Source organism: Rousettus aegyptiacus, unplaced genomic scaffold (assembly GCF_014176215.1).
Source record: "Rousettus aegyptiacus isolate mRouAeg1 unplaced genomic scaffold, mRouAeg1.p scaffold_m13_p_2, whole genome shotgun sequence".
In the NCBI taxonomy this organism is placed as follows: Eukaryota; Metazoa; Chordata; class Mammalia; order Chiroptera; family Pteropodidae; genus Rousettus; species Rousettus aegyptiacus.
This window is the reverse complement of record NW_023416295.1, coordinates 39389547-39456615: the sequence shown is the minus strand read 5'-3', so window position 1 is coordinate 39456615 and position 67069 is coordinate 39389547. Positions and strand designations below refer to the sequence as shown.

The window sequence follows — 67069 nt, the reverse complement described above, 5'->3', positions numbered from 1 at the left end:
TGATTAATTTTTACAAAAATAAACTTACACAGTAACCATAATATGTATTATCATCTAAGTAGACTTTTATCTGGCACTTGCATCTTTCGGAAACTACTAAAAGTCTGATCATGTCCTGACTTGTTCCTAATTACCATTTGTCTTGATGAGTTTTTGTGAGAAAAGACTCCCTTTATATTGATCACATAACTGCTTAAAGATTGCCACTGGGAGCTACCTGAAACTCTTAATCAATAGATAAAACAGAGAAATCCTTCCCTACAAGCTTATCTTTAATTACATGAAGGTCTAGACCTCTAAAGAAGACCTCTCCTTGCTTCCCTAGAGAACACAAGGCCTCCCTCATTTCCTTGTGCGTGTGGAAGACATTTATTTAGTTAAAATAAAAGTCAGATACTTGACATAAAGAAAGATATGGGACACAATAGAATGTTGTTTAAAAGCACTAAACGGTTTTACTACTGATGTTAAATATATAGCCTGTGGTCTATTTCTCCACAATTTAAACACCTCTAGTGACATATATTTCGCAAAGTCAATTTCTCACCCACCTTTCTTCTCTCACTCTCTATCTCTGATGATAGCTTTTGGCAGGTCTGGCCTCGGATGTAGGTCAGAGATCATCAAAAGGATTCTTTGCTGTACAAAAACACTTTCTTCACATTATTAGTTGCTACAATTTAGAGCTTTGTTCCTTTGGCTAAATCACAGCAAGGTTTCTCCTATTATAATGAAAACCCTTAGAACATGTCTTATGTTCAGTTTTTTCAACCACCTTGAGATGACTTTATTGCATTTTAACTAAAAGCAGGTTTTAATAAAGGGAGTTAGTCAACAAATATTTACTCAACATCCATTTTGGGCTCAGTAGACATAGGAGATTCATTAATAACAGTATTCCCTCATGGAGCATCTTAATGAAGGAAAACCAGGCATACATAATGTGTCAGGTGATAAGGACAAAAAGAATCATAAAGCTGAAGAAGGGGAGAGAGTGGTGGGGGTGGATGGATGGAGGCGTACTGCTTAGTTAGGGTGGCCTCACTGATGAAAGAAGAGAAAGCTAAAGAGGCCTGTGGTGAGGGATGGATTACAACTAAGATGAGGAAGGAAAACCACCTAGAAAAGGGAGAGGAGGGGTCCTGGAGTTAACTTTGCTAGTTGCTGAACAGCAGTCAAGTTCTGAGTCCGAATCTTGGCTCTGTCCACTTACTGCCCCGCTTAACCTCACCTTTCAGATGAAGGTAATGGTGTTTGCCCTGTCTGTACCTTGGAGCTACTGATGTTTGAGTTAATGTTTAAAGAATATTTTGAGCCCTACAAGCAAGGAATATTAGGAAAGCATAAGGTACAATTATGTTGTTTTCCCTCTTTTTTTCTCCTATTTCTTTCTATTCTGGGTCTTTTATTTTTATTTTTTTCTTTAATTAAGACAAACAAACAAGCAGAGCTGGTGACCTATTCCTCCCTCTGAGTCAAACTCACAGGTCAGTTTAAACGTTTTTGATCTACCAAGGGCAGTTCTGAGACTGTCCTCTATGCTCTAGGGTCAAGGTGAACATGAAATTAAAAAAAAAAAAAATGTTTTGCCATTTAAGGCAAACAAACTCAGCCAAACATCGCTGGACTCAGAGTGTAAGTATTAACCCTTGCCAGAAAAGTCCACTTAGAGGATTTCTTCTCAGAAAAGCAAAAGAGCACAGGATGTCACTGAGTCCTTGAGGTAGGAAGGAGAGCTATGTAAATAAAAGCCCTGACAGCAACTTATTTGTTTAATATGTTGATTTTTCTGGAAAGGTAAACAAAATCCTATAAGACATAATTTACTTTTTTTGGGTCTGCACAATTCAGTTAAACTTTTTTCAAAATGCTTAGATCATATTCAACTTCTTTCCATTTTCTTTTACCTAAAACAGTAGAATGAGGTAAACATGGCAGAAACAGGATGCTAGAGAAAAGAAAAAAAATTAGGAAAATTTTGAGTCAAGTAGTGAATTCATTGGGAACAGCAAAAGTCCACAAAAATATTTAGAATTCAAGTCTTTAAATACTTGGAATGAGATTTTAAAGACCAACTTTTTATCATGGAAAATGCCAAACATATACAAAAATAGAGAAAATAATGAGCCCCCAGATGCTCATCAGGCAGCTTCACCAATTTTTAACTCATTGCCAATGTGTTTCATCTATGCCCTGACCCAATTCTCTGTGTCTCCTTGAATTTTTTTTAACCTAGACATCTCATCACTTCATTAGTAAATACAGCTGTTCTCATTTCTCTGGGCAGTTATGTTCTATAAAGTCATCACAAACCCTGAATTATCAAACACTGAACCACTGCTCTTAGAGGTAATACAGTGTTACATTCCTGCAAGCCTCCGGTTACATTTTGTTAACTGGTCAACATATATATACCCTTGTTATATGTGTTTTTGTTTAAAGACACCTGATATTATATATAGTTGGTTTATGAACATTGAATCACAGTCAACATCACTATAATTCATGTGTGAATGAACTTTAATGCATATATTTTGTCCATTTGACAGCCTTCTTACGCTTAGAAATATCAGACAGCACGTTAGCACTATAATTGAAGGCCATTTTAAACAGCAAAATAACCAACAAAAAAGCACAAAAATTTGGAAAAACATGGCACTAAACAGACCATGAGTATACTTGTTTAATCTTATTCACTTTAGCGGGGAATGTTAGCATTAGGCAACTCAAATTTGGGCTGTTCTGCACATGTCTTCAGATGACTGTGAAAACATCAGGAGTATTGATTTGGGGATTGCAAATACATTTTAGTGAGTAGGCAAATTCATAAAGACAAATCCACAAATAATGGGATCAACTATATTTTGACATGTATCTCATGTAAGGATTCCTTTTTATTAATATAATCACAATATCATTGTTCCACTTCATATTAACAATAAAAATGGGTATTTTTAAATGACAGTCATTATGACACTCATTCAAAATGACATTCAAAAATGTCTATAATGAGAATTCAATATCACTCATGAATTCAAACATTTAAATGTCTACATGTAGTACATTAATATTGAATAAGACTCGTTTGTTTAAGAAAGTTAGAGCAATAATTATATAAATTCCCATCTCAAATATACTATAGCAAGAGGGTTTTTTTTTTTTAATTTTTTAAATGTTTTTAACGGTAAGGTTCCCTATCAGTATGAGGCTTCATTCAGTATGATAGTATAATACTGTTAGGAAAGTACTTCTTAAGATTTCACATCCTTCAGTAGTTTTTAGCTAACTAGTCACTGTGCTGTTCACATTTGTATTTGTCTTTTATATTGCTATATATAAAGCACACTATTTAAACTTTTTTTTTGTTTAATGTCTGCTTAGTAAATGTTAACTTGCAGTGTGGCTGAGATCCTGACATAATAGCAATTATATTTTTCAAAGGTGACAAAATATAAAATTCCAGCAATATGATTTATTTAAAATATTTACCTAAAATATGGCAATAAAGTTTTCTATTAGAATCTTTGATGGCATTCTTCTTAAAGCACCCTGGATCCAGTTTTTAGGTAATCAGTAGGTGAATGACTAGAGCTACAGACCATGGAAAAAATGATGTCACACACACACCAAGACTTTTTCATACTGTTTCTGTTTCAGATAGATTCCCCTTAAGCCTATCATTCCTAGAAACACTTCAGTAATGTCATGAAACCTTCATTTTTTTTTTATTTTGATGCCTCAAGTATTAGAAATCAAAAACATATTTTTTCCAAACAGTTAAAATTACAGTTCTTAATCTAAACTCTCCATTTTAAATAACAATGATGAATGTAATTTTAAAATACGTAATTTAAAGTAATTGCATTTGGCCATTATTCCCATTTAGTCATAGAAAAGCTATACTGTAGGACTGCCGTATTTGAGCATGCTAGTGATTTTGTGTCCTAAAGATTTAAAAATTAAGCAAGTCAAGAAATTCATGTTTAGATGTGAATAATTCTAAGCTAAAACAATAGTAAAAAGGTTGCTGATGGAAGAAGTTTAATGATATTTCCCCAATATGAATAGCAGATTCCTTCTTGAATCCTTGGCTGCAATGTATATTTCAGAACCATTTCAATTGGCTTAAGATACGATAAAACCTCGATTAAGTCCAAAACCCACTCAAAGCTCTTAAGTTTACTAGAAAGCGCTTGCTCTTAACCTGTATTTAAAAAAAGTTAAGTGAGGTTAAAGGGTTTCCAGCCTGACATGTAAGAAGCTTAGAAGTCACCACTCTATCCAAAAATAAAAAAATAGCATAACAAAATGAAGAATCAGCAACTCAGGGTCAGAGGGAAGGAATGAATAGGTAGAACACAGAGGATTTTTAGAGCAGTGAAAATAGTCTGTTCAACATTGTAGTAATGGATACTTTTCATTATACGTTTGTCCAAACTTATAAATGTACAATACTAAGAATGAACTAATGTAAACTATGACCTTTGGAAGGTTATGATCTGTCCATGTAGGTTCACATTTGTAACAAATCGATCACTTTGATGGAGGATATTGATAACCAGAGGGCTATGACTATGTAGGGGCAGGGAGTATATGGGGATTCCTCTGTAAATTCCTCTCAATTTTGCTATGAACCTAAAACTGCTCTTTAAAATGTCTTTTTTAAAAATTACCAACTCTTCTTAGGCCTGTAAGAGAAGTGAGGTCACGGGGCCGATCACTGCCTCCAAAACTAAAGAGACTAACAGGTGAATACAGAACATCGTGAGTTACTGGAGCAGAAACCTTCATGGGAACCTGTGCAGAGCAGGAGGAGAGAAGAAAAACCTACACTGCTATTGATGAAATTTTGAAGGCTAAATGTAGAAAAGACAGAAAAACTCCAAGGAGACCCAGTCATCGGGGCCCTGTCACTTTTGTGAGTTTTACCTCCGGGAGCTTTCCCAGGTTCTCTCAGTGATTATCAGAAGGGGAAAAAAAAAAAAAACTCGGGCTTCCAGCAGGGGAAAGACAATGGAACTATTGTGAAATATACCAGAGTATTCTATTCTTCTTTAACCAGACCTGCCCTCAGGAAAAACTGTTTAACCAGAGCCTAACCTACTGGTATTAGTAGAGCTTACCTGACTTAGGGAAAGGGAAATATCCAACTCTAGCCGTACTGTCCCACCTAATGTGGGGAGGGAAATGAGGGTGGGAAATGAAAATAGAGAAGAATTTGTGAAGTGTACAGTCCTAAATCACAGGACTTAGAACTATAGAACACTTCTCTTCCCCACCCACATCTTACAACATTACTAAATGCTTATTTACATTATGTCTGGCTATCAAGCTAAACCATGTCTGGCTATCAAGAAAAAATTACAAGATATGTTACAAGGTAAAAAAAACAGTTTGAAGGGACAGCAAGCTTTAGAATCAGATTCAGATATAACAGGGATGTTGTAATTATCAGACCAAGAATTTAAAACAATTATGATTAAAATGCTAAGGGCTCTATTGGATGAAATAGATAGCACGCAATAACAGATGGGCAATGTAAGCAGAGAGGAATTCTAAGAATAAAATGCTAGAGATCAAAAACAGTGCAAAAGAAGTGAAAAATACCTTTGAGAGACTTATGAATAGACTGACTGAACATGACTGAAGAAAGACTGAGCTTAAGGGTATAGCCATAGAAACTTTCAAAACTAAAAAGCAAACAAGAAAAAAAACAAAACAGAATACCCAAGAACTGTGGGACAACTATGAAGGATGTAACATACATGTAATGGGAATACCAGAAGGATAAGAAAGAGTTAAAGAAACAGAGACACTATTTGGAACAATAATGACTGAGAATTTTTTCCAAATTAATCTCAGACACTAAACTGGATCCAAGAAGTTCGGAGAACACCAAACAGGAAAAACTACACTGAGGCATATCGTTTTCAAATGAGGGGGAAAAAAAAATCTTGAAAGAAGCCAGGGAGAACCTTATCCACAGAGGAGCAAATATAAAAATTATATCTGATTTATCTTCAGAAACCATGCAAGTAAGAGTAGAATAAAATGTTTAAAATATTGAGAAAAAAATACCATTCTAGAATACCAACCTAAAATACTATACCCCAAGAAATTATCCTTCAAAAGTGAAGGAAAAATACAGACTTTTTCAAACAAACAACATCTATAGACTATGTCATTCAATAACAGGACAATTCACATTCTTCTCAAGCTTCACATGTAACATTCACCAAGACAGAACACATCTGGGCCATAAAACACACCTTAACAAATTTAAAACAGAAATCACAAAATGTTTGCTTTCATACCACAATGGAAATAAACCAGAAATCAATAACGGAAAGATAACTGAAAAATTCTGAATATGTGGAGATTAAACAACACTTTTAAATAACACATGGGTTAAAGAAGAAATCTCAAGAAAAATTTTTAAAATATTTTGAACTAAATGAAAATGCAAACATAACTGATCAAAATTTGTGGGATGCAGCAAAAACAGTGCTTGGAGAAAACTTTATAACCTTGAATATATATGTTAGAAAAGAAGATCTACAATCAATCATGTAAGCTTCTGTCCTAGGAACCTAAAAAATGAAGAGCAAATTAAATCTAAAGTAAGCAGGAGAAAAGAAATAATAAAATGAGAGCAGAAATTACTGAAATTGAAAAGAATTAGGGATTAAAAACTCCAAAAGCTAGTTTTTTGAAAAGATTGATAAAAATCTATAAGCCTCTAGCTAGGCTAACCAAGAAAAAAGAAGACATAAATTAATAATATCAGAAAAGAGGGGACATCACTGCAGATCCTAAAGACATTAAAAGAATAATAAAATACTACTAATAATAATAATATGAACAACTTTATACCTACAAACTTGATAACCTAAAGTGGACCATTCCATGAAAGACAATGTCTGCCAAAACACAAGAAGAACTAGATCTGAATAGGCTTAAACGTATTAAAGAAATTGAATCAATAATTAATAATCTTGTAAAATAGAAAGCACTAGGGCCAGATAGATTCACTGGTAAATTCTACCAAACAGTTAAGGAAGAAATTATACCAATCCTCCACAATCTCTTTTAGCAGATAGAATCACAGAAAATATTTTCTAACTCATTCTATAAGGCTAGCATTATCATAATACAAAACCAGACAAAGACATAAAAAAAAACTCTATAGACCAATATTTCTCATGAATATGAATACAAAAATACTCAACAAAATATTAATAAATCAAATCCAACAATGTATAAAAAGAATTAAACGCCACAGCCAAGTGTGAGTTATTCCAAGTAAGCTGGTTCAATTTTCAAAAATTAAAGTAAAAGCAAAAGCAGAAAGTAAAAAGGTAAAGATGAAATGTAAAAGCAAAAGGTAAAAGATAAAAGAGAAAGATAAAAAGTAAAAGCAAAAGGTAAAAAGGAAAAGGAAAAAGGTAAAACATAAAAGTAAAGTAAAAAGTAAAAGTAACAAAATAAATGTGATACATCACATCTACAGGCTAAAGAAGAAAAATCACATGTCAACAGATGCAGAAAAAAAAACATTTTAAAAACTCTAACACCCATTCATGATAAAAACTCTCAGTAAGCTAGGATAGAAAGAAACCTCCTCAATTGATGAAAATAAATATATACAAAAACCTATGGCTAACATTTTACTTAATGGTGAGAAGAAACCTGAAGCTTTTCTACTATGATCAGGTACAAGGCAAGGATGTCCTCTCTCACCACTGTTCTTCAACATTGTAATGTAAGTTTTAGCTAATGCAATACTAAAAGGAAATAAACGTATACAAAATAGGAAGAGAGAAATAAAACTCTTTGTCTGCAGATGACATGATTGTCTATGTAGAAAGTCTTAAAAAATCAATAACAACAACAAAAAGCTTCTTACAGGAAAATTTCTGTAAGCAATTACAGCAAGGTAATAGATACAAGGTTAATTAATATACAAAAGTCAATTCATAATCTTATATACCAGCAATGGACAAGTGGAATTGTAAACAAAACACAATACCATTTATACCAGCGCCCTTGAAAATAAAACACTTAGGTATAAATCTAACAATATATATATAAGATATACATACAGAAAATGATGAAACTCTGAAAAACTACAAAATTTCGATGTTTTCATCTGTACTGACTGTTCAGTTTTACCTTCAGCCTTTTTGAATCCTCTTCCTCCTTCATTCTTCCCCACATGCTACCTTCTCTGGCCATATTCAGCTCGTCCCAATGCCTAAACGGTTATACCATTTTCTATGTCTCTATGCCTTTGCACACATTATTCTCTCTAATAAGCTTTCAATAATAGTGACTATTACTAGCTTCTATAAAGGACTATAGCAATGTTAATACAGCCATTTGTAAGTTTAATGAAAAAAATACAAGAAGTACATCAAGACAAATTGAAGCGTTCACTCTGAAAGAAAGGACCACTTCCATTCCGAAACTGCTCTTGTGATGGTCATTGAAAACCTCTGTCTAGGGTCCCTTTTCTGCCCTCCACTTGCTAAACCTCTCAGTTAACCTCTCATTGTCCCTAACTAGTCTACTTGCTCTTTCCTACTTGATCACTAAATTTTAGTGTAACCCAGGACTCCGTCCTCAGCCCTCTTGTCCTCTGTTCTTCTTCTATCTACATTCACTTCTTAGACAATCTTATTCATTCCCATGGCTTCAAATACCATCTATCTGTCAATGACTCCCACATTTAGGTCTCCAGCTCCGGCTTCTCAGCCAGACTCCATATTCATTTTGTATAGCTGCCTATTTGACATTTTCTTTGGGGGATCTTAAAGGCATTTCACACTTAACATAATTGAAATAAAACTTCCCATCTCCCTTTCACACAAAAAAATTCTATATTCCTCCCCTAGTCCTCTTCACCTCCCTAAAATGGCTCCAGTTTTTTGTAACAAAAACCTGGGCGTAATCTTTGATTCCTTTATTTGCCTCATCCTCTATATCCAGTTCATCAGCAAGTCCTATTAATCTTATTTCCAAAATGTATCCTGACTTTTCCTCCTTCCAACTCCCCTGGCACTACCCTATTTTCAACTTTCAGCACCTTCTTCCTGTATTACTGAAAAGCTTCCTAGCTGAATATCATGTTTGCCCTCTTGTCCTTCTACAATTGTTATTCATAGAAGTAATCTTTATAGAGTATAAATTAAGCGCCACCCTCTGGCTGAAGAATCCCTCAATGGCATCCCATTTTACTTAGAATAAAATTAACTTTTCCATGACCTACAACAATATTGGTGATGCAACCTCTGCTAACTTCTCAAGCTCATCTGGCACTTCTTTCCTCTTGCCCACTGCCTTCCAGACACACGGTTCTTATTTCCGTCTGTGTACTCAAAATCATTCTCTATGTCTGGGCCTTTGCGCTTTCTGTTCCCTCTGCCTAGAATATTCTGTCCCCCACATATTTATATGATTGTTCCTTGTCATTTTATCTCAATTTGAATCTCACATATAAAAGTCAGTTCTTGAAAATCTTCATGTTTTTATTTATGACAGCCTAATCTAGGTTAGGTGATCATAATGTCTGGTGGTTCACTAAAATAAGACGGGAAATACATGAGAAGGATCTAATTTTGAAAAAAATTGAGTTCAATTTAGAACTTGAATTTGAGATAGAACGTCTCTAGGCAGTTGAATAGATGGAACTGGTCTTCAGGAAAGTTATATAGTTCACTTACGGGACCAAAACCAGGGGGAGCTCTTAACGCTGTGACCAAAGATTGAAGTTTTCTATAAGATGTAATAGTCATGCAATAGTGCTATGTGTTCCTGAGCAGATATAAGCATTAGCCACATATCAATGATTGGTAACATGGGAAAGTAAATAAATGTCTCCCAAGTTAAAAAAAAAAAAAGAAAGTTATATAGTTCCATATATAATTACTAGTGCACAGGTTGCAGCTGAATGCAGGGGAATACATAGATTTGCCTCAGAAAAATCAAAAAACAAAGATTATGCAAGGACTGATAGTAGAACACTACGAAATGCCACCCATTTCACTGATGAGTAAAGGAAAAGTTACCAAAAGGGCCTGGGAATAAAAGTAGTAAGAAAATTAGTAAAGAAGTGGGACACAGCAAAGGAGAAAGAAGTTTCCAGGAGAATGAAGTGATAAACTCCAATAAGGAATTAAAAGTAAAAAAAAAAAAAAAAAACTAAAAAGCGTTCATTCCTCTGGTACAGAAGGGTCATTGATGACCTGGGCTAGAATGTCAAGCCCAGTTTCAGTGGATTGAAGATGAAGAGTTGGAGGCAGCGACACTCAACTGTCTTATCGAATATCTGTCTTCTTCGCCAGATTTTAATCTCCATGAGAAGAGCCCAATCTTCAGTATATTCATGTTCCCCAAAACTCACTACAGCGCTAGACACATAGAAGGCACTCCTGCCCTCAAAATGAATGAATGAAAGGGAGAGGTCGAGAAGGAAAAGGGAAAAAGAAGACTGAGAAGGAGGAAAAGATGAGAAATAAATAGAAAAAAATTTTTAAAAACTAGAAATGATGCAGCAGTGGGTAGAGAGGACCTAATTGTTTACAAGACAAGAATATCTTCAGCATATTTATATGTGGAAGTAAAAATAACCCAATAAGGACATTTGCAGACACAGGAAAAAGATAGACAAATAGAAAAGGCTCTGTAAGAGGGTTGGAGATGGGATCAGGAACTAGCAGAAGAATGACTTTGATATTGATAATGTAATAAAAAATAAGTTTTAGTACAACTAGCAAAATGTTATTGGTAAGCCACAAACAATATATAAATGGTGATTTTTAATTATTTCATAATACTATTATAATTTTGCTTAATTGGTTTAATAATGTAATTGTGTGAAGTAACTATTATAACCAATTTTATATTTTTGTGAAGTAACTATTGTGTGAAGTAACTATTTATAACCAATTTTATATTTTTGACTAAATCCTTAACCCAGTTATTTGCACTTGTTACATCAGGATTTTTATTTTTTATAAAAACTTTCTGCTTTAGCTATAAGACATATCTCAGAATGTGAGGTGGAAATAGGAACGAGAATAAGGAAAAATGTTTAATTTTCATATAGAATAAATGACTGAATCTCCTTTAGAATCCACTCAGAAATGTCTATTAGAACTCATAAATAATTTATAAAGTTGCAGAATAAAAAATCAATATAGAAAAATCTGTTGCATTTCTGTACACTAATAACAAACTTCCAGAATGAGAAATAAACAATCCCATTTACAATTGCATCGAAAAGAATAAAATGCTTAGGAATAAATTTAAGCAAGGAGGTGAAAAACCTGCATTTTGAAAACTACAAGACATTAATGAAAGAAACTGAAGAAGGCAAATAAATGGAAAGATATTCCACGCTCATGGATCAGAACGATTAATATTGTTAAAATGTTCATACTACCTAAGCAATCTACAAATTCAATACAATCCTTATCAGAATTCCAATGGCACTTTTCAAAGAAATAAAGAAATAGACCAAATAATACTAAATCCATATAGAATCTCTCTCTCTCTCTCTCTCTCTCTCTCTCTCTCTCTCTCTCTCTCTCTCTCTCTCTCTCTCTCTCTCTCACACACACACACACACACACACACACACACACACACACACCACACCTAAATAACCAAAAAAATCTTGAGAAAGAAGAACAAAGCTGGAGGCATCACCTTCCCAGATTTCAAACTATGTTACAAACTAGAATAATCAAAGCAGTTTGATACTGGTATAAAAACAGACACATATATCAATGAAACGGAATAGGGATCCCAGAAATAAACCCAACTTATATGGTCAATTAATTTAGGAAGACAGTCTCTGCAGTAAGCCTTGCTGGGAAAACTGACAGCTGCATGGAAAAAAAATGAAAGTCAACCATTATCTTACACCATACACACATATTAACTCAAAATAAATTAAAGACTTGAACATAAAACCTGAAACCATAAAACTCGTAAAAGAAAACATAGGTAGTAAGCTCTTTGATATAGGTCTTGGAGATGATTTTTTGAAAATGACACCAAAGTAACAAACTCAAAAACAAACAAGTGGGACTACATCATATTAAAAGCTTCTGCATAGCAAAAAAGATCAACAAAATGAAAAGGTAACCTACTGAATGGGAGAAAATATTTGCAAATCATGTATCTGATAAGGGGTTACTATCCAAAAATATATAAGAAACTCATAAAAATCAATAGCAAAATAAAATCTGATTTAAAAATGGACAAAAGACTTGATATTTTTCCAAAGAAGATACAAATAGCCAATAGGTACATGAAACTGTACTCAATATCACTAAAAACAGGGAAATGTAAGTCAAAATCACAATGAGATATCACTTCGCAGCTATCAGAATGGCTGTCATAAAGAACGCAAAAACTAAGTGTTGGCAAAGATACGGAGAAAAAGGAACCATTGTACGCTATTGGTGGAAATATAAACTGGTACAGCCACTGTGGAAAACAGGATGTAGGTTCCTCAAAAAATTAAAAACAGAACGATCATATGAACCAGCAGTTTCACTTCTGGTTATTTAGTTGAAGGAAAAAACAAAAACAAAAAAAAAAACAAAACACAAACTTGAAAAGATATCTGGACTGTATTGTTCACAATAGCCAAGATATGGATATAATCTGAACACATCAGTGGATGAACGGACAATGAAATATATGTATATAAATATACACATAATGGAATGTTATTCGGCCATAATAAAAACCCCTAAATCTTGCCATATGTGACAACATTGATGGATCTTAAGGACATTACACTAAGTGAAATAAGTCAGACAGAGAAAGACAAATACCATATGATCTCTCTTTTATGTAAAAACTAAAGAAAAAAAATCAATCTCATAGATACAGAAAACAGATGGGTAGGGGGAGAGGGGGTGGAAAGAAATAGGTGAAGGTGTCAAAAGATAAAAGAAAAAAGAAAATTAATTTAAAAAATCATTTCTTAAAAAATCGTTCTGCTTTGCTCACATCAGAACCAATAGAGGGCAAGAAAAGAAACATGTAAGGTTTATTGTTTGCTATGAAAAAAGATTCCAGTCTATGTCCTTTGAGCAATGTAAACTTCTCCCCACCTCCAGAAAAAAAAAAAAAGAAAATGAATATTTACTAAACTCTACTACAGTGTTGTGCTAATCTAGCCAAAATTCTTGTTTACCAAAAATGAATTGCCATATTTGTCCTGTCCACTCCTACCTAAAGGACAAGGCTCTACTGATTTCTTTGTACTTTTCCGAAACCATATTTTAGCTTCACTTGGAAGTCCAAGAACACAGATCTGAGCTTTACCTAATGAGTATCTTAGTTGAAAACAGACAGAAGTACAAATTTATTCTATGCCTCAAAAATAGGTGCCTAACTAGAGCCTAATATATAATTCCTCATCTCTGTTTCACAGGGTATTTTGTCAGGCTGATCTTAGGGGTCTCTGTTTTGTAAAAAGACAGTGAGACTCAAGAAGTTGAAGTGGCTTGACTCTATGCCATTAGTTATAAACAGAAATAAGACTAGATATCAAGTTTTCTGACTCCTAGACCAGTTCATACCCACTTCCACTAATTCAGAAGATAGTTATCCTATTTACTGATAACCAGAGCCCGTGTTCTCATTTTGCTTTGGGGTCTTTTATTGCCCGTTAATGTCTCCTGCAGTGAAGATGGACATTATGAACAAAGTGGAGGTTGACCTTGGTCTATTAAATTTGCATAGCTAGTATGTCTAGAGAGAACTTTGAAACAAAAGGTTAATTAGGATTTTGTGGCCGGTTTTGTTTTATGTATAGATTCCTGCCATGTATGCAGTTGAGAGTTCTGTGTTGGACACTGTGGGCCACTCTGTTGGCGTCAATGCCCACTCCCCTCTAACCAAATCACACACCTCTTCTACACAGCACAGAGACTCTCAACCCTAATATATCTTCTTCGGGTATAGTGCAGACTCTAACAATTCCACAGGGGCACCTGTTTGTGCCTTGGGTGCTCACCTTCTCCTGAGGCACCCTGCCCTGAGGTGCCCTGCCCATGCGGGGCCCTCCTGAGCACCTTTTTCTCCCACTCGACTACCCAAACCTACACACAACTGAAATGCAGGAGGCTTTTACATCCCATGATTTCTTTCAATTAATGGGAGTCAAGAGCTATCAGATAAGTATTCCCACCTTTCACTCTACCCTCATCATGGCCCTGAATACAGGCTTTCCTAGACTCAAGCAAACCCCTTTTTCCTCAGCCCCTAAGAATTCAGTCTTTCGAGTGTTGAAACCCCATTCCTTCTTAGTTCTTTGGAAAATTACTGAAATTAGGTTTTTGTGGTTCTAGAGAGGAAAATGAAAAAGGAAATAAAAGTGGGGAATTGTAATGCTTATAAAAGCATGACATACCTTGTTCTTGCCAGAGACAGATGGCGCGGATGATAGGCGACACAACCAGAAAACATCCTTTACTTATACATCTTGGCACATTGAAGGAGAAATGGAGTCTCCAATAACATTTCTTTAAAATTTCCTTTAAATCCTCTTACAGTCATTATAGCTTCCCCTCATCTTCTCTACTCAAGCTTCTCTGGTAAAATTTCTCTGCCTATACTTTTAAAAAATCAACTTCCCTTCTTTATTTTTTATAACATTATCACCTGAACTTTTTTTTTAAGTCCCTTCCCTCTACCTCCAGCCCCTTTTTCACTGACTCCATGCTCCTCCTCCAATTCTCCACCATAAACAACGATAGCACTTGTGGATGCTTTCTAGGAGTGAACATACCTTACGATATGCAGAATGAGTCAGGATTCATATTACAGCAGTGGTTCTCAGAGCATAGTCCCCGGGGCAGCATCCATGAGCACTGGAACTTGGTAGAAATGGAAATTCTCAGGACCTACGTAGATCTACTCAATTAGAAACTGGAAGTGGGGCCCAGGAACCTGTCTTCACAAACCCTCTAAGCATTTCTGATGTGAGCTGAAGCTTAAGCGTATATATGCCAGTAATCATTGCCAGGTGGTTCCTATTCAATCAATCTTCACTGTATATCAGAATCACCTGGGAGCATTTAAGACCTATGGATTTCTGGGACTTACCTTCAGAGATCAGTTTCCATTGGACTGTGATAGGGCCCAATGTTTCTAAGTGATTTTACTGTTTGCCTAGGGTGCTGAAACATTGCAGTATCCTTAAATAAGAACTAAATAGGAAAACAACCTTTTTCTATTGTGGAGGGTTTGGGGTGCAGGGGTGCTGGTCTTCTAATTTGAGTTCAAAATGTTTAGATATCATTGTAACCTTATCTCTAAAGTAATCATTAACGTGAGTATAGAACAAGACTGCATGTCCAATTTTTAAAACAGTGCTTCGATGAAGTATATAAATAGTCTTTAATATTTCTGAACACATGTGGTAGAACTGCTTAAAGTAAACGGAACTATTCCAAGCATCATGGACACCTAGACTGGTGACAGGGCATTTGTGGTTCATTGATGGCTGGCTGGGTGCCTTCCCCCTTCACAAATTTAGCAACCTTTTCAGTTGATGCCCTGGGCAACTGGCCTTCTCACACTCTCCTCTCAGTCCCCAGGTCTTTGGAACACGACTACAATTCTGCTAATGTCTTCAGACAAAGGCATCATTTTATTCAGCTTTTATTAATAGCAGCAAGTGTTGAGACTCTGTAGACTGAACCCTGTGGGGAGAAAAGTTAGAGACGGGGTGTGGATTTAAGCATTATGCCACCTCATCAGGCCATGTTTCCACTTTCTTTTCATAAAGACCAAAATAGACAATGGGAAAAACACCAACTGCAATTTTTACAAGTGGAAATGAGACCCTGCTTTGGGGTTCACTAGTGCAGTTTATGTTTAGATAAAATAACACACAACCACACAAATCTCTACCTTTGCTAGCTTAATCTGCTTCTTTTACTGCCTGCTGATTTGATTTTGAGATTCTCTTTCAACTTAGGTAATCATGGCATGTGGTTAGAAGTAGTATAATCTTCTTGATTTAAGAAAATTAAGGGTTGACCAACATATTCAAGTTTCAATATTTTCATCTTGGTTGTACAAATTACCTTGATTTTCCCCTAACAATACAATTAGACAGAATCCAGAGTGTTATCTGGTTACTCCAGGAATAATTGCCAAGCTGCAGTTCGGAGAAAATCACCAAAAGTCATGTGGTATTTATAAGGAACTTGAGTGCCAGCTTGTCTCTATGCCCAAAAACAAGAAAATTTTTTAAATATCTATTTCATGCTTACAGTATTCTAAATGAGCATAAAGGAAATATATGAGAGGGACACTGTGGCTGTCCTCCCAATGAAGCACATCTGCTCTTTTGCTCATAATATTGTAAACAGTGCTGAAAATGGACGCTCGCTGCAGAAACTACCTGCTGAGGATTTCATAAAATCCTGACTCTTGTCTTTGAAATTATCTGCAGAACCCAGGGAAAACAAAAGTCAAAGCAAACACTATGGAGGTAATTTGAATACTGGTCCATGTCAATCACATACTATTGTGTTTTGAAAAGTGTGACTAAGTTGTCAGTGGTTTTAGACATGTAATGAAGTGCCCAGTGAAGTGGAACCTGAACTTTCCCCCCAACAAAATATTGATATGCAGAGCCTGGAAGTAGCTGGGCAAGAAGTGAATTGATTTGCAGGAGGCAAATTCAACCCTTTCTGAGCTTCCAAGTGATTGACACCCTTCAGAGGAGCCAGCGAGACCTCACCAAAGGCCCAGGGGCAAGAAATAAAAACACACACTATAGTGGTGGGGAGACCAGACCAGGAGCTTGCCCACCGCCCCTGGCTGGGTCAGCAGAGAGAGACAGAGCTTCTAGGGCTTGGTGGTGGCAGATCTCAATCCTTGACCTAACTCAGAGATATAACCGTTGTGGGGAGCCCTCCTGGCTGAAGCGGCACCAAGCGAGGGATCTTTGTTAGACCTGTAGAGCAGCCACAGCAGGACAGTTTGCCCTAGCCTCACTTCTGAGACATGAATTCAGTTTCTTAAAATGGACACATGTACACAGAAACTCAGACTTAATGCCCCCTACTCCTTTTTTGAATCATTATTACTAATAAAAATATAATTCTAAGAAGCTAGAAAACGGTAAAGATTCAAGTTTAAAATATGATGGGCTTTTTAAAAGTCTCTACTAAAGGTAGATGACACTATCACCCCCAGAAGATGAAACATGAACTTTAGTCTCAGCCCTGAGCCACTTTCTGAGTAGACTGCTGATTAGTCAGATATATTGAGCCAAAGTTAAAACTGAACTTTTTCTGCTTCAAAATTACATGATTGTGGAATACAGCAAAAGGTCATGTAAATTTTGGTCAAATTTAAGGGCAAAAAGTAGAATACAGAGGAGGTAATGCTGAAGCAAATCTTGAAAGATATGTATAAATTAGGTTTAACAGAGGACAGAATTGCTGGACCCAAAGAGGCAGCAAAAGATAATATCCTAGAATCTAAATCGGAGAGAATTAAAAATATTTTGTACCCACAAAAAGATCTTTAAATGTTGATTACATAGAGTATCATTTTTTAAAAAAAAAAATCTGCAGATTGTAGTTGATAACTTGAAAAATACAAATGTAGAAATTTTGAAATTCATAAAAATAGGCAACATTTATTAAACCTTACCAGTGACCAAGCAGCACATTCATTGTCTTCTGCTCATCAGCTTACTTGATTGTCTGCTAGTCCTGACAGGTAGGAAATGTTATTACTCCTCCCTTTATAGATGAGAAAGCTGAAATCTGACAGAGTTGACTCCAGATTTATGACTAGCTCCTGAACTAACCCTCCTGACCATGGTTCTATGTGATTACATGTCCTTGTGTTATAACTTCCTCCAAAGATACTAGTCAGTGTATAAGAGCCCCAAGAATGTTAATCACCAAAGCATATGTAGTATAGGAATTAATTTCTTGGCACAAGTTATAAAATTGAATACCTGGTCTCCTGGTCCCTCTATTTTTCACTGAGTTGTTTTTTGTTTTAGAGAAGATTTTTGTTTTTAATTCTTCACAGTTTTTAATGGATTATTTTTTCCTCTGCGTCTTTCAAATATCATATGCGGACTGCCAACCATGCTTTTTTTAATCAACACATTTGGCTTAAAAGACGTGGAAACCAGAAGAAAAGATGTTTTGATGTTCTAGCATTTTTAATGTAACTGTAATCTTTATATGTACAATTTTGCATCCTACTTCATTCATCTAAATTATATCATAAGTATTTCTTGTACTGTTAAGCACTCTTACAAAAACATTTTAATAGTAAATATTACTCTCTCAAGTAGATAAATCATAGGTCTCTTAACCAATCCTCCATCATTAACATCAAGCTAAATGTGAAGTATGAAAATTAACCTAACTCTTACGTTAGCTCTAGAGATCTGGAAACTAATCAGCGAGTACTACTCTCAGAGCTGGTACCTAAAAGGCTGTTGCAATCAGTAAATTGTATAGCATGTCACACTTGATCAATTTTTATCATATTAACAATGATTATATGTTTCTCAAGTTTCACAGGGAAATCAAATAATTGACCACAGCTGGCAATATTTTATTTTACATGGAACACTACAGCTGGAGGAATGCCAGCCTAACCTTGAACAGGGCTTGAATTAACTGCAAACATTTAGGGTCAATGTCTTATGCTGGCTGACTTTCTCTCCTTTGCTAACCCTTCATTTGGTGCCTGAATATTTTCAAAAGTACATACAGGAGTTACATAGCCTTCACTGAGGCCAAGGAGAACCCAAGAAGTTTTATTCCAAGAATTCAAAACAAACCCCGATCATGTAGGATATATCGCAGGCACTTCTAAATGTCTATGGAAATTAGAAGCTCATTTGATCCCATCAGGTTTATAGTTGCTTCAAATCAATAAGTAATGACAGTAACTTCAGAGAATATGTTTTGAATACCAGTAATTCTTGCCACAGAATTTTTATAAGCAAGAATAAAAATGAGAAGAGCAAGAGCAAAATAAAAAATTTTCCTACCACTTAAGTTTACAACTTCTTCCTGACACTCACCATGTGTTACCTTAATCAAATGATTAAACACAGAGTATTCTATGAGTGATGCAACTAAATTAATACTACATTTATCCATTTGGAAGGAATGTTAATATGTAGTCACAATAGTTTCATTAGAAAGAAATGTCAAATCCATTCTAAGTGCATAATTCACAGAATTTGAATCAACATGTTGTATGATTTATAATTTAATTTTACTAAAGATGATTACTTTTCACTAGACACTGTAGAAAAAGGAAAAAATGGTCATAGGAAATATTTTCTAGGACATATCCTTGATTTGCTAAAAATAGAGACTGAAGTAAAGAACCCAGTTTTATTACAGCTGCTTTTTTGACAGAACAAAGAATGCTGCTGTCTACATAGTAAAAGCACTTAGTCCACACTTGAAATTTTTAAAAAATCCTTAAAAAGTTAAATTACTACAATACATCATACTCTAATCTTAAAAACATAATTAAGGATCAATTGAAATCAGCTGATGAAAATATTTTCACTTCTAATAAATAGCCATATAAATATATTTATATATACAGTACATACACACATATAAATAAAAATACACATATATTTCTGTAATATAATGTTAATTTTAAAACTTTGATAAATCATCATTTTAAAGCTCATACATGTTTTTCACTGTGTGCATGTCAACATAAGAATGATCATAAATTATTTACTTTTAATTTAGTAGGTTCGCAATGCTTGTTTTCATGAGAAACAATTTTTTAAGTTAAACTATATTTTATCAGCCTTCGAGCTTTTATTTTCAGTGTTTAAAAATCTGACTTTCAGAAAATGTTGACTGATGACTTTAAATATGCCTCCAAATTCTGTGGGCCTTTTTCTTGGCCTCTCCTGGACATCGCTCTTACATACACTGTATCACCAGGGAACAGCTTTAGGGGTCAAAGAAGCCTCATAGGTATTTTACCCCAGGGATTACTTCAAGAACACCTCACCCCTAGGTGTTGTTTGGAGCTTAATACAATTTATAAATAATTGTAAGTAGTAAAATATATGTCAAAATCGTAAGCTATTACGATTACAAGAAAATAATTTCACACAATTTTAAAAACTAGTAACTTCAGTTTATGTTACCATGGCACATCTACTTGACAGTGGATACAACTTTTATTTTTTATTTTTGTTTTTAACTCAGCCTTCAGGTCAGCTGCAGCCCCTTTCTTCCATGGGTGTCAAATGGAGCCGTTGTGTTGGTACAGTGTCTTTTGTACCATCACATGTGGGAATTTAGTAACCTTTTCACCACCACAATTAGAAATTACAAAGAAGCATGTATTCATTCAGTATAAATTCTTAGCATTAATAGTTGGCCTAGGACTGGTAAAGTTATTAGGCTGGTTCATATCTGGTTCATTGTGTTTCATCTTAGTAAAATAAGCATTCACTAGGGTTCTCATGCTAAGGCTAGACACCAGTTTATAGGGCAAAAGGCAACAGGGCAATTTAACTTTTACTTAAGTGTTTTTCCATTAATTGGGCCACACATTCTTACAAGCACCATTGCACTCAGTTTGGTCCTGAGAAGATTTGCAAGCGTTTTGTGTCTTTTGTTAGTTCCAACATACAGCTTCTCCTTGATTTAGCAGACTACAGTTATACAAGAATTTTCTTAATTGCTTTTCATGCATAGTTGGGAGAAACAGCAGGCAGCCTTTAAGCGAAGGCTTTGTGGCCCAAAATGGCAGCTTAAAGTGCCTCCTTTCCTGTGTTTATTGTTGACAATTCAATTAGCATGCCAAAGCAGCTGCGGACTATAGACAGACAGGGTCAACCAAACTGCACATACAACAAATTTTAACATACGAAAGAAGGGCAAAATTAGTTACAATAAATTTATCTTGTGCATTTACTAAAGAACACAATGGACAGGAGAAAGTCTCGCTTGTTTGCCCAAATTTAAATTAATCTTGTGTAAAGTCGCAAACTTAAGCTATTTTTTTCCCCCATTTGTAGCTGTTGAAAAGTTATCCATTTTCTCACTATTCAAGATTTAACAAAAGCCACACTTGGCAACAATGAGGTAAAGACTTCATATTCATTCATGGTTTTCTATTAATTAAAAAGTGATTATTTTAACCAAAGAAAGGCAAACAAAGTAAGTATCACAGAGGATATTTTATGGATAATGCAGTCAACCATGATATTTTAGACAGCCACAAGTGTACTGAATCGTTCAGTTGCTCATTGTAGTGGAAGTGCAACTGGTGAAAGACAACCCAGATAATACACCACGTAGATAAGCCGAGGGGGCTAGAGAGGCAGAATGGGAGAAGCTCCTGGAATCTGGCTCTGTAAGCAGGATCCAGGGGGCAGTTCCCAGGCAGAGGCTCCAGATTTTGCTGGTTCTGCTGCTCTCCAGAGCCATGTCGTACTGGTCCCTTGGGATGTCTGTTAGGGCTCTGAGTTGCACCACCAGGATTTCAGTCATGAGACTGGCTACAGCACGTGCATGTATGTCCATCAACCCTTGGCATAGCCCAATCAGAAGGAGTGGTGTGTCTCTTTTCAGAGTTCACCTTGGCATTGTTGACTTCTTTATGACTTAGGTTTGACTTTGGACATCACTAACTGGCTGATGGCTACAGAAAGTCCGAGTTGGAGGCAGAGACAAGAAAGGCCGTAACCTTACAAGGAAACAGCTTGGAGTGGCTGTCCTACCCACCCTATTTAGTTTACATACCAAAAATTCTGCAAGGGGCAGAATTTGGAACTGCATTTTTTTTCTTTCCAGCACTATCAGCAAGGTCTCCTGAATCATTCCATTACAATCTTATCATAGTCTTTGCCTCCTTTCCTACTTTTTTCTAAAATGTTTTTATCTTATCATTAGTTAGGACTTCTTGAGGGTTCAAAACTCTAATGTCAAGTAACTCAAGAAGTATTATTTTCCCCCACTGAAGTTTTTATGGCTTGCCTGTTGTACTTTTATCATTTCCTGCTGTCTTGCTCATGACTTTTTTTTTTTTCTAGATTAGACTTCAATAAGTATTCCAGAAACTGTGTGTGTGTATGAGGTTAGTAGAAGACGGACATCTCATAAAGATAATATAAAAACTCCTAAATCGCCAACTCTCAAAAAACAGAAGAATCCGAAGAAAGGTGTTCTGAAATAAGATAGAAACTAATTCATAAAAAAATTCATCCATGGAAAATTTTATATAAAGTTAAATGCCAAGTTGACTCTGGCATTCTTCATGTTGCATAAAAATGTCATTCCCTAAGAAACTTCCTTTGCAGCCTAATGACCTCCTTCCTGAATTCTAAAGTTATTTCAATACCTGTGTATTTTCTAAAAGCCTAATGAATGAATGAAATTGTTTAAGAATAAACTTTTACTGTATTTGCAACTACCGATTATGTATACTAATTTATATTCCCTAAGGAAAAGATAAGAATTGTTTGGAAGACCTGCAAAACAAAATACTTCCCCCATATAGTACAGTATCACCATTTCACATCTGTTTGACATGGTCTCTAATGCTGCTGACACTACACACAAATATGGATTTGTCAGGTCCTAAACACTCAAATAGTGTTTAATTATACTTGACACTTAGAACTTTCAGTTACACTTGGAAGAAATTTGAGAGCTAGAGTATTCAATACTTGTCTTCCTTGCCTATTTGTAAAAAAATAAAAAATAAAAAAATAAATAAAGTGTATTTAATTCTGGGGAAACACCTCCTAACTGAAACCTCCTACAGTTACGGTCTTAATCCACAAGCAAACACAATGTTGGTCATATTTTGTGTGTGCTTGAAAAGCCTGGTCTGTTCATTAAAATGATTCCATGGTGGTCATATAATTGTCTCTCCCAGCCCACTAAGAAATGTAAATTAACTGATAACAAAGTTAAAGTCTGATGTATTAAGATGGTATACATATTCCACATACCTAATTCATTCCTGTGCACTGGAGTGAGATTAACTCATGAAGAATTGCATCTAACTCTGTAATCCTGCTTTTATACCACTTTCAAAGGGATGTCAACACTGATGTATTTATACATATAAAGCCATATCCATTATAATGTTAATAAATGCCCTCCTAGATATTTCTAATACAACTTTTTGTGATTATCGCAACTCTCTGACAGTACTTCTGCCCAACCCCCCAACAACTTTTTATTAAGAATCCTGTAGTTCCACATGAGAGTAACTCTTTAATTGAGTATTTCTACTCAATCCAGTTTAGAGGCTATGTCCCGTATTTCTTAAATTATTAAATGAAGAACCAGTAAAAAGAACAGAAATAGGAACCTTGTATCATTTACATTTACCAAATCTATGTCGTGACTCTCAAATTTTTACCTATAGCTTTCTTCTAAGTTCCAGACTGCTATATCTGACTGCCTATTCAACATCTTCCTGTTGAGTAACAGATAAATCTCTCACATTTAATATAACCAAATCAGAACTCTGTATTCCCTCACAACCCATCCCTTCAGTTTGTCCCTTTTCTTAGGCCTTCTTCACCTTATTAAGTAGAACTACCACTAATCTAGTGGCTCAAGTCAAAAAATTACTTGTGTCATCTTAGACTCTACTCTTCTCAGTTCCTTACAGCCAACCCATCAGTTAGTCCTATGATTTCAAAATCTAATATGTACCTTAAATCTGTCCACTTCCCTTTATAACCACTGCCATCACTCTAATCCAATGTTCACCTAGAATATTGCAACAGCTCCCTTTCCGTAATCGTGTCCCCAATCCCATATCAATTTTTCTTATAGAGCCTGAGTAATCCTTTAAAAACCTAAATCTGATTATGCTATTCTCCTGCTTAGAATATGACCATTGTTTTACATATCACTTTGACACAAACCAAACTTAATAATATGGCCACCAGGCCCTACATATTTGCCCCTCCTAACTTTTCCAGCTTTGTGTCCTACCTCTCTCTCCATTCCCCATGCTAGTCCCACAGGTCCTCCAAGTACCTAGGCAATTTCCAGCTTCAGGGTTTTCAAATGATCCTTCACCTGGTCTACTTTTCACATCAAGTGTAGCAGACTCCTTTTTATCCTTTTGGAATCACCCAAAATATCTCTTTTTCAAAGAAATCTTTCCTAACTACCAAACATGAATCCAGGTTTTGAGATCCCTAAGCTTATACAACTCGGAAGACATTTTTTATGGAAAAATATTTTTTAATCTTAAATTTGCAAATTTTATGGAAACATATGATCATGGGATTCCTCAGAACCATTGAAGAAGCTGAGTTAAGTGAAGAGCCTTGACGTTTGCCTCATTAACCTCACAGTGATTCTACCTTGGTAACTACCCTTGTTCTGCAGGTCTTCTCCGCCTCCACCTCCACCCATGAAGGTCCCTATTATTACATCCTATTTATCCTTCTTAACACTTGTCTTGTCTGCCTCTTGCATCAGATTGTACATTTCAGCACGACAGGTACCATGCAAGAATGCCCACTGCCCAATACAGCATCTGGCACAGCACTCAGTAAAGACTTGCCCATGAGTGACAAAGAGTCCTCTGAGATTAACAGTGCTAGATCACTGTAAAGAACCATTTTACTATTTAAATTTGCATGTCATTAAAGCAAGCTTGTTTTTCTTCCCTTTTTCCCATGGTAAGAAGTTTACAGCATGGCATGATTTCTGGGGCAGTGGAAAGAATTGTAATGCCCTCTCTATCTACTCCAAGCCTCAGGAATTTTTAAGGCCACAGCCTAATTTCAGAGACAAAAAAGCAGTTGTCCAAGAGGGTTAGGCCTGGTTACTTAGGTCAAAATCACCATCCTCTGTGTTTTGGAAGAAGAGCTTCCATGTGGCTTCTGGCTATGGTGACACTAAACAGGGACCAGGGTTCCAGCAACCTCAGTGTAGCCCTTGACTCTTTCTGAGATCAGGCCTATCTTCTCTGGATACATTTGTGTACTCGTTGCCTCGTTTATTCATGTTCCTGTTAGTCAGCCGGGCCTCATCACTGCAAGACATTCACTGCTTTCTGGGTTGTGGCTCTGAGAAGGGGACTGGAGAAAGGACCTGGAGTTTGTCTTCAAGGAGAGCTGACACCTAAACCCAGATTTATTTGAACCTAGCACACTCCTTCCTGAGTTCGAAGGAGAAAAGTAGGACTTGAAATTTTACTGACTTACTAAGATGATATTCAACCTAGTCTGAAATACTTTCAAATTTGGCTACGTGTAAAATGTTGAGCAATTACTTGAAAAAAACAGAAGCTTAACTTTTATCATCGCCACTAAATATTTCACATAATTTGGCTTTTTGTGTGTGTGCTAAAACCCACAATGTAACTTGCCAATAGCAGGAATAATGATTAAACTCTAGAATTATCTACAAATGGAGAACCTTAAATGTCATCCAGCATACTCTTTCTCAATGGAATAGATGACAGACAAGCCACTGTCTCACATGGTTTATATTTGGTTTTACTTGTACTAGGTAAGCGTTAGGGTTGTTTTCATGTATAGAAAATGAGACAAAAATCTCGTCTGTGTTCCACTGAAAATCCCTCAAAGTCCTCAAAAAAGAATAAGCCGTGCCAATCCAGAAATGAATTCAAAGTTCTTTTGTATGTATGTGACCAAACTGCATTCTTCAGTTGAGTGGCTTGGGGTCTACACCATTCATTTATTTGTGATAAATTGAACAGTCAGCTGGAGTGTTTTATGGTTAAATTAACCTAGGGTAGGTTAATTATGGCAGCAATTGAATCTCAATCCTATACTTTACAGATTGAACATTAGTGTGATCATATTCAACTCTAAGCTACAGTATATCAAACACAAAGTTCTGACTGGGAGCAGTTTCAGAATCAATTTACATTCAAATAAAAAGGCACTCCAGTGAGAGGTGCATTAAGATGTTTAAATTATGAGGCATGTGGGATTCATCAAGCAATGAAAGCAGTTGTAAATCAAGCTTATGGTGAATGAGTTAAACACACAAAAGGGTTTTAGTGCATGTGGAACACTTCCTAGTATCCTTTTTTTTAGATTTAGTAATTCAAATGGAAATGTTAACAAAGTGAAAAGAGTAAATATGTTTTAAAAATGACAATTACCAACCACATTTATAGTTTTTCGTTATCACTGATAAGCCATCTTTAAAAATATGAAGTAATTAGCGCTAGAAACACATTTCAATATGCCAAACTAGAATGAATGGGAAGGAGAACAAGAGAAAAGTGAGACCAGCAGTTTAAGGGACTTTTTAAAAGAACTACCTTCGGTTCCTGCTTTTACTGTAGATTCTACCATCTCGTATTATATGTGGATTTTCCCTGCTGGATTACCCTATTTCATTTCTTTCTTTCTTTCTTTTTTTTTTTTTTTAATTATTTATTTAAATTCGTTTCGAGTATACAATACATTGGTTAGACATCTATATAGTTCATAAAATGATCCCCCCACTGTTTCACTTCTTACCTTCAATTCTTAGCACTGAGCCTTGCAACTAAATAGGTGTTTGTGGAATGGCTGTGCAATGGACAAAATGGTACTCTCTGTCTGGATATTTGAGCACTCAGTCACGTAGGACCTTATTCCTAAAGAATATGCCCTTGCAGGAACGACAAAAAAAATATTACTAGTGGTCAAATGGATTCTATGAATAATTGGCTAAATGGGGAGACTAACACCTCCCTTTTGTGTCTCTTTGTGTAACCCCCTTTTCTCTCCTCTAAGCACTGTGTACTCTTGTGCTATTTACTTAATTGATACTAAGGAAATGAGGACTTGATATATTTCCTAAACCCTTGCGTTTTAAGCAGATTCCTACAGACAATAACAATGTCCAACCCCTAAAATTAAATCTCTAATGTAAATTTTAGGCAAAGTCCTATTTAAGCACAAATCTAACCTTTCTTAGTAAAGTCTCTAAGCCACCAAAACCACCTATTTCATTAAGTCCAACAAATGATAAAAATAATTCAAATTAGGTATTGAGCATTCAATTAGTCCACAAAGGCAGACAAACTGCAGTTCGAGAACCAATACAGTCCACCTCTTCTTTGCAAATAAATCTTTATTGGAACACCACCATACTCATTCATGTATGTATTGTCAGTGTATGCTTTTGAGCCTCAATGGAGGAACTTGCAACAGACTGTATGGTCCACAAAGCCTTTAATATTTACTATGCAACCCTTCACCAAAAAGTTTGCGAAACCCTGGATTAGGTCGTTCCCTTTTTCAGCTGGCTTTTTGGTTATCTTCTATTTTTCCATTATGTACTAGTCCAAGCCCTTATGAGTTATTCTTATTTCCTAACTTTCAGTAAAAGCTGCCTCTGTTTTGAGAACCCTCAGTGTGTAGCCTGGAATGCAGAGCCTGCACTTTTAAAACATAAACACTTTGTCTCGATATAATTTTAGTACTTCTGCAACTCCCTAAAAAATGAAAAACACCGAGAACCTCCTCTGACAAAATTTAGCTCATAATGAGAACACATGTATTTGCAAGCGGTCTCGTCTTGTCTACCTAAACCACGGACAATAACTTTTGGGGGAAGCCCAACTTTTACCAATAACATTAAGAGAAAGTTGCTTTACTTGCTTTGCTCCTTTGTATGAAATAACCTATTTCTTACCGTGGATAATAATAACATATAAAAACCCAATTCCACTGAAAAGTTCAAAGATTAATTTTATGTCTGGAGATAGATTAAATGAATCTATTTCCATAGAAATAAGCAACATGAAAATGTTAACTTTCTATAGGTTTACCATCTTCAGTATTGAAAAGTAGTTGGAGAAATATTTTGGCTTTTTGATTTCCAAAATAAATTATAATATTTGGAATAAAAATAATTTTGTATTGGCGATATATATTTTGTAGAATTAAGTACTCTATAGTTTTCCTAGAATCTTACCTTTTTCAAAATCAAATGAGTATTCATCTAGTCTCCTGATCATGCTCCTTTCTAAGCATGTCTGCCTTGCTGGAGGAGGAAAAGGAAAAAAAAAATTCAATCTTTACCCTGAGGGTGATTTGAGGGGATTTTTTGAGTCTGGCATCGAAAAGATGGAGGAGAGAGAACAGTGCAAGGAGTAGGATCTCTTGGAAGCTGCTTTCTGTTCTTGGGCTGGTGAACACTCATAAGCTCCCTGAAAACTGTCTACTTCACTGAGAGTATTCAAGAGTAAAAGATGGAGTAATTCTTATTAAGCACCTAATGTGCTCCAGGCATTGCTCCACACTGTCTTCTCTGCTCAATACACCTGGTCTTAAAACTCAGAGAATAAGCTAAATAGCCAATAAGTTGCAAAGCAAGAATATGAATCTATATGCCCTAACTTCAAAGCTCATTTTAGAGTGTGATAAAGGGGCCATTTGGAATGATCGTATGTCTCAAAGCGCTGTCTCTAAGGGAGACGGAACATGGGCAGCTACAGTTACAGGCTGACGGCACTAAGTGTGCAAAAGAAACTCAGGGCAAGACTGCCTACACTAGTGATCTGAAAGAAATCCAGATATGCTTCATAGATATTGATCAATGGATCTAAAGAAGATCGGGCAATTTTTTCTAATTGCTTAATGCTTGATTGTCTAGCAATTCTGAATATACTTACTGCAGGCTTGTGTTTGCTTTAATTAGCCAAGCAATATGAGAAGCAGAATTGGTAAGAATAGCTAAGAGGGAAAGAAATGAATGCGTGCAGACAGGGCAATGCAGTCTTCATTGGTATGATATTTCTGAGCCTCATACTTCTTTTTAAAGCTCTGATATATCTCTTGAGTTATAGGTCAGAGCAAAAGAATATCTCAGTAGGGATTTTGTTCATATTCGATTCTTTTGCCCAATCAAGTCCTAATTATTCACCTCAAATTCTGTACTTCAATGTTTGTACAGGGATCCCATCTCTGGGAAGGCCTGATTCTCCCAGTCACCAAGATAATGTAGAAATAAAGGTATTAGAGTGAACCCAATCAGTTCTATTTATTAGCTTTACTTACCATCCAGTACAAAGAAGCAATACTTTCCCCCCTATTTCACGCATCATTTACTGTCTCAGAGCTATCCTAAGTATAATACATCACCCCAACCCACCTTTGCTGATGCTCCAAAGTTTTCTAAGATGCAACCCTGCAATCCTAACCTCAATCCCATTTCATGATGTTAAGCGTGTGTGGATAGGGTGGTGGCTGTTTGGAAGGGCGGCCCCAGCACTACTATATAATAAATGGTGTCATCTCCCTCCACATCCTTCTGGTTTGTGGGAAGTTCTTTTCTGCATTTCCTCTCGCTTCTGAGTCAGCCTCCTCAATGGTCCATAAACCCTTTCCTTTTAGACTGGACAAGATTCCCTGAGCACCTCCTTCCCTTTTTCATAGCTCCTTGAGTTCTTAACAACCACCATTCAAAGTAGAAACAATGAAGGATGTCTGAATTTTACCCCCCAAAGAAAAAAAGCTTTAGTCGTCTTTCAACATATTAAATTCCTGTCATAATGAAAATATTCAACGAAAGAAAAGCAGAGGGCATTATGTCATAAAATAGCTTTTTTTCTAGACTGTGGAGGACTCTGGTGATGAGTGGGAAAAGGAATGATCTAAGAATGAGAAATGAAAGATCTCAATGGAAAGTAGCCCTTCCGGTTTTATTTGTGGTACCCATCAACTTTCAACTTCACCTTTGTTGAATACTATTAACTCTTACTTTTATAAGTTCAAGGAAAAACATAAACTTAGAGGAAAAACACCATTTTTTCCCCCTGAGAATCATGTATCTTTAAACTATTAATACCAAAAGCATCACTTTAATTGTTCATTCATCTCATCCTGTATAAAATTCCTTTGAAACTTTGATTTTATAAGCAAGGACAACTGAAGAATGGAAGTGACAGTATTTGGGGTCAGAGTTGGGACTTATGCTTTCTGACATACAGTCAGTAGACCTCAGTTAAAGGGGAGAAAAAACTATTAGTAGTCACTATATGCCAGACACTATGCTTTTTTACAGTATCAGGATTCATTTATCTTTTTATCAGCAGTTGCAATGGTGGGAAACCTATAACTTGGGAAATAAGAATAAAAGGGTATGCTACTTACATAACTCTGAAGCACTAAATCCTTGATTTCTTCATCTATAAAATGGAAATAACAATACCTACTTCATAGACTTTCAAGGGTTACATGAGGTAATACACATTCAAGTGTTTTCTATAGAGTTCTAGCCACTGTTAAACATTGCTCCCCCAAAGAGATAATTACCAAAGACATGTCTAGACTGTTTTTTGTTAATATTAATATAGCTGGGAACCATATTTAAAAATTATATAGGTTACATTTCAGTAATAGTATTAAACATATCTGCTTTACCTTATTTTTATCATGTTCTTGAATATCTGTATTATTTAAATATTAAAATTCAGTATAAATATCCATCTTGAAATACTTTTTAGTCATTTTCCTTGTTGAAAAATAAAGGCAAATAATTTCTTTCAGAAGGCAATAAGTGGTGCTATTTACTCACAGTGATTGTGATTTTTGTATTTGCCTTCTTAATATATAACAGATGTGGAAAGACATGGATTTGTCCCACCCTACTCCACCCCCAAATGCTTAGTGCAACATATGGCCCCGAATCAGATTACATTGTGCATGTGACATAGTAAAATACTTACGTGTCCGTGAAGAGAATCCAAGTTTGCTGTTATTTTAATTTTTGCTAGCTTATTCAGCACACATCTAACATTTTGTTATTGCTTGGCTAGGAAGTTTAAAATCTTGAAGGTGAACAAAATTTTCCAAAATTTTTTTGCATTAATTTTTTTGATCTCAAGGTTACTGACAAGTATGCATATATTTTAAAATTTTAGTGGCTTTAAAAGTTAATATCTGTCAGTAAAACCTGTGGGGAAGCACTAATGAGATCTATCTGTATTATGACAATCACAGAGTAGAAATGGTTTTGCAGGATTAGAAATGTGACCACCATGATAAAAATCATATCACTCCCCCAAAGATATCTGCGCATAATTTATTAATGAAAATATTGCAACTATCAAACTGAAAAACTAAATATACTTTATCCATGGACCTTATACCATTAGAGGCTTCAAAATAGCAGACAGTGCCTTATGTAGATGAGCAAAATCAAGCATCGCCAGTATAGATCATTGAGATGGAAGCTGGCAAAACAAAACAAAAAACCATTGCTAATTAAATAATCTAATCCTCTTTCACTTATAAATATCATGATTCTACATGAATAAATTGTGTCAAATCTCTACGCAAAAATTATTTTTCCCTCCCCACTCCCCCAAAAAAGAAAACTGCAGGGGATGGAGGTACCTGTGGCTTTCATAGACTATCAGAATATTTCATCACTTAAAATTTCCCTTACAAGTGCTTTGGATGACACTTTGTGGATTTGAGAAATCAACTTTTTTTTTTTCACAATCTCCCGCAGTCAAGTCTTGCCTTTCTTTCCATGGTTACAATGAAAAAGACATGAGAAAAACAGGATGATGAAAAAGCGCTTCTTTCCAGTCCTCAGTCCTTGAAGTTCAGGTTGAGGCATAAATATCAGGATGAGAGATTGTGAGGTACAGTTCATCTGTTGTGGCACTTCACTACTACCCTGTGACACCCAAGCTCACCTTTTTGAGGCTACCAACAGCAACATCTAGAAAGAGCTGCCCCTGCTCCAGCCATCAGAGAATAAAGCCCAAAGGGCGGACATTGAAATTATCTGAAAGCAGCCATCTGGCAGCACAAAAGACTGCAGTCCTCAGGTAGGCAAAGATAACAGCCCTTTCTTCTAAGATTAGGGAAATTGTTAAAGTTTTGGGGTCAGTCAGAAGGCAAGGATGTTTTCATCCAAAATGGAATATAAATATATTGTTATTTACCATTTTAGGAAGTTTTGTTCAGGAATAATTGCCATTCCTGCATTCTTTCCTTGTAGGAAAAGAAGAAAAAACAGCAACATTTTGTTTTGTAGTGTTTTATTTCTAGCATACCATAGTTTAGAAATTTGGTTCTACTAGTATTAAATATGAAAATTGAAGAGAATGAGACTTTCAAATGATTGGCACAGGTTCTAAAGAATCCCACTGAAGGAAGGAAGTAAAAGCATCATTTGTTTCCCATGATCCTCAGGGATTGCACTGCAGCTTGGGGAATGAGAATGTGCATTTTGTTCAAAAGTCAGAGTAGCCTCTCTCCTGACAACCATGATTTTTTTTATTAGACGTGTTTTACCAAGCATTAAACAGCACACATCCAAATGATAAAGTGCAGGCCGGTGCACAGGCCTGTAATTCAGTCCAGCTTGAGTGTGTATGAGTGCACAGACATACACATACACAAATACAGACACACACATCAAAAAACAAACAAACAAAAAAACAAACAAAAAAAACCTTGCACATTTTACCATCCTGCAAACTACAGCATTTTATAGAGCTACATACCTTTTAAAAGTAGTACCCTAGTTTACACACATACATACTTTCTTTTCCTGGTCAATGTAGCAAGTCACATTTATTTTAAATGAAAAAAAAAAAAAGACTCACACCAATAGGTTTATTTTAAAAGAAGCAAAATAAACAGAGCTATGCTGATAACAGCAGATGTCTAGTTATAATTCATTTCCCTAATGCTGGTTAATATATTCATAAATAAATCAAATGTATTACCAAAAGATAAATGCTACTGTTAACACCTTGACAGCTACTGGTTTTAGTTGTGCTTCTCAGTCTGGCAAAATATTCCTTCCCCAGCTCCTAACATTATTTATTTTGCTTCCTGCCAATCTTGCAAATAATTCATCTTGTGTGTTTTTTCCTCGTAAATGCTTCCTGGTGCTTGCTGATTGCTTTGCCTGTGTGGCATTTGATTTCAAACTGCTATTTTACCTTTATAAACATGTAGAACTTTCTAAGCGTGAGGAGAATGCCCAAAGGGCATGAGAAATGAGGCTGTAATTAGATCAGCCGTGTATGTTGTACAGCATATTTAGCTTTCTCTTTTCGTCCAATATTGCATTCCCAATTTGGGTGCAGAATAATAAATTAACATTTACTCCAGCAAGAGGCCCTGGTATCAACATGTTTAATTTATTATTATTGCAAAGAATAGTTTTCCCATGATTAATGAAATAGAATACATATATTTAAGGATCTGTATTTAGACCACAAAAAAAGAGGGGTGGAAGAGGAAAGAGAAAAGCAGAAAACAAAAGAGAAAATAGAAGTAATATCAGTTACCACGTGATCTTTGTGGTAAAAAATAGAATATGACGTGCAATAGTGCAATTTTCCTTTGCTAGTCCAGCAATGCAAGTCTCAATAGGAAGTCCGCTAATGTTCTTTCTGCATTTCAGGATTTAGTTGCGTGCTTGCCGGGGGTTGGAGTTCCTGCCAGACTTCTGACTTTGAGTGGAATCACTGTGGCTAGAATCACTTTTATTCAGTCCAAGGTGACGAAGCTTCATATCCCAGCGCTATAAAATTTAAAACAGAAAATGGTCACACACACATATTACCTGGGTTGTCATTTCTATTATTCTAACAACTGATCAAGACTGCCAAGTCAGATCTTAAAAGCATTTTACTACTTTCCAAAAGTACAAAATCTATATCCCAGAATAACAATGAAATTGATACTACATGAACGTAATTCTCAAATTTTAAAAAGCACAGCATTGGCTGCTTATATCAATAATGCATTCATATCAAACCTAAAACTTAAAATTTCTACATCAGTAAATGGTGACACAAATATCTATCAATATCCATGAGTATTTCCTGAAATAACATACCTCAGACTGGCACTTCATAGGTGATCAAAATGGAAGATTTGCATGGAAAATTTGAAGGAAGGGCTATTTTTCATCTTCCTCTCTTACAATACATTAAAAACAGCCTTTTTAAATCTATGTAATTTGAGCCATGGAAAAAATGAAAATTTGGAGTGGGAATGGGGTCTCTCAAAAATATCTTTCTAAGTAATATCTACCAAGGGCAACGAATAGAACAGACAAGTTTCTGCCCTAGTTCTAAGTTTTTACAAAGCAGACATTACCAATGTTTTAAATAACCACAATCAAGTTTACTAATATTTCATATTAACAGTGCCAAAAACACTTACATATAATATAACAAATTAAAAAAGAGTTATGTTATAGATATTATAGGTAGTGAATAAGGACTACAGCAGTATTCTCAAATTTCAATGAATAGAGAAATAATCTGGTGATGTTGTATAATTACAAATTTGCATTCGGTGGGTCTGGGATAGGGCCGAAGATTTTCATATCTATCTAACAAGCTCCCAGGTGATGCCAATGTTGCTGGCCCATTAGTAGCAAGGAGCTAATGTCAGATTTCCCAAGTTCAAATTTTAACCCCATCAGTGGCCATGCAAAGTTTCTTGAACTAATTAAACCTCATTTTCATTATTAACACATTGGAATTAATAGCAGAATCTGCTTATAAGACTGTTCTGAATCTTAACAGATAAAAAATGTATAAAGTGCTGAGTACATAATAAATTATTTTTCAATTACCAAAAGTAATTCTTCATTTTAATACCATTTACTCCAAAATCTTTTTGTTTTTCATATTAAAAAACACTCAGATTCTCAGCTTCCCAACACAGGCCAAATATCTTGATTTGCACAAACTTATAACAGAGACTAAGGTAAACAATCACTTGCATGGCAAAACCATAAATAGGTCTTTATTTAATTCTTGAACTAGCCACTGAGAGCAAAAAGTCAGTCAAAAGGGCAACTTTTTAAAGTATCATACACAAAACTCTTTTTTTACATCTTAAAATTGACCAGAAAACTAAAGTAAGGATCTCAATAATTGTAGCCAAAAGAGATTTTCCACCTAAGGTCTTTAGCCCTGAGTATCTGCATATGAATTAAAATTGTTAAAATTATTGGTTTAATTCTTCTTTTAGCATGTTTAAATCTAGACTGAGAATATAATAACTCTGAATTTTCTGTAGAAAGCAATAGACAATATCTTTGCCTTACTAAGAAACAAGAGAAATAAGTCATGCATCCTGAGTCTTTATATGATGATAATTGTTTTGGTACCAAAAGGGAAGCCTTGTTACATGCTTTGCAGCAGGGATGTTGAAAGCTCTTTCAACTGGTGCAGGAATTTAGGACACATTCCTGTTCTGCATTAGCAAGCAGAAAACCAAATTAAAAGGACAGTAAGAGATTCCAACATACTGAAGAAGAGCCACTTTTTAATAAACACCAAACTAATTGAAGAGATACAAATAGAGAATTCTCACAGGTCTGAAATTGAACTATATCTCACTTTTGACAAATATCATAGAGGATAAAAAGAGCTTGCTGGAGGGTAGTTTCTCCCTGAAAAGTAATGCCCTCTACATTTTTGTAGGTCACTTAAACTCACATGTGTCTGCTGCGTCAAGTGCCAGATGTATAAGATAAACTGCCCAGGGGTATTTAACTTACCCTGTAAATGTTTCCCAAACCTTCAAACTCACAGAAGGAAGAGGATGTATTATGTTTGGTACAATTCCCATTTACCTCTCCCCCTTCCCATCCACCACACACATACCCACCCCTTCGATTCTTTGCCACTCTATACATACTCCATACTCTCTCACATTCCTTTCTTTAAAACAGATTTGCTTCATAGAGTAAAAAGAAATGGAACCTTCTAGAATAAGGTAATTTACTGGGATATTTTCCAATGTATCACTTCCAGTACCTAAGAGTCATGGGCTTAAAAATAAAACTACTGGACCTAATTTGGCCAGATCTCTTATATACAGATGAATGTATGTAGGAATTGACGTCTGTGCACTGGGACAACACTGGTATTTTCCTACTCATCCTTTACTCCCTACTTTGACTTACAGAACTGCAATTTGTCCAGGTTAGCAATATGCCCAGCGGGGGAGGGGAGGGAAATCTACACTTCCCAGCCTCTCTTGCAGCTAGGGGATGAACATGAGACCCAGTTCCTAAGTAAAAATTGCTATAGAAGGCACTTAAAGACCCCTTTTTACCTCCCTTTTCTTTCTCCCTGAAAGATAGGTGTGATGCGGGAGGTAGGGCAGCCATCTTGTGACCTCAAGGTAATCATGAGTATGGAAGCAATACCCTTAAAAATGGCAGAGCAATAAGCTGGAAGGAGCCTGGAGCTCTAATGATAATGTGAATTCACACTACAGGACTGGACTAACCATAGCTATACTTCTCACTTTAAGGAGTTAGGCAACTATAGTCAGATCTCTGATACACATGTAGAAAATTTCTTAAGTGAAACAGATTAAACACACACTCAGTCCTTGGCATTTTGAATATATATATATATATAATAAAACCTGAGGATTATATATATATATATATTCAGATATAATAAAACCTGAGAATATAGTTAAGGGCAGCTATTTTTGTTTAAATGACAAATGACTGCTTTCCTACTTTTATTTTTTACGTATCACTTTGAACATGAAATATAGGCTTACCTTAACTTTTTTACCAAGTCGATCCTTCCATTTCTCAGCAATAGAACCTTCCACCAACAGTAATCTGTATTTTTTTAAAGAAGCAATAATTTTTTAAAAATTAAAATATATTACTGAAAAATACAAGGAATCATTGCTAAGAAAGACTTACCTCTTTGTTCTAGAACAGGCCAGCCAAGTTTTAGAACAGTAATTCTTAACTATTTGGGAGGCATGGACTCCCTTAAGAACATCAAGCATTTATCCCTCTCTCCAGAAAAATGCACCCCCACAAATTACACATATACACTTTGAGGGACCCAACTAAAACCTACCTGTAATCCCCTAGAAGGTAGATAGATCTCAAGGTAAGAACCCCAAAGAAAATCTTTAGAGAAATGCAATAAGGATAGTTTAGGCATAGGAATTAGTCTGAATCTTTAGGAAGTGTATTACCTGGAGCGCTCCTCATCTTCATAGCCCATGATGATATACTCCTCATTAACATTAAGTGGAGGACACAGGCAGCCAGAGCTGGTGTAAAGGTTAATGGTGTCCTTTGGAATGTTTACCAGAGAAGCCTTTAGAATCTCCTTCACCTCCACTACTGCAGTCACATCATGGCACTTTGTCTTTACTTCTTTAACTTTAGCCCGAATAACTAGGTAAAAGACAACAAAGCTGATATGGTGATATGATACACAATAGGTATCAAAACAAACAAGTAGGCTTCTTTCTAGTCGACTTTTTTCCACCTGATGCTCAATAAATGGAGAGGAAAGGTCAATCAGATTTTTTTGTCATAGTGATAATGAGTGACACACTACACAACGCACCTGTTTCTTTAAAGCCCTGATCTCCTTCCAATTTGAGTACACAGCTACTTGGGTGTATACATGCATATGTGTGTATATATATCATTGAGAAAAATTCATTTAAACAATCAAAGATTAGATGAATCTGATGTAATTTTCCTCCAAATTTTTATTTTGGATGCATGTGTGTATGTGTGCAGTTTCAATTGCTGCCAGCAGAAATTTAAACTTAATTAATTTCATCATATTAAAGACCTAGTATTTAAATAGGCTTTAATTTCTTGTCAGCATTCTTCTATTAGATCTATTAATAGATTTTCTAAAGAGTGAGGGTCTCTTTAGTGACATAAGGTTATCTCGCTCTACTGTGTTCTGCAGCCTTTTCACCTTCCTCATCTTAGCTCATTGTTCGAACATCCCTCTTTCTTCCTCTGTTTCGGTGCTCATTGTCTTTCATACTCTCCTGTAAGTATGAAAGACAATGAGCACTGGCACCACTAGATCTTATTTCCTTCATCTGCTTTGAAGTCAGACACTCCCAACATTCCTTCCCCTCAAATGCTATGGAATATGGTCTAACATGTTAATTGCATTAATCTACCTCTCTCAATGAATATACTGGCACCCAATTTATCTTACAAGTGTTGGCTTCACTTCTTAATATAAAGACAAACTGCCTTCAAAATAATCAATTCAGTTGCAAAGTTAAAGTACTTGATTCATAACCTAGCAAGTACAGTTCTGCTTCTTTTCTATATTTGTATCCTTTCGAAAGCCAAATTTTTTAGATTCCTACTTCTGGTAAATGAATTTTTTTTTAAGGGCGAGTTTGAAAAAGTCTAAGATGAAGTAAAATGTCAGTTGATAATAAGCCGATGGCTTTTTCTCAGGCACCTTCATTGCTCTGGTTCAATATCCATAGATGTTACACAGAGGAAAATCCAACGTATCCAAATGAATCCACTTTTTGAAAGCCTCTTAGGCACATGTCAGCAAACCACTTTCATCCCAGTTTCTTCTCACATATTTTAGGCATTTTAAACTAAAGGAATTAGGTAACCAATTCAAAAAACTTTTGGACAAAACCTCATTTTTTGTTTTACAGGTATCTCAATCTTCAGAAAACTAGTTATCTCAAGTATGAGAATTTATAGCAAACAAAGTATAACTACACTCTCTCTGTCCCTGCTTGGTGTGATTCATGAGCAAAGGAATCCCTTTCTATCAGTATTCTCTCTATCCTGTATTTTAACAAAAGATAAGATTTCCCTTTTGAAATGTCTTTTGGGGGGATCACAATGCCAATAAATTCGCAACCCCAGCTAGTAGACATTTTTTTGTGTCCTGGTTTATGTGAATGTGCTTCATAGTATCCATCAACCATTAGAGATTAGTGAACTGTGCAAATGTTCTTAAAGTAATGATTTATTTACCTGGTGTGTCTACTATTTTTATTAGAAACTTTTAGTACATGTACCCACTCCAAAATAAATATCTCCCTACAAGACTTACTTTATTATTCAAGTAATTTTGTTAAAGCTCAAGAATTTTACCTGAATTAATTTGAGTGAAGGAGAGGTTTTGTCTGAATTATCAATTGTTCCCACCCTCTTTGTTTTCTCAGTAGACACATGAGATAATTAAGTAAGATAAAAATCAATATATTTTGAAATTTAAAAATGTATTTTCTTTTCAGAGTTTTGCTCTATAATTAGTCTGCCTTCCCCCAAAGAAGTTCTAAGTAAGCCTCAGACAAGTGAAAATCCTTAAACTACAGGCAACCTGGTTATTGCTTGGCCCTATCTTCTTTCTATTCACTGTAATCTGCATCTTATTTTATGTTATAATATTCATTCAGCTACCTTGTCAAAGATATTCTCTTTCCATTACTTACAACCACCAGTATTTTGACTTTTAACAACAACAACAACAAAAACAGCACCAACCACTGCAGCACTAAGAAAGTTGGATAAAGTAAAAATTAGTAAGTAAAGTAAAATATATAGAAACTCAACTAAATTTCCTCGATATAATATTTTTATTATACTTTTGATTTTAGTGTAACTCTACTTAAACGTTCAGCATTTTTCAATCTTAAAAAGTTAATCTCCTAAAAATTAAGACCTCCCTTTCCCTGTGATTTTCCCTATGACTTTTGAAGGAATGGGTCCTCAGATGAGGAGCCAGGAATTTGACTTTTTAGATAAACATGGCCTTTCAACCTTGGAAAGTGCATCCACCATTGGCTAAGAGAAAGTAGATTCCTCTTAAGATGAGTAGTAAGCAAAAAATAGAAATTGAATTCATTGAAGAAACACTAGGAATTTCCATGCATTTATTTTAAAGAATTTTCTGCTTTGTACCTTTAATACACAGTATTTTCAAAGATAGCAAAGGTTACTGTGGCCATTTCTCTTCTTCCAATTCCCAAAAGTACAAAAGTAGAAATAAATCTGCTGTATATGTTTTATAGCTTCTAAAATAGGGCACATAAATTCAACAATAAAACTCTCATTTAATAATAAAGTTCCTGTCAAAAATCTACTTAATTGCCATGTTTATCATTAACTCAGCATTAACAGTCTGCTACAGAGATAGTAACGTGACCTTCATTAATCTCACAGATGCTAGAAAAAAGTCACAAATGCTGATGGAATACAGCAAATATTAATTCGTCCCTTGTTTTACCAACTGGAAAATTCTCTTAACTGACCCTTCTAAATAAATGGTAATTAAAATTTGTGACTCTGAAGCATGGTGGTACCCAAAAGTACATTCTGAATAATCAAAGAAAGGATAATTTTGGTTCAATAATCACTGATAAAATAAGGATAATAATACATCTCATGGGGCAGTTGAAAAAATTACATAAGACAGTGCATGGAAACCGCCTAACACAGTACCTGATACAGAGACAGGCTTTTCCTCCTCCTTTGGTTAAGTTTTTCAGCTACATTTGAATAGGTAGCTCTTCAATTAATATTTTATCAGAATATCTACATTCTACATCAAACTGGATAAGATTTCCTTAATTAAATACTAACAACTTTTATGTGTTACTTTCCAACTCTGTCACTGTTTTCCATGAGATAGAGTGATTGAAGAAGCCAAATTTAACCCTATTAACCATCCCTTATGTATCAAAGCGCTCCTCTGTTCACCTCAGTGAAGCTGAATTTAAAGCACAACTGATGACCCACGCAGCTCCAAACACTTGTGCTCACATCCTCCTCAGGCTCTGGGGGAGGGAAGAGTCCCTTCCATCTAGTTTGAAATGTATCTATGTATACTTAAGCACATGGTTCTAAGATGCCAGTAATGCTGCCTGATATGCTTCAAAATAAAATATGTGTTAAGAATTTTGCCCACATGAGACACTTTAATTATTTGGGACAGGTATGCTCTTAAAAGTCGTTCTTGTTTACTTGTTTGTAAGCCTTATTCTTAAACTGCTCAACACACACACACACACACACACTCTCTCTCTCTCTCTCTCTCTCTCTCTCTCTCTCTCTCTCTCTCTCTCTTTTAACATAGCAGTTTACAGGTCAGCCATGAAGTTATCCTTACCATAGTTGTAATTGTTTCGGAAATAGGTCTTCTGTGTAGCTCTAATAGGCTTACATTTACAGCGTTCTGAAAAAAAAAAAAATTATCTATAAGCAAAATATCAGCATTAGCTTTCGATTATTCATTTTAGGGGGGTAATATTGGGTCCAGTTTTGTGGCAAGAAGGCTCCTAGTGATTCTATGTATCTGATCTCTTTCTCTGGAATTATATTTATGTGTATTCTATCTACATAGCCTTTTTTTCAATATCAGTAGGCTCATAAGTTCTTACTCTCCAACGAACTACCCAAACCACCCAAATCTTGAGGAAATCTGTTCCCCACCATCCATGAGGACAACATGACGCCTAAATTCTGAAAGAGACTGCATAGTGCTTATGGATGTAAACTCAATGCCTGCTGAGAGGCAATTTTCTACTTATGCTCAGGTAACTGGCTTAGCCCTGTGGAATACCACCTGCGTTCACATACATTTTATGGATTACACAGCACTCCTTCAAATATTAGTTCCTGGATCTAAAAGCAACTCAGTGAGATAAGCAGGTATTATTGCAATCCAGTGAACTTCGTGAGGTTTTTAAGAAATTATTCTGCCCCTCCTAATGGCAGAATAACTGCTATTTGACTCAATGGTATTTGTATGCTTAGTAGAGGAAATTAATATATGCATATTTGAAGTGAGGAGTTTCATGTTTTTTAAATATCTGGTGACTAGTGAGCAGAATATATTTTATATGTAATACAGGTAGGTATATATCATAAAAGTTTTAAATATCTCAATATGCTTTATATACATGACAAATCATTTAATATCTTGGAAAACAGATTACTACATTGTTTATAGATTACTTTGCTAAGAAATATATGTCATTCTTATACCATGGTATGTTGTTAGTTATTAAAGTCAATATAAAAATACACAATTATTTTAGAAAACATTTTAGTTCGTGTAAAGATTTCTTGTAAATAGTGCCCTTGAAAAAGCTCTATTAAAACTAAAATGGCATGTGTTTCTTCTATTTTGACCCAGAAAAAGGAAAAAAGAACAGATGACTCACAGAAAGAAAGCCAACAAAAACATTTTGTTTAAAAAGTGTTTTATGTTAGCACGGAGACCAATAAAAAGCAGAATCTTTTGTTCAGCACTTGACATTGTGTTTTTAAATCAAAATAAATTTTATTTTCAGTTGGGCTAATAGATAACATGCTATGGCAGTAACAACTGTTGTCCTGGCCCATGAGACAGGTGAGAATGTCTCATTGCTACATAAGCAATTCCCTTGTCCTGCAGATAATTTTCCACACACAATTTCTGCAGAATAAAGATCTCAAGCCAATAATAATGGGTAATATCCATGCTGGTTGGTATTTTTAAAAATACTCTTCTAATAATAACTTTCTTAACATTTTAAATGGGAATTTAAAGAAATTAACATTTCTTAAATGGAAATACAAATGTTTTTTGTATTCCCATTTAAAAGAAAATGGAAAGTCATCTAGTTCTACTATGTAATTTTATTTTGTACAGAAATGTTATACATTTTTTAAAGAGAGATATCCTTAAGTTGAGACTATTGCTGAAGAAATAAATACTGATTTACAAATTAGCCTCTCTCACATATAGATAAGGAAGGGCTTACTTGTGCTTTTTTGCCATTTAAAAATAAATATCTATTTATCAAAAATAATACATGTAAATAAATTATACTCGTAATTCTTCAGAAATTTGCATATATTCTAATAAAAAATTCTTGTCGAAAATATACCAATAGTTGATTTCTCAGACTTTTTATTGGGCCACTAGTATTATCATTTCTACTTTAACTCGCTACTAATTTTGTTAACAGTTTTCCTCTCCAGCTTCCCAAATGGCACAAGGCTTATAAATTTTACAATGAAAAAATAAAATCTATTTACTGAGCTTTGCACAAAAACCATTAAAAATGATTTGCTTGCATTCCACTGCTGAAAAGAAAAGCTCGTAAAGGAATTGCCTTGGTGTTCTTATCTAAGGGGAAAAAAATATGAAAAAGTTAAAGGATCTGGCAGCAACAAAATAAATGACAAAGTGTTCTTCAAATATGGGGAAGGTTTTAATATTAGCAACTCATTCACCTCAAAGTCTATGATTAAAAAGAACACTGAATTGTGAAACAGCATGCCATCCTACATCCCACAAGCATCCATGGGCCACGACCAGGAAACCATCTTTGGCAGCTCTCCCTCACAACCTCTCTCTCAGACACTCTCTGAAAATCAACGATCTCCTGCTTCTCTGCTAATGAAACTGAAGACTGTTTATTGCTCTAGTACAAATATCGGTTTGCAAAATTAACATGCCCAGAGCTCCATAGAACTTGGTCTGGACTTCTGGGGAGATGACCCACAGTGCACTGCGGTGCCTGAGCCGTATAAACACAGTTTAGAGAGAAGAGTGGTCACATCTTTCTGTATTCAGTTTTTTGCTCACAAAAATCCCCTCATTTATTGAAAATACATGAAGATAATAGTATTTGAAGGGTCAAATGGTTTTACAACATCTAAAGAAGTACCTGACACAATTATGAAATTTGATTCTCACTGGACTTTCATTATTTAATACAATCTTGTTTGAATTCAAGCTGAAGTGTGATATGACTTTCAAACTAACTCTGATATTTATTTGAAATTGACTTAGTTTGGGTGTCATCCAGAGTTGTAAAACTGTAATTAACTTTGCAAGACTTCCAAACTCCTATAACTTTTCATGTATCTGACTTTGGAATACTACTATCTATGAATGAGTATTTTCTGGCTTTTCCAGAAAAATACCTTAGATCTGTGCTCAGGATTTATTGCCCAAAAGTGTGTATGTTGGGGGGCAGGGGATACAATTCTATTTGTGTTACAATTTCCACTGTAATTCTTTCAAGACCGACTCTTCCAAGTCAGATCAAAGTTTAAATAACTTTAATTTTTACCAAATGTACATGTTATATGTTTTATATCCTGGCATTTGACCCTAGAAATCCCCTTGTCTTCTTTCCCTCCATTTTAAGACACATTGGAGCAGACAATGAATTTTAAAACAGATGTAAAAATACATTTTTTATTATTTGAAAACCTATATCCTTAATTATGACTTATTTACTGAGATTCAGATCTACATTTTAACTGCCTATAAGAGGTGTCCATAAGCATGCCCTCAAGTAATTTTAAACATATGTCTATGTCTATCACACCATGGACTTGCCTTTATTCTATGGAAAGTCTTTTCTGATGCAACAACCCAGGGATATCCATACTTCTCTAAATATAAGATGGGAAAGGAAAATAGAAATAACATTTATTGAGCTCTTTCAGTCACTTACATGTTAATTCATTCTACAAATATTTATCGAGCATCTGCTATATACCAAGCTTTGTGTTCGGCATTTAGGACTCCTGATGGGTAATACAGACAATGCAGAATAAGATACAGACACTGAACAAATAATTACATCCCAAATCATTTATTTTTATAGGTGATGAATGCTATGAAAGAAAAGTACAATGTAAATGAGAACATGTAGCTTGATGATCTAAACTAGTCCAGTCTGCCAAGTCTTCTGGGGAAATGACATTTAAGCTTAAAACCTGAAAGATGAGTTGTCATTATCTAGGCAGGAACTACATTTTTAGATGTAAGATAGTGAAGTTCATAAAGGAGACTGAGAAGGAGCATCCAATGATGGAGAAGAAGTACAGGAGATTATGGAGTCCAAAAGCTGAAAGAAGAGGGTGTTCTAAGAGAAAAGGAGAGCAGCTCTCTGTGTCATAAGACCTTCCAAGCTCAAAGGAGTTAAGTATCAATTGACATCAATTGGCAAGGAGAGGAGGAGACTCTGAAGAAAGGGGAGAAGAGGACTTTGAAAGCCAGAGGCACACTTCATCCGCTACACAAGAAGAAAAAGGAGAGGGGTCCAGATGTTGACAGATGTTGGTGGAACGATGAGAGAGTTCCTTTTGATGGCTTTACTTTCTCATTAAGGGATGAAGTGAAGTCATCAACTGTTAGGAATGAGGGGCCAAGACAGGCAGAGCATGAAAGTGTAAGGAGAGAAAAAAAAGTATAAAACAGTTATTTTATTGAGTTGCAAGTCCAACTTTCTAGAGAAAAAGAGTAGGATGCTAGGCAGTGCATTGATTGTGTATTTGAATTTTATCTTGTAGTTAAAGTGAAACCAGTCACCCTAATTGAATTATTTTCTCCAACAACTACAATTGGGACTTTGCCAGGTGCATATGGCAGAAGAAAAGACAGGCAAGGGAATTGACGGTATTTTTAAGAGAATGATCATTACAGTAGGCCATGAATTTCAGGTAGATAAGGTTAGAGCTGAACAGATAAACAGGCAGTCTTAATGGAGTAAAATTTTTAGCAGTGATAGTACTAGACAAAATCTGCTCAAATGAAAAGAAAAGGTAGGCAAAGGGTGGGGTACTTGAAGTTAATATTAGAGTGCTGGCACCACTGCTAGTTGGCGAGGTCCAGAATGTGCCTATGAAAGTGGAAGGCTGGGGTAGAAGAGACGAAGTGGTTAGTGAAGATGCCAATGTACGAACTGCGTGATCTTCTTTACAATCAACATCACTAAAATGGCAACATGGATGGGTGCCATTGTGGAACTTGTTCAGATCATCCTTAATGGAAGTCCTTGATACCCGGTAGATCATTACTACTGTAGAAGAGTGCAGAAAACACCGTGGTTAAAGGGATGGACTTTTATTGTCAGACATAGCTGCACTTGAGTCCAGGATCCATCCCTTAATATTTGTATGATTTTCAATATCTAAAAAATGGTATCTTATAGAGTTACTGGGAGAAGTAAATGTATATAAAATAGTTATCACAGTATCTGGCATACCATGCCCCATACATGTCAGATCTAATGATCCTCAGGATTCCCCAGGAGTCCTAATTCATCATTTATAAAGACCACCTAATAAGTAAAAGAAGTAATACTTTTCCAAAGCTCCTTGCCACCCAAAGAGCTGTAGTACCTACCAAAAGCATGCAAAGCAACCAGATTTTTTTCCATAGTGTTTGATTCTGCTATTTTGAGTCAGGTAGACCATGCTAGTTTCCTAGTGTAGGAAGTACATTTGAACGATCATGTACATATCCAAAAATTTGAAAGATCAAGCTTAGCAAGCCAAAATGACCACATATGTGACCATTCTAATGAATATTATAGTGCTGGAGAATATGGCAAAATAATTAAGGGCAAATGGGTTTGAATTACAGCTTCATTCCTTCCTAGTTGTGTAGCCTTGGGCAAGTTACGAAACATTTCTAAACTAATGCTGTCTGTCTCATAGGGTTATTGTTAAGAACCAGGAATAATTCACATAAAGAATTTGGCACAGAGCCTAGTACTCAGTATTCATTCATTGATTTGATAGTTAGCTATTAATAGTAGTAATATATAAACAAACCAAAAAGCTGAAAATACTTTACGCAGATTCAAGAGCAGTTTATGAAACAGAAGTGACAATTTTCTAACAAAAAAATCATCTCTAAGTTTGAAAATAAAAATTTGCTAGTTTTTTTTCTAGAGACAGAAACTTTTAATTTTTATCTATTATATTTAGTTTTGGGAGAACTATATAAAAATAATAGAATTTAGAAATTATATTAGTATTGTGTTCACACAAAGGTGTACTATTACATAGTAAAAAAAAAGAATGAAAAAATACACAGAACTAAGCAGATATATCTCAAAAAAAAAAACAGTAAGCAAAAATAAAAGCAACCAATCACAAAAGAATATGTACAGTATGGTTCCATTTACATGAATCTAAAGAACAGACAGTGCTAATCTACGATAATAAAAATCAGAACTATGTCTCGGGGGGTGGATGGTGATTGACTAAGCACAAGGGAATTCTCAGGGGCGATGGAAATGTTCTTTATCTTGATAACTACATGGGTGTATTCATTTGTCAAAAGTCAATGTGTCATACTCTTAAGTGTATTTTACTGTAACTAAATTATGTCAATAAAGTACCACTAACATAAAAATTCATATAAGGTATTCCTTTCATTTTTCCATAAATTGAAGTGTGTCATGACTTAACAGCTGTTCATTATGTGTTTAAAATAATATTTATTTCCTAAACATAGACACAGGACAAAGAATATATTAGATTTTACTTTGGATTAGGGCAAATTGTGGAAATGCAATGAAGTTGACTGGTGAACCTAAGTAATATAATAAGGCTTTAAAAAGCAAAAATAACATTTGCTCAATTTAGCTGAAAAAACAAACCTCAAATATTGTAATAAAGGTTTCAATTCATAGTTATTTGTACTTTGTAAAAGGAAATTGCTTAAGATTGAGAGGACTAACACTATATTAATAAGAAAAGGAAATTTAGTTTATTCCTCTAGGATTTATGTCTTTGGAAAATTTTAAATAAATTGCCTTTTACAAGGTGTCTGGATCCAAGAGTTATTCAGGATATAAAAAAGTGCAAAGAGTCAATGCAATTCGCCCATTTTCTCTTATGAGATATGAAGTGTAATGTCTTGTGATGCACTCTAATTAACAAAACAATTAAGTGGGCTTCCAAGTCTTTGAAAACATGATATGTCTGCTCAAACTTAAACACAGAGAAATGAGGTGGAAGAAAAGGGAAGTGCAGTCAACTGCTCACTCCTTCATCCATGTCCTCGGCATTGAGCATGCCTGGTACAAGATGATCATTACATTTCCGATGAATGGTAGAGTAGTGGACTAATAAACTAATTACGAAGTTTCGGTACTGAGGATCTGGGAAAACAATAGTGCCATATACTAAAAAAGAAAGTGGCAAGAAGGAAATGTTTATAAAAAGATAACATTATTTACTAAATATGTTGTATTTGGAGTACAAACAGGCTCCCAAGGTAGAAGTGTGAATTGTAGGAGAAATGTGGTACTCTGCCTAGAGGTGAGATCAGAACTAGAGTCACAAGACCAATAATTAAACCTATGTAGCCAGATGAACTCTAAAAGGAAGAAATCATTCTGGGGAGAGAAGTGCAATGGCCAAGCTCAGGACCTCAGGGAACAGGAGAACTAGGACAATATGGCTAATAGCTCAGGGAGGAAAATGGTTAGGAATAAGAATTAGTCAAAAATTTCAAATACTGCAAAATGGGGGAGGGAAGGAGGAGAGAGGGAGAAAGAGAGGAAGACAGAAAGGAGAGAGAGGGAGAAGGAGAGAGAGGGAGGGAGGAAGGGAGGGGGGGAGAGGGAGAGAGAGAGAAAACCACCATAAAAATATAAAAACACTATTTTTTATCTATCCTAATTTTTTCCCCCAATAAAGGGTAGAAGTTTTCCAAGTCAGTTCAGCCTCTATAATCGGTAAACATTTGCACCAAAGGGGGGAGGGAGGTTGGACTGAGTTCAATCCCAAAATTAGTAGGAAACCAAAAGAGCAGAGAGAAGTTTGGAGAAGGAAAGATAAAATGGGTCTATACTACGCAAGCTAGGCACAGTCCATCAAACTAAAAGGCGAGGTGGCTGCAGCAGGCCTGCCATGTACGGGCAACCAGGAATCTTCAGTTACGCAGCAGCTGCCACTCAGCTGCCCGAAGGAGTGTCTCTGAAGTACCTTTAAAACAGGGCCAGGAAGAGCCTTGTGAAAAGAGAGTTCCCAACTTACACTAGGGCATACTGCTAATGTTTCCCTAATTTGAAAATATATCACAAGGGAACCCAGAGGTCAATATGATCTGAATTTATATCAGGAAACACACCCAGGGAAATTACATAATTTGGTCATGCTCATATAATTAATTAATGTAAGAATTTACCAAGTATATCACCTCTCAGGAAAAATTTGTATTTTTCAAATATAAAAGCTCATAAACTGGTCACCATCACAAAGTAGAAAGCTTGGGGGATTCTTTTTCAGAATTATTTTAATAAGAATATGTCTTTTCATTGCACCATTTGAATACCTGCTTTAATGCTGTGTGTTGATTTAACACACCAAGTGACTCAGTGGAATAGAACTAAAATTGTTTTTCTCCATATTCTAAGTTATGGAAACTAGAGAGGATGTACTCCTTGTTATAATAGGTTTACAACAGTGAAATACACTCACGAATTGGAAACTGCTCAGAGTTATTATCTCCAAAAAAAGGAAAAGAAAATTGTTAAACTTTGAGGCAAAGGATAAATTAACTTCAGTGAAAGAATTTCTTTTCCAAATTCCAGACAGAAACAACTTGACACTTTTGTAAGAGGGGTTATGTGGGTTATGATGTTTTTAAGTCTTCCTCATTTCCTGTTTTATCATAATTAACTTCAGCTGTTACATCGCTCCAATGTATAGAATTTTGAGTATGAACAAATTATATTTTCTTTTCAGAACATGTGAATATGTTTTCACAAGCAGAGTGATCTTGATTTTGTCAGTTTGTTTTTCATCACTCCCTTTATAACAGAGAACAGGAAAACATTTATAAAAGAAGAATAGTAAACACTGAACCCATGAACACTACATTCATTCTAGATAGTTTTAGACACTGAACTATTTTTGTGTATTATTTATAGTGTTGTCGATGTCTTCTCTGTTTCACACATTGAAGAGCTACATTATTCTAACAATACCTTCAGGACAACTTGATGGCACATGCATGTACCTGGCCAGAAATTTTGACTTACCTATTGTGTACTATTACACAAATGAGCTTTTTACTTTATTTTGACCAGACATAATAGCTGGAATGACCCTTAAAATAGAGCCATTGTTGTCTATGGCCATGCCATCCTGAACACAGCCGATCTCATCTGATCTCAGAAGCTAAGCAGGATTGGACCTGGTTAGTACTTGGATGGGAGAACACCTAGGAAGACCAGGTGCCACAGGTGTAAAAAAAAATAGATAAATAATAATAATAATGAAAATAGAGCCATTGCTAGACACCAGTGAGTTTTTAAAAGATAAATGTTTATTGGAATGCCTTTGGCGGACATTGCCTCAGGCCAAACACTTGTCAGTAAGAGGCAGTGGAAATCAGTAAAAGTTGTTCTAATCTAATAAAAATGGATGTTTCAAACTTATATACAAGTTAATAAAATTAATTTTAATTTTTAATATTTATAAATTTTATAAATTTTATTTTCTGCTTCCACATAAAGGACATCTTAAGATGCAGAACATACAGATCCAAATCAATGCAAATGACTAGAGGAAAGTGAATAAATTATATAGTAATAATTGTGCTTATAATGATCTTGTAACAAATGCAGCATTAGTTATAATAGCAAAAACTAGAAACAACCCAAATATCCAGGAACATTAGAATAAATACTTTCATATATTCATATGATAGAATACAATGAAAATTTTAAAGTACTGCTATACACAGCACAATAAAGAGCAAAAGAAGCCCCCCACACACACACACAAATACATACATACTGTAGAATTCCATTCATAAAAGTTCAAAATCACACAAAATTAATATATCTGTTAGAATTTCTCCTAGCAGTTATCTTTGGGAGAAAGGCTGGAAATGGTGATTTAGAAGAAGCAGGGAGGCTTCTAGAGTGCTGGTAATGTTACATATCTTGATCTGTGTGGTGGTTACATTAGAGTGTTTACTTTGTTAAAAGGCACTGAGCTGCATGGTTATGATTTGTGATCTTTTTTGCTCATATGTCATACTTCATTGCAAAGTTTATTTTATGATAAGATGGAGTAAGTAGACTCTATCATGTCTTTCCTACTAAATATAGTTATAAAACCTGAACAGAAGGCATGAAACAGATACTTGAGGGCTCTGAAAAGTAAATGGTAGCAGGAAGCTTGGGGAAGAAAACCAGTACAATCAAACTGGTAATGGATCCATCATTTTTCCCCTTTGGTATTTCCCAGCCTGGTTTCAACATGGCCTAGAACCTGGAAGTGGCATCATTCAGACAGACTGCTTCAGGAGAAACCCTCTAGTTCTGACTCAAGAAGTGAGAAAAAGGTATCCTAACAGCCCATCCTCCTGTACTCTATTCCTCAAGCAATCTTGAGACTGGTGGCAACAACAGCTACAGCAAGGCAGGCCCTCCTCGGAATCCTAAAATGCTGATGTAAGAGAACTTTCTTTTCTGATCAACATGTGGTATCAAGAGATTGGGGCAAACCCTCCATTGCTGGGTCCTCTCACCACTTGGCCTCAGATGTAGGAGCAGTCACAGGAGGTTCATCGGAAAGTGGGATAAAGAAAGCCCCAGCTTTCTGGCCAAAGGACCAAAAAGGAGAGCTCCCAAGGAACTGAAAAGATAAAACTGTAGTGATGGGGAACAGATCAGTGATTGCCAGTGGTTAGGTGAGAGATGTTTATAATTATAAGAGGAAGTTTTTTTGAGGTGATGGAACTGTTCTCTATCTTAATTATAATGGTGGTTACACAAGTCTATACATGCTTTAAAATTCATAGAATTCATAAAATCCATAGAGCTTTTATAACCAAAAGAAAAGGTTGATTTTATTATATGCTAATTTTTAAAGTAAAATTAATATAAATTGAAAATAACGCTTATAAGTTTACTTTTAATATGTAGGGCCTAAATGTTCTCAAATAAGACTTCAGTATCTAGGTTACATCAAAGATTAATTCAACCAAAAACAAAAACCAGGAAGATAGTGATATACTCACCGCTGCTTGCCCCTCGACAGTTTCCATTACTAGAATCCATAGGAAAATCTGAAAGGTGATAGAATAAAGTACGAATCATAACATATTTGTTATTATTTTAATAATTTCCATATAAAACATCTAATTCGGTCACAAGTTTGATTTTGATAAGAACCCAGGTGCTTCTTATTAGCGTCATGAGGTTAGCACTCTTATCATTTATAAAGCAACTGAGGAAAAGATCTATTATTTTGTGTAATTGAAAGGTAATATACTCTTATGAATCCTCATCAACTGTGTATAAAATTTCAGGATTTAATAAAGTTTTTGAGTTTCACTAAATTTGTGAATTACAAGCATCTTATCACGATAAAGCCTATATACATATTAGGCACTTGCCCAATACTTATCTCTTGATGACTAGAAAAACCAAACACACCTCTTCAATGAATAGATGCATCACCCTTTAATGGCATATATTTAAATTTAGAAAGCAGTCTCGTAACTTTTAACTGAAGACTAAACAGTTCTTCAGCAGAAAGGAAGCCTGCCATCTAAGAATTACTCAAGCCAGTGCAATTAATAGATGTAGTAATAACTGGAAACTGCCATTGACTCTTTTCATGATCCCTTAATCCCAGAAAATGGCAATAATAAACTATAAATGGTAATGATATAAATTTCTGTGTTCTAGTTAAAAAAGCAGGCTCTGATGAATAACACCGAGTGCTTTGGCAAAGCACTATGCTGATGCTGTAGATTCCTAGGTATATATCTTTATCGACACTTCAACTCAGCATTTTTATACAAGAGTTTTCTATTTGTATTAACATTTTATGTTAAAAGAGTTTAATGCCTCTGTTTATCCTAATAGAAAATAATGTTCTTTCTATGTCCTTTTTCTTCATAGGTCGTAACATGAATAAATTAAACAAGGAGGGGTTAAATACCACCCAAAATTACAATTAATGAATTAGTAATCATCAGCTGGTATTTAAAAAACTATATCCAAGGAAAGAGAGCAAACACCAAATAAATAAATAAGCAGGCAACACTACTTGATTCTAAAACATTTGGTTTAACTCAGTCATACATTATTAATTTAATGACAATTTTTCTATTCAAAGACTTTAGTCATGATAAATGTATTCAAGTATTAATGTGCCAAAGTGTTTTTCTATTCCCAGATAAGTTCAATGATCATGTGAAAATATGCATGATTGGTACAAAAATGATCTCTCTGTAAATGAAATTATATTGATCCATACTTAAAATAATTTAATGTTAAAAGGTTAAAATAAAAATGAAAAATAAAACTCTTAGAAAAGAAAATCCCTTTGGTACAGCTGAATCTAGGAGAATGGTTTTCTTCTTTCATTCTATTCACAGGAAAATGTTTCTACATTTTTAAAAGCACTTAAAAATCAATTGTTAGAATTATAAGAGAGAAAACCGAAGTTTTCTGATCACAAATAATCCAAAAAAAATATTTTTTAGAAAGTTAAACTTAGGACAAAATCATCCTAAATTAAAATAGTATTATTAGTAGGTTTTATGACCCAGAGATTTCTAGTAGGGGTCAGAGAGGTTCCCAGAAGAAGAGTGCTAAAGGAACAGGGGAAGGTGGTTCGGTTCTTCCAGATTGAGAATAGCATGTGCAAACGTGTGAGGATGAGAGAGCACAGTACTCATCAAGGGACCTGCACATTTTTCAATGTGGCTAAAATAGGGAGTGGTGTATGCAGAGAGAAATGAAGCTGGAGAAGTAAGAAAGAATGAGATCGTAAAGCCTAGGGGCAGATAACAAAGAATTTGTAGCAATGGAATTGTATTTCAGGAAGATCACCCTTTTGGAATACAGAGGAGCAATACCAGAGGTAAGCAAGTCAATTATGGCTATAATCCACATGAGAAATGATGAAACCCTACCTAAGAAAGTAGCATTAGAGAAGGAGGGAAAAAAATTAGATTCAGAGTAGATTCGCTAGCACTTGATCCTTGTTGAATGTGGGGGATAAGGAATGGGGTGGAAGTAAGGCTGACTCCCAGGCCTGAAGTTTAGGTGTGGTGGTACCTCATAACGACATAGAAATTCTAGAAAAGAATAGGCCTATGAGGTTAAGGAAATGAGTTTACTCTAGGGCATGCTAAGACTGAGGGCTCGGGGTTAGATGTGAAAATTTGGAATGTACGTTCTCTGGTATCTCAAAAGAAGTAGTTCTATCTTATCTCTTGGAATCCTTTGTCTGGGGCTGTCTATCATTCTTTTAAACTATACAGACAGTCCCTGACTTACAAGGTTCAACTTAATGATGATGCTAAGTCGATACACATTTGGCAGAAACTGTACTTTGAATTTTGAATTTTGATCTTTTTCTGAGCTACCAAAATGTAGCACGATACTCTCTCCTGATGCTGGGTAGCAGCAAGGAGCAGTAGCTCCCAGTCAGCTACATGATCATGAGGGTAAACCACCGATATGCTAGAGTGTACTATGTTGCCAGTGGTTTTCTGAGATAGGCTAGCTTAGCTCTGATGTTCAGTAGGTTACGTGTATCAAATGCATTTTCAATTTATAATATTTTCAGCTTACTATGGATTTATCAGGATGTAACCCCATAACAAGTCAAGAAGCATCTCTATATAAATGGGCTTTCAAATTACAATAATAATAATAAAAAAATCCTTCAGTTGCAAACTGATGGTCAAAAGACACAGATTCTCTCTAAAGAGAATTCTTTCTTCATAAGAGAAGTATAGTGTAGAATGAGTTATGGTTTGAATCTTCTTTCTCTTAATAGCTTTATGAACTTGGACAAGGCACCTGATTTCTCTATATGCCTCAGCTTTCATTTCTACAAAATGAAAATAATGGTATGTACCATATAGTTATTATCATAATTAATTAATATGCGTACACACTTGAAACAGCACCTTAAACATGTGTTATTAGTTCTTATTCTGTTGCGGCTGGTGATCAGTCTCCTGAGGATACATCCTCTCCCCAATCGTGTTGTCATTAAACACATATTGCGCTCTACCATTTATCAATCAATTCACATGAATATTTCTTTTGTTCTTCACAATCCCCAATGTCAAATGACTTGCTCAAGGTACAACATTAATGGCAAATCTGGAATTCCAGTTAAGAGCCTATAACTTTAGAGTCGTGATTTTCTTTAAATTGAGGAAAACAGCCAGTTCTCAATAATCCAGCCAAATGTTTATTTGGAGGTTCTTGACCTCCCTTTTTTATACATCAAGTAGATAGAGGCAGGCCAAACACGACTTAGTCAATTTTGCTATTTAGAGCAACAACTATTTAGAAATTCGTTGGGAACAAAATAAAAAAAGAATTATTAAAATAAGATTTGGGGACTACATAAGATTCTATTACCGCTGATAATTGGGTTAGCTATAAATTAAATACCACAACACTCTTGAAACATATTTCCCTACCCCATCCAAAACGCCTTTTGATATTTTACATGATGAAGAATCCTTAGAAATATGTTTTCTCTCTGGTTTTAATATAAAATTTTCATTTCTTCTTTCCATTTCATTTCCTCCTATCACACTAAATAAGTCTTCCTTCTTGGTATTTAGCCCCTCAAATATTTGTAGACCAAGGCTGAAGAAAAGGCCGCCTGTTCCTCAGAGAGTGGAGAAATGATTAAACAGCAGTTCATTGCATGTGAAAGTTGGCCCAGCTCTGCCAGGCGAGAGAGAGCCTGGAGAAATGTGTTGAGCAAGAGCTGGGGTGACAAGTTAACACTGCCACGGAGACCAGCAATGACTGAGGAGTGATTATAAAGCCCTTGGCATGCTGATCCATGAGTGTTGTATAAATACCTGTTAAATAGCATACCGTAAATTTTCTTAAAGACATAATTTTATGTTTGTGAGATAAACTATTTGTAACTAACAGACATTCATCAGACTCATTCTTTTTTCCTGTTACTCCCAAAGGGATTCATTCTTGAACCCGAGGTCTAGGTCGATTTGTGTAAAATGAAATATTAAGGTTATATATTCAGAAGAAGATCTGCGTTACTAGGTAAGTCCCAGTGTGAAGCTTGTTTTCTAGAGCTGAACTGATAAAAGTTCTAGGCTGTAACTGCAGTGACCAATATGTCATTTCAAAAAAACAAACGAATGAAAAAGAAAATGTCAATTCGCTATAACAATGATAACCACAGAAAAACAGCTACAGCGGCAGCAACGATTTGTTAAGGGCAATGTACCAAGTAGTATAAACAGTGTTTAATTTCATCTTCACCATGCCTATGGGATGTGGACAGTACTGTCCCCATGTTACAGGTAAGAAAACTTTAAATCAAAGAAGTTATATAGTTTCCCCATGATAACAGTTGATATGGGTCAAAGTCAAGATTTAACAATTGGTCTACCGGACTCCTAGCCCATACTCCTTCCTCACTATACAATACTAAAGATTTAATTAACTGGCTGAATAACTAAATTGAACTGAATTCTCAGCTCAAGTAGTTTTGCAGGTAGCCACAACTTTATGGTAAATATAAAATGTGGGAAAAGAACAAATTTAATGGAAATTTATTAGTAATGTCAGGATATGATCTTTTCTCTATTAATATACGTTTGCCCTCAGTATTTCGAAAGCAAAAAGTAGTTTGAAGCAATACCCCATTTCAATGACTTTGCTTCGTAAAATATCCTAAACTGGTTTGTAGAGTCAAAATGTACTACAAGGAAACAGATCCATGTAAATGGTAGGATTTGAAAAATCCTCTTGGCATTGAAGGAATGAAAAAGGTGGTTCCATTTTATTCAGGAAGACCTCATTTTTATAGCTGGCTGGATTCTAGGCATAAGACATAGGGACTCTGTTTATACCTGGAGGAACAGAAAAAAAAATCTGCTTCATGAACTGTCATATGCCACTGCACCAAGGAGTATATTTGCATCGTAAATTAAACGGGCCACATGTGGTAGTTCCTAAGTAATTCCAGGTGCCTGACAGTTTGACCCAGGATAGGGAATGTAATTTTCAGTAAGTTGGCCTTGGAAGCCAAGGCGACCCTTCAGGCTAGAATCCACCCCTCCATTCCCCATCCCCGCCTCCCTTCAGCTCCCTCCTGCAACAACTGAAGCTTATGGTAAAGGGAGGGGGGAAGGGAGACCATTACCAAAATATGGTTCCAACTGCCGCCTACCCCTACTTATTTTCCTAGCAAGACTGCTGTCAGTAAAGCAGATATGACATTTTAAAGCAGCCCAGAAATCAGGTCCCGTGGACTGACAAATTGTTTCCATGCCTGTCCTATTTGAGTGCTTCAATGAGGCAATTGTTCTGCGTTTGGTCCATGATGATAGGTAACTCAGGGACACTTAAGGAAACTTAAGTTTCCCATCCATACTGAAAAAGGCTTTTGAGAGTGATTAACCTTGCCAAACCTCTCTCATCTGAGATCCAACTTTAAGAGGTTTCAGAGCAAGTCTTCTCCTTTAAGGGGAGGAGTGCATTTCAGCGTGAACCACGGTCACTTCATTCCTCGTCCTTGGCCTGAGAGAAGCGCCAGCATTTAACTGATTCTAAGTATCTGGCAGACCAGGGCAGCAACTGACCAAGCTCTTCTAGAGTCTGCACAGCCTGTGACAGTAGTGAATGCAAAGGCTCAAGAGTACTCTTTAGCCCAAAGATTAACAACAAATACATTTCTTTCCAATTTTATATGACCATTTCTTGGCTCTTGATTAAAACCAAGACAATAGGTATATTCAAAGAATGCTAAACTAAGTGAGGTGACGATGTTAAAGCTCTTGACATATTTCCATTCAGTTTTGGTTTTACAACTATTTGAACAAGTACTTTTCCCCTCCCCACTCACTTTATGTTAAGCAAGTCAATGTGCAAAACAAGCAGTTGTTTTTTTTTTTTTTCAAATCAGTTCCCTGACAACCAAGAACTATTACCTAGAAATGGACTATAGACATGAGCTTAGGTTGAGCAAGCTGAGAGGCAGAAGGAAAAAGTTGATGCCCAAGAAATGAACAGAGAAAGAGGCAATCAAGTGGTCACATCTAAGAACAGAGCTGATCTGGGAAGGGTATGACAGAGGACCAATCATAAAAGATTGGCTTTATTTTTAAAGTATATGAAGGGTGAAATTCAAGTTTGGGTTAATTAGTAGGAGTGATACTGAGTTAGAATTAAATGAGCCATAATGAACTAGGTTTAGTTGAGGTCTTAAGAGTTATGACTGTCATAATTAGACCAAACACTAGTGAGAAAACAACTTGGGGTTGATTCTATTAAATGTAGAACTACAATAAAGTTTTACAGTAGGGAAAGATTCAAATGAATGTGTGGTTGATACACACTCAGAGAAAGAGCATGGAATAAGGTACTAAAGACAAACTATTGGCAAAGCGTAAGAGAGGGATAAGAGATGAGATTAAAAATAACATTACATGAGTGTGTGATGATAACACGTCTTAAATATAACTCCTTTCATCCATATGTCATTTACAAAATGACCTGAAGGCATGTGGGAATGTGAAAAGAGCCCAGCAATTTCACTCCGCCAGCTATGTGGCTGGAGCAAGTCACAGAAGCTAATTAGCAGTGCATGGCAATGTTTCACAGCTGTTTCAGTCTGGAATGGAAGAACAATTTATCTCATTGAAAGGAAGGGGAAGTTTAAGGTGAAGGTAATTGCTCAAAATGGATTTTAAGCAAACACATACCACTAACATCTGTGGGTCTGAGTAAGGTTACTGAAATTATCTTGGCATTTTTAATAATTAGAGAAAAATGGTGCTTCAGTTTTCTGTTTTCATCATACAATCTTGACAAGCAGCTAAAACACCACAGCTATAAAAAAAAAGTGATGGCTGAGAAAGCAAGATAATCAGGCAAGAAAGCTCAGTGATTGTAAACAAATTAAGAAATAATAAAAGCATCACTATGGTGGTTCCTTGGACATGCCGAGTGTTGAGTAGAAGTGTGACGGGAGTGGAATGAGCAGTATGTTTTAGAAAAACAGATCACCTATTGAGAGAGTCCATCAGTTGGGAAGCGTGATGCGGTGAAAGAAAAAAGGAATGGTGCTCGTTAAAGGAGTGATTGAGAGAAGTGACCTGAAGAGAAAAGACAGGATTAAAAAGTAAAGGCGAGTAACAAGGACTTCAACAAGTGAGCGGGCTGGAGGGCAGGGGGAGAGGCCAGCAGTGGCCGGACTCACCCGCTCCGTCCGCCGTGACGATGGCCTCGGGAGAGATGCACACTCCGCGGTCATACACCGGCAGCTCCTCGCAGGCCAGGCTCTCCGGCCACGAGTGGCGGTACTTGATGAGGATGGGCTCACAGCCCTGCCGGGCCCGCTCGCACACAGACTTGCAGGGCTTAATGGGCTCGTGCTGGAAGTCAATGGTGCAGATGGGCGCGTACATGGCACAGAGGAAGAAGAGCAGGTCGGGGCTGCAGTGGGTGCCCAGCAGCCCTTCGAACTGCTCGATGGCCAGGATGGCGTTTGCCTGGGTGCTGTGGTGCAGGTGGTTGGGCATCTTGGTCATGTTCCAGGGCAGGGACTTGCACAGGGGGATGCGGACGGGCTCACAGGCTGCAGCCCCGGCTCCGGGCACGCGGAGCAGGCAGAGCGCAGCCAAGGCGAGCAGCCCGGCCCGCAGCAGCAGCATCCCTCCCGGGCTGCCGCAGACCATGATCCCGGCAGGATGGGGTAGGGTGCAGCAGTGCCGAGGACGCCCAGAGGCCCGCTCCGCCGTCTCCTCCTCCCCCTGGAACTGGACACAATGATCTGGGAACTTCTCCTCCCCCGGCAATCTCACAGCTTCCTTGGATCAAATTCCCCCAATGGGGTCCCACGAGCTCCGCCGAGCTCCAGCCGCCGCCGCCCCTGCCGCTGCTGCCGCTCTGGCCGCTCTTTCCCGACGTCTAAGCCTTCAGGGGCAGCAGCATCTATTTATTCCTCGCCCCCTCTGGCAGAAGCATCAGTCTTCGCAGATGAATCAGATGAGAGGAAAATAAGAGGACGCGAGGGAGAAATAAAAACAAAAGTAGAATTCAGCTGAAGTAGTTGGAGCTCTGGGGTGTCACGTCCCCTGGGTTACAAAAAGGTGCTAAAAGAAGCACGAATTTCTCCCAAGTGTGGAGGACGGGGGCAGAGGGAGTGGGGGCGGGGGGAGAGGAAGAAAGGGAAACCAGAGAGAAGTCTCCTACTGGGGGAGGAGGGTGCGGTAAGAGTTTTCAAGTCTTATAGGCTGAGCCAAAAGACCCAATTTTTGCGGTGAGCTGCCGCTGCTGCAGCCACCGCCGCTGGCACGAGAGACAGCTGGAGGAACCTCGACGCGAGGTCTGTGCCTCGGACCCGCTGCTCTTCACTCTCCTACCTCCCAGCAAGCGAGGCAGCTCCGCCCCCCCCCACCCCCCGCGCGGTGCAGACCCGGCCCTCCAACGTCTGCTCATCTTCCCAGGAAATGGGATCTGGGGAGAGAAGGTCTGAGGGCTGGAGGCGGAGGAGAGGGACGCCTTGAAAAGCAGTGGGGACGCGATAACCCAAGACAGCTCTGACTTGAGACCTGCACCTTTTACCCACGCCCACAGGGGAGAGCCACCCTGGCTCCAAAGCAGAGCCCCCAGCCCTCAATGAGGAGCCCACCCCAATTTCCCACTGAGCAGTCACCCCATTTCCCCACTAGGGAACCCACCAGGGTCCTTCTCTCGCTGGAGATATTTCCTGTAAACAAAATACAGCTTTACCTCTGTGATCTCCCTCTCCGCAGAAAGTCAGACATGACAGGGAAAGACTTAAGCAATGTCACTTTAAAGGTCCATGTCTCAGAAAACACGATCCCTTGTGGCAATGGTGGAGCCTTAAACCAGAGCTCAGGACCACAGAGATCTGCATTTTGAATAACTAGATGGAGAGAAATTGCCTTTTATTATAAAAGAAGAAATGCTGTACATAATTACAAATAGGCCGCCAGAAGAAAGAAAAAATTTCTTCTTTTAATTTTTTTTCTTTTCCCTGTGACTGAGAACTTCTGAGTTTTGCTTTTTAAGCATGAGTGAAAACTAAAAGCTTTAAAATACTTGAACTTCTTTTTATGATTTTACTCACTAAAATTAAATAGTATTTATTATTTAACTCTTCTCACCAATGATTTCACCTAACACTTGAGAGAAATGTGTAGGAAAATTACACCACAAATAATAGTAATGATGATGATAGCAATAAAACCCTTTCCATCCAAATGAGTTCAATCTAGAGAAGAAAATAGAAAACAGATCCCCTCCTGCTCTGCTCCTGCCACTAATGAGCTGCCTCGCACCCCCCTCCATTCATCCCCTTCCAGGGCACATTGTAAATGGAATGACCTGCAGAGGCCCTCACACCCTGCCCTTTCAATGGGAATTCACTGAGCAAAAGGATTGCAGAATGTCAGAAATCAGCCTTCATTGAGAAGAGAAGGAAACAAACCCTAAAACAAAACAGGAAGTCGACCTTGCTCTGTCTGCACCGTTGAAATATTTCCTGCTTTAATCCATTTCTCAGTCAATAATAAGCAGGAAAAGGATGCCCCCACTTTAGAGCACACAGTGAGATGTCAGTTTCCATTCCACAGCACTGACTTGACAGCACTTATAACATGTCGGTGTTAACTTAAGATTATGGAATTTTATTTCTAAAATGATCATAAACAGCAGTTTGTAACTGCAGTAAAGTTTTTCAGAAGGAAGTTTGTTCCACTTAGAGGAAAGAAAACCAACAGATGGTAACTAGGAAGTCATTTAGTTAGTATACAGACTTTGCCTGGTCTACATTTAGTGTCATTTTTAAAAAGAAAGGCAAAAAATATATAACTGAATTAGATTGAAAACAATTTAACATGTAAAATTTAGGGGAAAAACAAATTTTAAAGCAGTCAATATTAGAGCATTTGGAACTATTCTGTATAAAAGAAATGTAGGTGAGCTTTTCAGTAAATTAGAAGGAAGAAGTGAAGGATAGATATAATAGATTGTTTGCTAAATATGTTTTCCAGCTTAAATCTTAACAGCATAAGAAGAAATGAACCAATTGTTTTTAATAGTTCTCCAATTATCTGCAATAGTCTGTTTTTCTTCCTCTGAACAAAAGTCAATTGTCCTCTTTTCCTAATATTTTCCCCCAGAACTTTTCTCTAATCCAATATTGTCTTTATCAAAACCCAAAATAAGTTTCACTGCTTCCCCAGACCTTTTTGAGTAGCCCGCCTGGCTCTATTCATTTTCCTAGTTAGTTCCCCTTGAACGCTGTTCTTTTTTGCAAATTATTCTTTAGCACTTGTCAATTTATTGCTTCAGAAAAATTTTTTTCATGATTTCATCTGGGTGTGCTCTGTATGTATGATTTTTTAAAGAACAGAATTCATTTTCCATTTCTTTTGAAATAGGCATTTGAGAAATGTTTGAAATTTAGGATGATGAAATTTAGAATGCAATATTTTAAATATTAAATATACATGTCTTAAAGAGATAAAGTGAAATTGAGAAAATAGTGATAGCTAGGTTTTAAATAAATAAGCAATATGATTAAGAAGAAACACAAATTAGATACATCTTACAGTTTCCACTAGATGAGCTGTACCCCCTAAAAGGAGTTCCTTCAAACAAACAGCCACGTTTAAGATAAAATTAAGGGAAAGATGAAACCTGGTACCCCAGAGGAAACGCGTCATAGGTAACTTTTTTCTCTGATGTTCTATTTTACACAGTTTTGTTTAACTGACAGAACACTGATCTTTGCGTAAAACTGCACCTGGGCTTCATAAAAGACAGCAGACTGCTTTAGATATTTCCCTATATCTAGTGAAAAAGTTTCAGAGTAGATAATCTGCAGGCAACACACAAGGGCATGGAGAATTAGAGTTTTTAAGTGATTTTCATGGGTAAAGCAATAGTGATCTTTCAGAACTCACTTTTTAGCACTAAGGATAAACAAACATCAAAGTTTTATGCAGTGGATTTTTATTTGAGAAAGTTATCAAGGTAGCAAATGCAAATTATTAATATATCAATATCCTGCTGAAAAAAAAAAACTTATGGAGACTAGATTCCAGGACCTCGAAGGGCTCCTCAAAGCACTTCCAGGGCACTTTCAGAGTTACTAAGTGGCATCTAGGTCTCAGAGAGCTGTGGCACAGTAACCTCTTAATAGCTGGTTGGACAATGGGTTCATTTGGGGCTCAACAGTTGCTTAGGAAGTGCTCCCAGACCCAGTCATGCCCAATCAGTCTTCTTAGAATGCGTCATGGAACCATGGTCACTGGCAGTTCATTTAACTTCCCCACAAGGGTTCCTGCGGCAATATCAAAAAAGACCTTGCTAGAGGTGGTCACTATGAAATAGATATACTTCCCAAATTTAAATTTGACCAATTGTAAAATAAAAACTTTATGATATCTTGTTTTGTCAATAATTTAAAAATTAATATTGTTTTTCATCTGTTTAATTACACTTTAAGCTTACCCAAGTTTTGTGCTTGTAAAACTATCCAAATCTGTCCCATAGAAAATATACTTACATTCCTACAAACAAGGATGATATGTGAAATAATTAACTAGCCCAGCATGGACATAGATCAGTAAGAATGAATGTGGCCAGTTCCATTCTGTACTAATAGATCAGCCATACGTACCAGAGAACAAGGGAATTAGTATTTATTGAGCAGCTACTAGTATTTATATGTGATTTGCATAAACCGCACCATGCTTTGTCAGAGGTATTAGTTCCAAAGATGAAGAAACTGAGGCTCAGAGGAGTGAAATAATTTTCCAAAGTTCTCCCAGCTAGACAAGGGCCTATCTGAAGTGAAACTCAAATCCATGCTTTTTTTCAGTGCCAACAATCGTGCTTCTTCTTGGGAAGAAGCTGGGAACAGGAGTGATGAACCTGAGTCTCAGCCTGAACCCCAACCACACTGATTGCCAACCACTGGCTCTGCTTAACCAGGAATAGAATGCAAAGCCTTGCACTTCAAATGGGGAGAACTTCCTGTTTCATGGCCTCCACCTCAGCTATTCTGCAGACCTAGTTATTCCTTGAGTTCCACTTTAGGAAGATCTTACCTTTCCCATCTCCAGACAACCCAGTGAAAACTTCCTTCCCTCCTGTTAGCTACATCAGCATTAGGGCAACAACTCTCAAACGCAGTGTGCAGTGGAATCCCCTGCTGGGCTTCTGAAAACACGGATAGCCGGGCCCCATACAGGGTGTCTGGAGTGGGGCCTGAGAATGTGCATTTTTATTAAGTTCCCACATGATGCTGATACTGCTGTCCAGGGCAACACTTTGAGAATCACTCTTTTGAAGTAGATATTAAGCCCTGAATTACCCTTAGTAAACTCTTTATGTGCTATAAAGATTTCATTATTTTATCTCCCAGTTATCTTTCCTTACAAGGAATTTGAAAACAAAATTTCAATAAAGCAGCCTAATAACTAAATGACATTCTAAAGGAGGGCATGTTTGGGGGGTGGGGGAGGCTGGTACTAAATACCTCCATTAGTTACTCAAAGGCCATCCTCAGAGCCCCAGTGAGACTTAACAATAAAATCGGCTGGCTCTCAGACCCTTATGTATTTACTAAAGGAAAATAGCACCACTCCACCCCCACTGAAACAAAGGAACAATAGATTCAACTTCAAAGGAGTTCCAGAAGGACCCATAGTATCTTAGCAATGGAATGAACCTTAGCTATCTAGCCCACCCACCTGTTCCTCCTCCCTAACCTCTCAGCCCTTCATATCTTATTTTGAAAAGAAATCTCAGAGATAAAAATGCTTATGTAAAGTCAGGAAGTTAGTTAATAGCAGTTAATGGTGCTCAGTTCGATGTCCTTTCTGTTTATACCATCCTTCTCTTTTGGAAGTGTGTGGTTTTCTTATATTTGGAAATACCAAGTGCCTATATAAAATATATATCATAACTAAACATAATGGTATTTCATTTACATAATCTCTTAAAATCATCCATCCTTTCAAACAGCCAGAAAGGAGCTGGGAATCCAGAAGGATGGGGCATTGGACACATCTAAGGACCTCACACTGTAGACTCCCTACATCTACTGTCAACTGAAACCCTGATGATCCTGAATTTCTTTCTAATCTCCCTTTGATGAGATTTTTTTTTTTTAGTTTTGTTTAAGACTCTTTAAAAAAAAAAAAAGCAGTTTTAGTTTTACAACAAAATTGAGAAGGAAGTACAGAGATTTCTCGTTTAATGAAATTTAATTGCAAATGATTTCTAGAATACTCTTTCTATCATCTTCCTATTCTAGAATAGATCTACATGTTTTAATATATCTTTCCTCTTATCTTAGAAAGTCTCGATTTACTCTTCAGTTCCCCCTCTTTGGTGACAGAGAAGTCAAGTGGCAAACAGGTCATTCCAAGGTGGGCTTTAGGCTTGAGTTATGATGTAAATAACTGAGCAACTGATTTTGCCAATCAAGGCAAGGTTAAAAAATGGCCTTGAAATGATCCCTACAAGATTAGGAATCCTATAAATAAAAGAAATCATTAAGAAGCAATAACCCAGCTAGTGCCCTCCCATCCCCGATTCGTTAAATGTGAGTTGTACATCTCATGTTTAACCTGAAAGATGGACCAGTCTCTTCTGTGAATATATAAACGATGAGAACATGAATCTACCAATTTGTCAACTATATCAATTACTAAAACCAATGAATATTTTTAAGTCAAAAATTTTTTCCTCAGTTTTGCAGAATAAATGCTCATCAGAGTATTAGTAATAGCTACTGAAAGATTTTTAGGGTCAAAGTGAGACACTTCAAAAATAACTTAGCCAGTGTAAAGAGCGTAATTCTTAAAATGATCCTCCTAGTGTTCATAGAACCTTTCCCGGGACTAGGCTTATTACCCCCATAACGCCAATCAACTAACTTTCCACATGTGGGAATCCTGACCTGCTGACCTTCTTGCTAACAGAACATCAATCATCCTGCACAATTTTCGTTCATGATCCTTTCTAATCGAGGCCCTTGACCCTCAAGCTGGCCCTCAGCTATCTCGCTCTTCCCATCACTGGTTAATGATTCCACCCTTGGCTAGTACTCTTTCGATCTTTCCATTCTTCCATCATAAAGAACTGGATCATTATAGTGCAATTCAGCCCAAAATTGTGAGAGCCACTCATGGCTAACATCTTAGTAACTAAATAGTTGAGTTAGTAGTTAGAGAATTTCCTAATTATAACTCTCGAAAGGTAAGTGCGACATCTTGTCTCTTTCCTGGGGTATATTTAATCACATTTCATAGACAAAAGATATTATTTCTTAGAATGTAGCAATATGAAGAGACAAATGCAAATGTTAATTCTTCCTCTGTATTTTGTTTTATTATTGTGTTTGAAATCTGTTCTTTAGAAATCTATATTCCTTTACTGAAACTTTGGATTCTTTTTTTTTTTTTCATGTGTTTGCTCACTAAGTCAAAAGCAGAAAGAGCTGGAATTCAGTCATTAGCAAAGAGTTATGTTTGGAATTTTGTAGACTATATAACAAATACTTATATAGCATTTACTATGATTTACCATGTGCCAGGCACTATGAAAGCATTTAACTCATTTAATCATCACAACAACTCTATGACATAGTAACATTATTATTCTCATTTGTGAATGAGAAAGTTGAGCCACAGAATGAAAAAATTTTTGTAAGATCCCATGACTTAATTAGAAATCACATCAGGATTTAAATCCAGATAATGAGCTGCAATGCAAGGACTGTGTTCTTCATCTTGGAACTACATTGTCACTATAAGAAAATTTACTCCTCCAGTCTTGGCACAGTGCCCACTAGAAACAGTTTCGTACGCTTTAATATGAATACCTACTTATTAAACTGCATGCCAATCCCATAGATATCTTTATTCATAACCCTTGTATTGAGATAAAATTTGCATAAATTACATAAAGTTCACTCTTTTAAAGCATATAATCCAGTGGTTCTTAGATAATTCAGGGTCATGCAACCCTTATCACAATCAATTTTAGAATATTCTCAACACCCTCTAAAAGAAACCCACGTGAATTAGCAGTCACTCCCCATTTCCCCTCAATCTCTCTGGCACTAGACAACCATTACTCTATTTTCTGTCTCCATAGATTTGCCTCTTCTAGACATACATAAGCCTATTTATATAAATGGAATTGTACGTGTGGTCTTTGTGACAGGTTTCTTTCACCTTTCATGTTTTTAGGTTCATCTATGTTACAGCATGTATTAGCACTTCACTTTTTATTGCTGAATAACATTTCATTGTATGGATATATCACATTTTGCTTATCAATTTATCAGTTGATGACTATTTCGGTTGTTTCCACTTTTTGGCTATTGTAAATAATGCTGCTATGAACATTTGTGTACAAGTATTTGTGTGAGTATGTTTTCATTTCTCCTGGGTATAT

At 36.2% G+C, this 67069-nt stretch overlaps 1 protein-coding gene and 1 pseudogene across 1 annotated transcript; one reads left to right on the top strand and one right to left on the bottom strand.

Moving 5' to 3' along the window:
• Window positions 1-32630: 32630 nt before the first annotated feature.
• Window positions 32631-59949, bottom strand: FRZB (frizzled related protein). The gene is made up of 6 exons (XM_016149780.2): window positions 58824-59949; window positions 51622-51669; window positions 40951-41016; window positions 37022-37226; window positions 36587-36650; window positions 32631-33566 (listed from the first exon to the last, which is right to left on the bottom strand). Exons 1-6 carry the CDS (start codon window positions 59299-59301, stop codon window positions 33450-33452), a joined length of 978 nt encoding a protein of 325 aa, XP_016005266.2. The 5' UTR covers window positions 59302-59949; the 3' UTR covers window positions 32631-33449.
• LOC118614571 lies at window positions 49719-49837 on the top strand (annotated as a pseudogene).
• Window positions 59950-67069: the final 7120 nt, after the last annotated feature.

What these genes read in the sequence shown, in the direction of transcription:
- FRZB (XM_016149780.2), bottom strand. Translation starts at nt 59,301, where the DNA reads ATGGTCTGCGGCAGCCCGGGAGGGATGCTGCTGCTGCGGGCCGGGCTG. An exon ending in CCGAAACAATTACAACTATG is followed by an intron (nt 37,227 to 40,950) that starts GTAAGGATAACT and finishes TCTTTTACCTAG; the next exon opens with TTATTCGGGCTAAAGTTAAA. An exon ending in GAAGATGAGGAGCGCTCCAG is followed by an intron (nt 36,651 to 37,021) that starts GTAATACACTTC and finishes AAAAAAATACAG; the next exon opens with ATTACTGTTGGTGGAAGGTT.